The sequence below is a fragment of the Heteronotia binoei genome, chromosome 10 (assembly GCF_032191835.1).
Source record: "Heteronotia binoei isolate CCM8104 ecotype False Entrance Well chromosome 10, APGP_CSIRO_Hbin_v1, whole genome shotgun sequence".
NCBI lineage: Eukaryota > Metazoa > Chordata > Lepidosauria > Squamata > Gekkonidae > Heteronotia > Heteronotia binoei.
The window spans coordinates 54904828-54976916 of record NC_083232.1 but is presented as its reverse complement, the minus strand read 5'-3'; the positions used below and the strand labels follow the sequence as shown (position 1 = coordinate 54976916).

Here is a 72089-nt window from a genome sequence, read left to right as displayed (position 1 = left end):
TCAGAGAGCTGAGTGTGATTAGGCTGCCCACTGTAGTAGTCACTGAAATCCTTTAGGCTGGATGCCCCCAAACTGTTTGTGCCATGATGAGCATAGTAATTTTAACAGCAAGAAGCTTGCAGGGCAAACAAAATGCAAAACAAGAAACCATTGGCTGTATATGATTCATGAGTTTTGCTCTCAGACAAATTTAACAGCCGTGAAAGTTGTTCATCCCCACTTACTCTAGAACAGTTGTATTGATGTCAGTGGAACTTCATTTATGTAAGTATGCTAAACTGTGAACTCTAATAGGGCAGCCTCAGCCTTAGACATAAATCCTTCCACTCACTCCCCTTGGGTTTCCTTTTATTCAACAGTGTGAAAAAAGAAATGTTAAACTATATACCCTTTATGAAGGACAGTACAAGTGAACAAAACTCTTTTGCACAAAAATGAGCACCTGAACATCTTTCTTGTAGTAACCACAGATACTACTCTCCTCTCAGTTCTCAAAAGAGACACCTACCACCTGTACATTGTTTTCAATTATTTGTTAGCATTTTAGCTCATTCATATCTAAAGTAGCTGTGTAGAGCCCAGTAAGGTTGCCAGGTCCCCTCGCCATTGTGCAGGAGAATTTAGGGGGTGTTCCAAGAGTGAGCTGGACATCACACACAATGTCCCCAATGTGATGATGCCCCTAAGAAGTGACATCATTGAGTTGGCAACATCACACATGATGCTTGGGGGGGGGGGGGGCAAAACTATTGTTTTCTGCCTTCAAAACCATAGTGTTTTTCCAAAAACCAGAGCGGCGATTTGCTACATCCCCAGTGCAATGATGTCACCCAGAAATGATGTCATCTTGTTAGAGACATCACACAGTGACATCCCTGTTTGGGGCAGGGTTCCCCCACTGGCTAGCTGGCCCCCAAAAGCTGGTGAATTGAAGCCCCCAAAAGTGGGGAGAGCCCCACTGGGATCTGGGGGTTGGCAACCCTAGAACTCAGTTTAGCCATGAAGCTCATTGTGGGAGCAATTGTATGCAGCCCTAATTAGAGGTAAGTCTAATTTTATTCAATGGTACATGCTCCCCAAAAAGCGTTCTTAATATTGCTGCATGAGTGATCTTGGATGAGCCACTGTATCCTACTAGGATTGTTGTGAGACCAATCCTACACCATGAGATTGTAGTGACATCAAAACAGGACAGGATGAAGAAACATGCAGGAACTTAGAGGAAGGGCAGACTTACATTGGAATAAATAAAATATAGTGATTCTCCTTATACTAAGTGCTACTGTAGTCCAAAGTTTTGCCCTGAGTCTTTTGGGTAGGGGTGTGGGGTTTTGTTGTTGTTGTTGTGGAGGGGGTTTTTTTGTTTTGCTTTTGGTAAGTCAATAGTTTATACTTCTGTCTTCACAACACAATATAGATCATATGAGTGAGCCAGGCTTGTAAGTCCCCAGATCCAGGCAGGGAATCCCCCAGTTTTGCAGGCTCCTCCCTGCCACCAGCTGGCCGGTGGGGGAAGCCCCACCCCAACAGCCACAATGTGCCTTTAGATCTCAGGCAGGATCAGACACTAGCAACTGCTTCTGTTTTGAAAGGTGTGTGTGTGCCTTTATATCTCAATGGGACTGAAGTTTGGGGGGGGGGGATAAGCAGGGAGACCCACATGTGTGTGAGAGAGAGGAAGCCAGAGAGCCCAGTCTCTCTGTTTATTTTGCATTCCTTTCAGAAGTAAAAAGGATAGTGTAGTAAAAAGTAAAAAGAAGTAAAAAGGATAGTGAAGAGTTAATTAGAACCTGAGTATGGGATAGAGGAGAACTCCACCCCCTAGACCTCTTTCAATAAATTGGTTGAAATACAGCAGATTGTTACATTCAGCAACTCCGGTTACATATTACAACTGGTACTACAAATTATGCTTGCATTGCCAGGATGCAATACAGATGACCTAACTTTACCATTTAAGATTAATAATGGAACCTGGGCAGCTGCTTGACCTACTTCTTTCCTAGCCATGCTGTAGCAAGAGAGACTTCCAAAATTTCCTTCCATGCAAGTTCTCTTCCTCTGTGAGGCAGGTAAAGGGACCAGAAAGCAAATGTGAGACATGAAGGCCTGTTGCACCATTCAGAAAAAGAAACAAAACTATGTAACACTTTTTATTGTGGCCACCCCCAAATCACAAAAGATTGTCAGCTGTTAAGTTCTATAAAAGCCTTCGATGTTACAAAAAAAAATTAAATGAAGAAGGAAAAAAAGCATACTTTCCAGGTTCAGATCTTACCATACCTACTTGTCAGCTTTTGACATTGAATGCTAGCAGGCTCACAGTTTGTTTGCTGTAGGTGCTAGATTAGTGTGCTTACACTCTATGCAGAAGAAACAAAAAAAAATGGAGGGGCATAACATTAAAGGTGAAGTCAGTTCTCCAGATAGCATCCTAATAGCTCTATTTACACCATGAATCAAAAACACTCAGTACTTTTGTTCCTGTTTCACAGACGGGGAACTGGGGTAACTATGACAGAATAGAAAAGTGCAGGAATTACAACTTTTATCATCCTTGCATCGAAAAGCTCCCCTGTCTCTTATTCCAATTGCTCCCCCTTGTGTACTCTGCCACAAAGGTCTCCTGAGGACTGTGAGGTGCTTCATACCCTAGGTTAACAACCTCCAGGTTGAGCCTGGTGATCTCCCAGAATTGTGACATATCTCCAGGCTCCAGAAATCAGTTCTCCTGAAGAACATGGCTGCTTTGAGAGGTTGACTCCATGACATTATTCCCCACTGAGGTCCCTCCACTCCCCAAACCCTGATCTTCCCCAGGATCCACCCTCAAATCTCCAGGAATTTCTCAAACCAGATTTGACAGCCCTATCCATACCAGTGAACCATGTATTATGGAGGACTCCAGCTGAAAGGAGGCAATTGACTGAAATGCCCCCCTTCCCACTCATGAAGGGGATTCTTTGGGTTCAACCCATTGAGGTTATAAACATGGATGAATTCATTTTTTCCTAGGAAAGAAAGTACCATCCTAATACAGTGTGCTAAACCTGTTGATTTTTGTTGCCATAAATACAGAACTCCATCAAACATCAACTAGTGCTGCAAAAAAAGAGGAGTTGCCATATGGTAAACAACGTAACAGTGTGATGGGCCTTCTAATATTTCAGTTTTGTAAACACAACACAGGCAGATTGTTCAATATGAGCTCCATTTGTTGAAAAAAATGCCATATGAGTTTTGTTATTGAAACATCAGGTGTGAAATGGGGTGATTCTCATTAAAAAGTTGTTTGACATAGACTGTGCCTTCTACAATAGCTGAGAGAACTCAGTAAGAACAAATTAATTTTGCTTCTGGCTACATAAATTAATTTTTATCTTTCCTCTGTTCAGTCATATTATGTAAGTAATCATTTATTTCATGGTCGTGAGGGTGGTTCTTATAGGATTCCACCCCCAACCCCAATGTAGTCTACCATTAAGAACAGTTAAAATGGAAGCCTGATAAAACTATAAATCTGGTAACTATTTCTGTTTGCTAAACTATGGGAACATGTGTAGAGCTACTCTGGGTGAGTCAGGTTAATAGTATACATTTTATTCTATGTTTGAACAAAGCATAAACCCAAGATACTAGACTGGGTGTTGGGGGAAGGGGGCACATAAACTATTTTAGGAGGCATTCCAAAATACACAGATTTCTCCATATTATTCCCTGTAATCTGAAAATGAAACCTGGTTTTCCATCTTCTCTTTACTGAACTGTCTGGGTCCATCTATGCGAAGGATTCAGAACCCTTATGCTTCAAATGTGAACTCACATCTCAAGAAAGCATTCTTTGTGGTAGGACAAGGCATAGTAGCACATCTCCAGAATTTGGTTTGGGAAGAAATCAACACTTGCCTATAATTTTGAGGCACCTAAGGCTATATCAAATTGTGTAAAAGTCTGAATAACAGTTTCTTACATGGGAAATGAGAGGAAGTTTGCTTGCTTCTTAAATGTATGCTAAAATGCATTACCAAGGATGGTCTCACAATATTCTTGCATCTCACTTTACTGTGCTCCATTTCTTCTCACATTTTCTCCCAACCAGGACCACTTCCAGATGGAATTTTTTAACCTCTACCTCTCAATCTGCAGTGCTGGGCACAGTATGACCACACATGCAACCAAAATGCTGTTCCTGTGCCTAATAATTGCAACATCTGAGAAAAAAGAATTAGCAAGCCAAGGAGCCATTGCTTATGTAGATCAAACCAAAGACATCCCCATTGGGCAGTAATTATTTTTGAACACTTTGTAAAGACAAGCCTATCAGTTTAGTCTTCTTTAGTTGCAGTATGTGTATGCAGGGCTTTTTTTGAGCAGGAACGCACAAGAGCGCAGTTCCAGCTGGCTTGGTGTCGGCGTGTGTGGCCTAATATGCAAATGAATTTCTGCTGGGCTTTGTCTACAAAAAAGCCCTGAGTGAAACAATGGTGATGTCAGGGGGTGTGACCTAATATGGAAATGAGTTCCTGTTGTTCTTTTTCTACAAAACAAGCCCTGTGTATATGTATGAGTGTTGACTAGAAAGCATCCCTCTTAGTTTCATATCTACTGAGTCAGTCTCTTTTCACACTCCACCCCAACCTTGTTAAATTCTAAACCAAACTGTGAGGTTTGCCAAATCAAAATATTTCTGAATCTGAGCAAATGTAAATTTTTCAGGTCAGAATAGTTACAATACCTGTATTAAGAAGCACAGCATTTTTAGTTTATGTTTAAGATGGCCATTTGACAGCAATGTGGATTCTGTGAACTTAGGGGGAGGTGTTTGTGAATTTCCTGCATTGTAAAGGGGGTGACGAGATGGCCCTGGAGGTCCCTTCCAACTCTACAATTCTATGATTCTAAGAAATTAACATGCAAATTCACATTCCTGGGAAATCATGTATTAAAAGGAGGGAAGACACAGAAGACACTTGTCTTGAAACTCCACACTTCATGAATAACTTCCCCAAACCATGTCAGAAAGCATGGATTACGATTACTAATACAGAAAACTATCCAACAATGCGAGAAAAGAGATTAAGTCTTTCCATTTTATAATGGCCTTTGTATTTGCCACAGATAGGTAGGCATGGCAGAAGGCCAGTGTGGGGTAGCAGTCAGAGAGTCAGGCTAGGTCTGGGAGAGTCAAGGGCAAATCTCTCCTTTTCTGAAGAAACTTGCCAGGTGACTTTGGTCCAGTCAATCTCTCTCAACCCAGCCTACCCCAGAGTTCTGTGAGGACAGAACAGAGGAGGGAAGAACAATGTTACCAGCCACTTTGCTTTTCCACTGGAGAGAAAAACAGAGGATAAATGTCTAAAAGAATAGTGGGGAAATGTATTGAGTTTTTAATAATGCAGAAGACCAAGCAAACCCAGGATAAACTGTTAGTTAGACTTCTTTGCTCGTACTTTATGGATGATTCCTTGTATTCTGTCACCATACTATGCAAGGACCTGATAATATCATTTTTAATACATACTAATTCCCTCTTAATTTATATGGAGATGCCAGTTTTATGCCCCTTTAAGCCCCATTTAAATCCATGGCACTTCTGAGAAAACATGCTTGCATGTTTTCAGTTATTTCCTTATGAGCCATGAGTGTTTTTTGCAGTCCAGATGAAACTTATCATTGCTTGGTATGTTCCCTCAGAAATAAGCACATAGGCATTCAGTTCATCAAGCTTCTGAAGCTTGAGGCTGAATTACAAATTAAATTATCTACTGCAGAAAATGAATTTTACAGTCTAGCTATGCAGGGTGAGTGGGGAGAATATACCATAATTGAACACCAGGCACATTCTTTCTCCTTTTTTTAAAGGAAGGAAATGTTGGACTTGATTATCAAAAGTAGTTTTTAGAAATTTGAATATCAAGTGTAAGCAGGAACATTCTCTAAATCCAACTATTTAATTTGCTAACAGCAAGGTGAGTTTAGATTTTTGCTGAAGTTTAGAATACAATGTGGCCCCTTCTGAAATTCTGTGGGTGAAACAGTACCTCACAGAATGGAATATGGACCTTTACAGGTTTTATCCATATGACTGATTGATTGATGTGGTACAATAGTTAACATGTGGTAGACTTGGACCTCAGAAACCCAGGTTTGATTCCTCCTCTCTGCTTTAGAATCTCACTGAGCAACCTTGGCCCAGGAACTCCATATCAGCCATTTTGTCTTCCTCATTTCCTTTTCCTGAAAGCCACAATAGCCTATCCTTTTCTTCTGCTTCCTCCTCTCCTTCTCACCCACCATTCAACCTATCTTTATCCTCCCCCCCACCCCTGTCTTCAACTTTCCCTCCTTCCCTCCAACTAGCAGCTTCCACTCAGAAAAATTACAGCTCACCACTGAGGTGCCAGCCACTGGGCAGCGCTCAGTTGTATAGTAGGAAACCCACACAGACTTGGAGAGAGCAGCTCATTTTCTCCTGTATCCCTTTCCCCACACTCTTTTCTTTTTCCCTTCTCCTGCCTTTTACTGACAGAAACTAACACCTGAAGGCTGGTAGTATAATTTTGTTGCCTAGCAACAGTCACTGAGGGTATTTGCTTCTTAAAGCTACAAATGCTGCTTCTATTATTTGGGGTAGAGTTAACCCCCTTTTTTAATGTTTGTTTTTAGATTTGAGATTTTTTCAGGAAACATGAGTCTTTTCTCAGGTTTGTGGAAAGATATGTCTTGTCTGTTCATGTTTCAATTTCTGTATGCGGGGAATTAAATATATTGATAATAAATGTTTTCTCTGTGTGATATTGTGACAACTCTGATGAGCAGGGAAGCACAAACATTTTGCCACAAGAGAAAAGGCAGCAAAGCAAGTTTCTATTTGATTGTGAAGGAAAGCAAAAACTGCACTTCTGGCTGAGTTAGATAAGACAGGCTATTTCAGCCCCAAGTTTGACGCAGTTCTGTATACGATGCATCTTTTCTATGCAGATTTATATTAAGCTAATGAGTGCAGTACTGCAAACATACAGCTTGTACAGTAAGCATAATCTCTTTTAGTTTCTCACTGTTGATTTGAAGGCACACCAAATGGAAAAATGAAAGTCCAAATATCCACCTAACTATACTTGTCAAAGAATGAATTATCACTTCTGATGGATGTCACCACTTGATTTGACAGACGTTCTTTGCTTGAAAAGCCTTGCCTCAATCTGCACATGACAACTAAGATGCAAGGAATAACATCCATTTTCTGCCTTACGGAGAAATCTCAAAGATAGCTACACCCTTCTAAGCCCACTGTCTTCAATGGATTTACAAGGGTGTAACTCTGTTTAGGATTGTGTTTTTAGACCAGTTAATTTGTGATCTTGCCTAAAGCTTCGTGGATTTTGAGAAGAATCATGATAATGGAGCTGCTCCAATGATAATTTTTTCCCCAATGCATTTACTTGTGGCAAAAATGAATAACTATTGCTTGTGCACGGACTGGTTTTATTATATGTTGGACAGTGCTTTCAGTGATTAATTTTAGCTACATTTTTAGCATAAGGTTAACACAAGGCAAATTCTAACATTGCTTGACATGCCAAACCGACAAGAAATTTCTGAGGTTAAGATTATTTACATCAGATCATAGTGATTAATAAGGCAAAGATAATGTGAGTTTGAACATGCTTACATGAATTGTTTGACAGCAATTTTGCGTATTCTTGCATGCCTTCATGTTGATTATTTTGAGTCCCAAGAACAATTTTACTGTGTTCCATTAAGCCACCCAATCAAAAGTGAGCAACTTGTATTCAGATCATTCTACTGCAATGGTACTACTCATTCCATGGCTCACAAGCCTCATGTGGTTCTCTGACATGCAAATTTGACCCTTCTGAGAATTGTTCCCCAATGTGGCACCTGCCCCATGTTTCAGCAAAGTTGGCCCTTGAGCAGTAGGGCTTGAGGTTGGCAGGTGGTTCCTACCTTGAAACAGCTGCCAGCAGAGGAATGCATAAATTGTGAGTTTCCATGAGATTCAGGCTTCATGCCAAGGATGGAAGGAAATGTGGCTCTTTTGGCAAGTCACTGAGTAAGTACCACTACTCTACTGCATGCACAAGTGGTTGCTGCCAAGGGATGTGTGCGTTAAAATTAACCTCTAACATTTAACATTATGACCATTTAAGTGTTAGGAGAGAAGCCAAAAGATAGTGTGCCGATCTCTTATGAAAGCAGAGGGGGACAGTCTCTGTTATTGCAGCTGTAACCACATGATGTAAAGGGGTTTCATTTCAGAAGGGTGGAAATGAAACACAGATTCTAAGCAAAGGATATATCCAAGGCCCAAACAATAGTGACGCACAGGAGGGCTTTCAAGGTGCGGCAGTTAAAATTTGGGGTTAGCGTGGGCAATAGTCCAGGGCAATAGTCTGCGTCCCAGCCCCCACGTGCAAGGCGGAGTTACAAAGTTTCTTGGGACTCTTGAACTTTTATCATTCCTTCTTGCCCCACAAAGCCGCCCTCGCAGAACCCCTACATAGGCTCCTCAATAAACACGCCCCATGGGTCTAGGGAAAAAAGCAGGCAGCCGCTTTTCAGGCTGTCAAGGACATCTTGGTTTCCAATGTGGTGCTCTACCATTTTGATGAGTCCCTTTCAGTGATTCTAGCCTGCGACACTTCCCCGTACGGGGTGGGCACCGTCCTGGGTCACCAACTTCCGGATGAGAGGAAAGTCCCCATGGCCTACTACTCTTGGACCCTGACCCCCACGGAGTGTAACTATGCCCAAATAGACAAGGAGGCGTTGGCAATCATGGTGGGTGTGTACAAATTCAACGACTACCTGTACAGCAGGCGTTTCACAATTGCCACAGACCACAAGCCGCTGCTGGGCCTCCTCGCCCCAGACCGCCAGACGCCGCAAATCCTGTCACAGCGCATCCTGCGGTGGAACCAGTTCCTCAATTTGTACACGTATAAGCTAGTTCACCGCCCTGGCAAAGCAATGGGACACGCAGACACCCTGAGCTGCCTTCCGCTTCCCTTGATGGACCCCAACCTGGCCCCTGCCCACCACATGATGCTACTGGAGACTCTACCAGAGAGGCCCCTTCATGCCACTGAGGTAGCTTGGGACATGGGCAGAGACCGCATCCTCGCACGTGTTTTGGACTGGGTGGGGAGGGAATGGCCTACGGGCAAACTGAACGCTGATTTCAGACCATTTGCATCCCGCCGGGATGAACTGTCCATACACAAAGGGTGTATTCTCTGGGTTAACAGGGTGGTGGTTCCCCCCCACTTCAGAAGCAAGTGCTCAAAGCCTTGCACAAGACGCACCCGGGGATAGTGCGTACGAAGGCCCTGGCATGTAGTTATGTCTGGAGGCCAGGGATGGACGAAGAGATAGAGGGGTGGGTTAGAAGGTGCCAACCCTGCCAAGAGTCCCGGCCAGATCCGCCCAGCGTCCTCGTCCACCACTGGGAGTCCAATCGTGTGCCATGGTCCCGGCTACACCTAGACTTCGCAGGGCCATACCACGGCCAAATATTCTTAATCCTGATGGACGCCTGCACGAAGTGGTTTGAGGTGATTCCCGTAGCTTCAACCTCCTCCACAGCTGCGGTCAGAGCCCTACAGAGGGTCTTTTGCACCCACAGGATCTCCGAGACCTTAGTCACGGACAACGGTACTGCTTTTACCTCCTGGGACTTCCAGGAGTTCCTGAATAGGTACCTCATCCGGCACATAAGGTCCGTTCCCTTCCATCCAGCCACCAATGGCCAAGCAGACCACCTGGGTTGCATAGTGCAGGGGGGTTGGGACCACTGCCTGGCAGCCTTCCTTTTTGGGAACCGAATCACCTCCAACCCAGTCACTCGCTTAAGCCCTGCCAAGCTGCTCATGGGTAGGAGGTTAACCACTAGGCTAGATAGGTTGCATCCTGACAGTAGGGTGGCCATAATATCTGCAGGCCAGCCAGGGACACCTTGAGGGGGGGAATGATGTGTGCGCGTGCGCAGTGCGCGCGCCGCCGGAAGCAGGAAGTGACGTCACTTCCGGTGACATCATGCCACTGCCGGAAACAGGAAGTGACATCACTTCCTGTGACATCATTTCCCCGCGCCACCTGCCGGAAGCAGGAAGTGACATCACTTCCTGTGACATCATTTCCCCCAAATGCCACTGCCGGAAACAGGAAGTGACTTCACAGCACTTCCTGTGACGTCCCCAAAAATCCCCCAAATATCATCGCCAGAAACACCAAGATTATTTATAGAGAGGAAAAGGGGGAAATAAAGTTAAATAAAACTGGCCCCACTACTGGACCTCCTGATAGCCCCTAGTTTTTGGGCCACTGTGTTTTTGCGCCACCTTCATCACTTTCGGGGTGTAGATCCCCCAGTGGGGTGGGCTCCCGACTCCCTCCGCTGGCTGTTTCTGATAGCCCTGAGCCCCCTCTTTCATTTGATATGTGTCCCATGCGGGTGCCACCCTCCCGCCGGGAGATGCCGCAAAATGAGCCCCCTTGAGGCTTATGGCGGCAGGGCTCGGGGGAAGCGAGCTAGACTGCTGTTCTTTTGAGGGGTTATAGAGTGTTTCGAGCCCGTCCCTGTGGCATCGGTCCCATCGTTGTGGGACCCAGGGGGCTGGCGTGGCCGCCCGCTGAAGCAGCCTGTTGGTCACTTCCGGGTTCCTGTCCTGCATCTCGACCTGTGTTATTAGTGACAGGCTGCTTCGGCGGGCCGCTGCGCCGGCCCCCTGGGTCCCACAACGATGGGACCGATGCCACAGGGACGGACTCGAAACACTCTATAACCCCTCAAAAGAACAGCAGACTAGCTCGCTTCCCCCGAGCCCTGCCGCCATAAGCTTCAAGGGGGCTCATTTTGCGGCATCTCCCGGCAAGAGGGTAGCACCCGCACGGGACACATATCAAATGAAAGAGGGGACGCAGGGCTATCAGAAACAGCCGGCGGAGGGAGTCGGGAGCCCACCCCACTGGGGGATCCACGCCCCGAAAGTGATGAAGGTGGCGCAGATAGAGCCAACAGAGCAAACGGGGGTGGACACTTGCCTATTAAACACAGACGGTAAGAAAGGAAGGAGGGAGGGAGGGAAGGGAGGAAGGAAGGAGGGAGGGAGGGAAGGGAGGAAGGAAGGAGGGAGGGAAGGAAGGAGGGAGGGAGGGAAGGGAGGAAGGAAGGAGGGAGGGAACGGAGGAAGGAGGGAGGGAGGAAGGAAGAAAGGAAGGAGGGAGGGAAGGGAGGAAGGAAGGAGGGAGGGAAGGGAGGAAGGAAGGAGGGAGGGAAGGGAGGAAGGAAGGCCGGCCGCCCCCTCCCGCCAGCCGCCCCCCCCCGCTTTCGGCCCCCTCCCTCCCTGTCTGCCTGGGGGGGGCTTACCGTCTTACAGGGCTTACCTCCGGGCGGGCGGCTTACCTCCGGGCGGGTGGGCGCGCGGGCTGGCCAGGAGGCGCAGCAGCAGCGCGAGGACGAGCAGGAGGCGGCGGTGGGCGGCCCCTTCCCGGGCGGCGATGCAGCGGCTGGTGCTGGCGCTGCTGGCCGGAGCGCCCTGGCGGCCAGGTAATAGGGAGCCACTCGGACCCCCTCCCCCCTCGGCGGGGCAGCCGCAGCCAGGCCTCCGGGCCTGCAGGGAGGGCGGGGTGGGGCGCCTCGGCCTCCCAACTTGAGCTGGCATCCGGGCAGGGCTGGCTGCGGGGCTGAGCGCATGCCTCCGCCGGCCTCACCGCCCTCCCCGGGGCGCCCGGGCCTGCCAGCGGTGGCAGCAGCAGCAGGAGGAGTCCTGCCTGGCCTCCCGCTCACCTGCAGTGCTTGGCGAGCCAGGCTGCAGCTGCCCCGCTTTCCCTCCTTCCCTCCTGCGATGTGGCCCCGCGCATGCCCACTCTCCTGGCCCCGCCGCCAATCGCCACGCACACGCGCAGGGACGCTCGCTGGCTCACTCGCCGCCTTCCCTGCCTGCCCGCGCGGCCCGCCGGCTCCTCTCGCTTGCTAAACCGGGACTTCTAATGGTCCCGGGATAGCCAGCCCGGGAGGCGGGTGTGAGGGACTACTGCAAGTCATGTCCAACCTGCCAAAAGGTGGGCAAAAGTGGGTGCAAAGCACGAGCGCCTTTGCAGTCCCTATCATGGGAGAGGCATTCCAAAGGGTAGGAATCGATATTGTGGGCCCGTTCCCAAAACCCACTCAGAGAGGCAAACGGTTTATATTAACTATTGTGGACCACGCAACCAGGTACCCAGAAGCGGTGCCTCTAGCCTCCACTGAGGCTCCAGTAGTAGCAGAAGCCCTGATCAAGGTGTTCTGTCAACTGGGGTTTCCTGCTGAAATTCTGACAGACAGGGGGCGTAACTTTCTGTCAGAACTAATGGAGTGTTTGTGGAAATGCTGTGGAGTGAAACATCTGAGAACCACAGTCTACCATCCTCAGTCAAATGGGTTAACGGAGAGGTTTAATGGGACTTTGAAAGGAATGCTAAGAGCCTATGTTGATACTCATCCGCAAGACTGGGATGAAAAATTGCCGCAATTATTATTTGCTTATAGGAAGGTACCCCAGGAATCCACCGGGTTCTCTCCTTTTGAACTTATGTTTGGCAGAAGGGTCAGGGAACCCCTAGACTGAGCAGGTGGTGGCAGCGAGCCCAAGGGGCAGGAGGAGAAATAGCTCCCTCCAGGAGTTGGCGACTCAATAGGGAGCTGACGGGACCGGGTCTGAAGGCAGAGTCGGGCCGGTTCCATCACAGCAGGAATTTGGAGGCAGGAGCGGGACTTTCCCGGGTGGTCGGGACGATCTGGCCACCCTACCTGACAGGGCCCCGGACCTCCACAGTTCCCCTGAGACAAGAGAAGCCAATAGGGGGTTCTTTCCAGGGGACCCAGTCTATGCAAAGAACTTTGCAAGTGGGCCGGAGTGGTTACGAGCCTGGGTGCTACGGGTCACCGGGTCCCGCTCTTACAAGGTCTTGTCAGAAGGGGGCCAGCTCCTATGGAGACACATTGATCAGCTGCACTGTCGCACCTTGCCGGAAGAACCGGCAGAGCCGGGGAGAGCAGGGTGACAGCAGTAACACCACCAGAAGCCACCCAGCCAGTGCCGGCCTTGCCGGCCCTGCCGGCAGAGGGGCCCCGCAGCAGCTGGAGTGACCCCTCCCCAATGGGGAGGCAAGGGGAGCCCCTGGAGTGGCTGCAGGCACCGGACAGCGCTCTTCTGGCTTTGCCCCACAGCGAGGAACCAGCAACAGCAGCCGCTCCGGCTCCCCAGATGGAACCTAGGAGGTCGAGCAGGAAACAAAGGCCTCTGGCTTATTTGAAAGACTATGTTTCTTGAACTAGGGGGGGAGAAGTGTTGTGTTCCTGCAATTCAGTCCCTGAATTTACAACACAGTGCGAGTGCACATGTGCAGAGGTGACCAGTGGGAAACCACAGGTCGCTGGACATAAGGATTAAAATGCACTCCGCCTATGAAGATCTGTGGTGGGAAGTTTAACTGGCCAGGATTGGACCTGGCCAGGTAAGGGGGTTGTTCCGGGAGATGTATATAATCAGGGACTCGGCCCCGCCATGTTGTCTTTGTCATGTACTTGCCAATAAAGCATGTTGCCTTCTAAACGTCTCAGTACATTACAATGCATATACTGCCATACTCAAATATTTTGGATATGCAGGATTATTATAAAATCTCCCTGCACAAGGAGGAAATTCATTTGAATCTAGCCCACTTGTCACATCTCTTTTGTTCTTACTTACTTACAACATGAGAACAAACATATATTCAAAAGGTTGGAATAAATCATCTTTTTCTATGGCACTCATCAAGCAAATAAATCGCATACAGTTTGCCATATTTTTCTTACAATACATTTTCATGCATTTGTGATAGAACCATACACATTAGGATCAAAGTGTACTTGCAGAAACATGAAATATGAGAAAAGCCATCATTTCAGTCATTAATGATCTGAATTATTTCTGTGCACCCTTCCTAAATGAACAACTCTAGCACACAGTGCTGAAAATGCTGCTCTTCTTGCATCAACAAGAATAGATTCTGTGAATTAGTAGAATGCAATAATTTTGAAAACTGAAATCTTGCAATATTATCCGGATGACAGTTGTACAATCTTTCTCTGATCTACGTAAATGGGGAGGTTGATGCACCCATTTGTTCTTGGCTGCAGGCATGGCTCATTTATTTACTTATACAACCATAATACAACAAAGCAATACATTAAAAGAAACAAACAATAGTCAACAGAAAGTTAGATCAGCCAATTTATAAATAGCAGAAGAAATATGCTTTAAAAAGAGGATAAAGCAAGAGTACTCCAAGCCAAGGAGCAGTAACAAAAAAAACCCCGGCTAAGAACAACTTAATTAAATGCCCACAGGACCAAAATCTGTCTTCACTGAGCATCTGACTCACAGAGGTGGCACTATGAGAATCTCTCACTGGAGGCTATTCTACAAAAGTCAAATTCTTGAGAAAAGGCCCATTCTGCATGTGCCACCACCTCAGCTCAGAGTGGGGCCTGAGAAGATTATTTCAGTGAATAGCCAGGGCAAAGTGAAAGCAGACAGTTCTTCAGATCCCTGTTGGCAGACTGTGCTGGTAATTTTGTTGCTCATGAGTGCTAAAAGGCAAGATTTCATTTACACACACCCCAACCCAGCTTGAGTTATGAGTAGGGATGTTGCATACTTATTTCACATGTCAACATAGACCATGTTTGGTAGCCATAATCACTCATGGCACTAGCCTTGGAGCACCTTGCCTCATTACCATCCTTACACCACCCAACGCAAGGAGCTGCGGAACAGCTTTGTCGCTGCATACTACTAGCTGTGGTGATGGGAGTTTCATTTTCATCTGCCTTGCAAGCCAGTATTGCAGGTGACATCAATTCATACCAAAAGTCATGGGTGGTCAAGTCAGGTAATTAAATGGCTTGGGAGTGGTACTACAGCCCCCACAAGGCTTTGCAACATAACCTCAATAACACAAACTTAAGCAAATATTAAATTATAAGGGGTTTTAAAAAAGTTTTTAGTTATTGTCACTGGCTAACTGGTTTATTTGCTTACTATTTGATTGGTGGCTGAGCAGCACATATTGACAAACAGGTCTTGTAAGAGCTGTGTGAGAACATCCGTGGGTGCAATAGTGTCATGTGTGCTGAACTGTATTGTTTACAAAAGAAATCTGATAGGCTCAAAGTGCTTTTAGACCAGATGATGAAAAATTGCTGACCTGCTTGTGGGATGGAGCGAGAGCAACCTTGAACAGGGTGGGTGTTCAAGCATTCTAATTATTCTATGTTACTAGCTTGGGGCAGAATGTGGATAGGGATACATTATACATATGTGTATATCTAAATGCACATCTTGTAGAAAGCAAGGTATTGTGGATGTATGACATCTATATTTGCATGTGCTTCCATATACATTTGGATTTGGATGTTCTCCATCCACAATTCCCTGCATTCTGTGAGATGTGCAACTGAGTGCACATCCTCACCTGCACTCTGCACAATTAAAAAACAACAACTATGCAGTGCTGGATCAGGGTAACTAAGGCTGTGATCAAATAAGCAGTTTGATCCGATGCCATTGCTTCATGAGCAGACAGCGACATTCCTCCCATTCCTCAGTTGTTGGCACCCTGTCTTGCCCTGCCTTCAAATTGGAGTTATTAGGCATTAGGGAAAGTCTGGTCTTTATGGATGCCAGTGCTTTCACCCTGCGTTTCTGGATGTCTGAACTCCGCTGCTGAGAACTCAAGCCGGTTGGGAAATTTGAACCTTCCTGTCTGTTTCCACCTCTCCCTTTTTTGATCAGGTAACAATATGCACATAAGCTCACAATTGCCCCTGGGTCATTAATCACTGCTTGTACATTTCTGCACCCAACATTCTGCCAGGATTGGGAATCCCTGGGGGGAGGGGATTGTTTTTGAGTCACAATTCCCCCCCCCCCCCAAAAAAGAAACCCTCCTGTTTCTTGGGGTTGGAAAGCCATGGAACTAGCCCCTAGTTAGGCTCCCATATTGGCGGGAAGCCTGGGTAGGCTGGCAACCCTACTTCCCATCCCACTTTCCCCCATGCAAATTGTGTTAGCAGAAAAGGGGTTGCTGTTTGAGACCATCCCATGATTGGCACAAGAGTAAATGTACTGAAGTCACTGGGGCTACTCCCATATAAGCCTGCATAATGTTTACACTCCCCCATCATGTATTCCAGGGGTGGCCAACGGTAGCTCTCCAGATGTTTTTTGCCTACAACTCCCATCAGCCCCAGCCATTGGCCATGCTGGCTGGGGCTGATGGGAGTTGTAGGCAAAAAACATCTGGAGAGCTACCATTGGCCACCCCTGATGTATTCCAAGGAAGAGAGGCAATGTAGAGGCTGAGAGGGATTGCAGTACTTGGCAGAGGGATTGAAAAGCTGTCAGAAAGGATCCAGAGCTTTGAATACACACTTACGCATATGTGTGAAATACAAACAAAAAAAAAAGATGCTCCCGACTGCCCACTCTGTGGCTGCCACACAGCAACGATCTGAACAGTCAACCACAGAGTGAGCATTCAGTGAGGCAGGTTGCGGGTGGCATGTTTGGACCAACCTCTCCAGAACAACTAATGCCAGATAAAATAGAGGTGAGGCCAGATTGTCCCAAGCCTGTCATCTGACTGCAGCCTAGATCCATTCCTTCTTCCTCTGGCACTTACCACCAGGCAAAAAGCTTCTGCAAATGGATGTGAAAAATGACCCAAAGAGATGTGCATTTCTCCAAGGTGAAAATGTTCATGAAATGCATCTCCTTGCCATTTTGTTGAAGTGCAAAATAGTACTAAAAAGTATCATTCTCATCAGTTCTATGAGCATATCTTCCACTTCGGACTATTGGAAATCTTTCCACTTCTACAGAGACCAGTAAGATTTACACTTGGGCAATGAATTGCAAGCTAAAGGTATATCAGCATTACTTTCTGCTCATAAGTTTCATTGCAGCCTATAGGAAGAAAATGGACTATGCAAAATCTTTATTCCCTTTGCAATAATGTTGAAATACGATTTATCAGTCATTTCATGAGTAAAAAATGCTTGAAAATGTTAAATGGAAATCTATCTGCAACTTAAAATCACTTGAAGAGCAATCCTGTGCAGAGTTACTCCAGTCTATTGAAGGCAATTGGTTTAGATGGGAGTAACTGAATAGGATTGCACTGAAAGTGTCTCATAGCACTTTAAAGACAAACCCTATTTGCATAACCAAGAACTCACCTGGCTGGTATATGAACAAATGTAGTTGGTAGGCATGTATGCATCCAAAGTTACAAACAGTAGGGGAATATATTACAAAGAGAGGAGGAAGACTGTTTTCCAGGACATTGGTATGGAATGCAATAGCTTGACATGTCTGTTCTCACTCGCATCTTAAAAGTTCAGAAGTCCATTCCACACCTGCAAACTGTAATAGTTAAGAACAGTGGACTCTAATCTGGAGAACTGGCTTGATTCCCACACCTGCACATGAAGCTGACTGAGTAATCTTGGGCTAGTCACAGTTCTCTGAGAACTCTCTCTCTCAGCCCCTCCTATCTCACAAGGTGCCTGTTGTGGGGAGGAGAAGGTGATTGTAAACCACTTAGAGACTCCTTAAGGTAGAGAAAAGTGTGTTATAAAAACTGACTCTTTTTTTTTTCTTTTCTCCCACTGTCTTTTGGTTCTCTGTTGTAACCGAACAAAGACCATACCCATTAGAAAAAGAAGCAGGACTATCGTCATTGCATTTCAGAGCACCAATGACATTAACAAGGGTTATGATTGGGATTAAGATCTAGCATCAACATATGTGGGACTTGCCAGGAACTGTGAAACTGTCCCAGAGATCACTTTCTATTGTCTTTATAAGGAAGAAGAGGAGCAGTGCAAATGAGATTAAGCACATCAGGGCTCTTCCTTTATTCAGTTTCTGCCACTTCAGTGGTCCCAGTGCAGGACATCTTTTTTATTAATTGCTGATTGAAAGAAAGTAATTCAATCATAACCAAAGAATTGATTTAACAGCCTGTTTAAACACTGATGACACAATTGGATAATTGCGTGGCAGTATGACAGTGTGCCTCCTCTATAGTCACCTGTTTGTACACCCTTGCTAAGACACAAATGACTGGGCAAGATCCCTTGGAAAGGAAAAAGAGCAGCCAACAGTTATTTCCAAGTAGTCCAGTGTGACTCACCTGCAATGCAAACAAAGCTAGAATCAACTCTGTGCCTCTGTGCCTAGAGTATGAACTAGTCAGTCACTAGGCTAAGTCCGGCATAGAACAGAGCCTGCTTTAGACAAATTAAGAGCTATGTCAAATTAATTTTTCCTTCTTAATGACAGGTGTTAACAAGTTTAGCAAAACCCAGGATTCCACTTTCATTACAGTTAACAGGCTTACCAACAACATTAGAGAAGAGATCAGTTACTGCTGTTCTAACTGATCTCTGTACTTTTCTTGAGTAAGTTTGAATTGTACATGATTGCATCTCATCCTATACTTACTGTATTTCATGGCCCTTTGGGGCTGCTGTTTACAACTTTGTTTCTTCATAAACTCTGTGTGTTTGTGTGTGTGCATGCACACACACACTCCCCTACCAAGACAGGCCCCATCACATGCTTCTAATCTATGAATTCTTATACTAGAATAAGTACTGATGTCTTGAACGTGCCGCAGAACTGCTGCTTATTTCTGATGTAGCTGACATAGCCACTACTCTGAAATTATGTGGACAGCAAGAGATTTGCTTTGAAATATATCAGAAAATTCCGCAAAGAAAGCTGTGCGGATGGGAACATTTTGAACTTAGAAAAAAAAGTATTTTAAAACTTTTATGTAAGTCACTGAGAATGTTTTTGTAGGAAGACTGTGAAGACTGTGCATAAATAAACAAGCACTTTAGTAGAACTTCTGGATTTTCTTTTTCTTTGGAGAGGTATTGAATTTATGTAGTGTCGGCTCAGAAAGGAAGAGTTTTGTGATAACTCACTCATGTTGTTCCGGCAATATTGAACTCCACGCACGTGCAATATTGAACTCCACGCATCTGCCTTTGAACCCCACATATGTGCCACTACACATATGGAAAATGGAACTTCTACAACACTGCTACATAGAAAGAAAATGTGTTTTTGTAAGAGCAAATTTTACAGTTTGAATTCCAAAAAACATACTGTTTCTTCACTACAGAAATCATTAGTTCTTCTGCCCAATGGCTGTTACTCTAACAGAAAGAGGAAGAGTCATGATCCAGTCCTCCTCAGTACCACCCTCCCCCCACCCAAGTCTGCAGAGATTTATGTCTGCAGGGGCTCTTTGACTCTCATGAGTGGCTTTTGACAGGAAGCTTCTAGAAGATAAGGAAGATGGGAAACAGAACATCTGTAGGATACAGACTACTATCTTGAGATAGTCTGTAGGATACAGACTACTATCTTGAGACTTGTTGGATATACACACACTGGGCATATATACACACACACACACACACACACACACACACACACTGTGGCTAATAGCCACTGATGGACCTCTGCTCCATATTTTTATCTAAACCGCTCTTGAAGGTGGCTATGCTTGTGGCCGCCACCACCTCCTGTGGCAGTGAATTCCACATGTTAATCACCCTTTGGGTGAAGTACTTCCTTTTATCCATTTTAACCTGTCTGCTCAGCAATTGCATCGAATGCCAATGAGTTCTTGTATTGTGAGAAAGGGCAAAAAGTACTTCTTTCTCTACTTTCTCCATCCCATGCATTATCTTGTAAACTTCTATCATGTCACCCCACAGGCGACGTTTCTTCTTCATAGGGGGCGTTTTCGCACTCACCTTCAAGTGGTGCGACCACCCTCCTCACGACGGCGGATCTGCAGGGATTTCGCACCAGAAGCGCCGGCGCACCCAAAAGAGCTGGCGACTTCCGTCGCGAAACCAGCTCAAACGTTTTCCCGCTTCTTGGCGGTTTCCGTTTGAGCTGGTTTCGCGACGGAAGTCGCCGGCTCTTTTGGGTGCGCCGGCGCTTCTGGTGCGAAATCCCTGCAGATCTGCTGGCGTGAGGAGGGTGGTCGCACCACTTGAAGGTCAGTGCGAAAACGCCCAGGGAAAGTGTTCCAGCCCTTTAATCATTCTAGTTGCCCTTTTCTGGACTTTGTCCAATGCTATAATATCCTTTTTGAGGTGCGGTGACCAGAACTGCACACAGTACTCCAAATGAGACTGCACCATCGATTTATACAGGGGCATTATGATACTGGCTGATTTGTTTTCAGTTCCCCTCCTAATAATTCCCAGCATGGTGTTGGCCTTTTTTATTGCAAAAGCACACTGTCTTGACATTTTCAGTGAGTTATCTACCACGACCCCAAGATCTCTCTCTTGGTCAGTCTCTGCCAGTTCACACCCCATCAACTTGTATTTGTAGCTGGGATTCTTGGCCCCAATGTGCATTGCTTTGCACTTGGCCACATTGAACCACATCTGCCACGTTGACGCCCACTCACCCAGCCTCAACAGATCCCTTTGGAGTTCCTCACAATCCTCTCTGGTTCTCACCACCCTGAACAATTTAGTGTCATCCGCAAACTTGGCCACTTCACTGCTCACTCCCAACTCTAAATCATTTATGAACAAGTTAAAGAGCATGGGACCCAGTACCGAGCCCTGTGGCACCCCAATGCTTACCGTCCTCCACTGCGAAGACTGCCCATTTATACTCACTCTCTGCTTCCTATTACTCAGCCAGTTTTTGATCCACAAGAGGACCTGTCCTTTTACTTCATGACTCTCAAGTTTTCTAAGGAGCCTTTAATGAGGAACTTTATCAAAAGCTTTCTGGAAGTCAGGGTAAACAACATCTACCGGGTCTCCTTTGTCCACATGTTTGTTCACCCCCTCAAAGATATGTAACAGGTTAGTGAAGCAAGATCTTTCCTTACAGAACCCATGCTGAGTCTTCCTCAATAACCCGTGAACATCAATGTGCCTACTCATTCTGTCCTTGATAATGCTTTCTACCAACTTTCCCGGTATTGAAGTCAGACTGACTGGCCTGTAATTTCCCAGATCTCCTCTGGAACCCTTTTTAAAGATGGGTGTGACATTTGCTACCTTCCAGTCCTCAGGAACGGAGGCAGATTTCAATGAAAGATTACAGATTTTTGTTAGAAGATCCACAAGTTCAACTTTGAGTTCTTTCAGAACTCTCGGATGTATGCCATCTGGACACGGTGACTTATTAGTTTTTAATTTGTCTATCAGTTGTAGGACCTCCTCTTTTGTCACCTCAATCTGACTCAGGTCTTTCAACACCCCTTCCAAAATTAGTGGTTCTGGGGCGGGCAAAAAGTTCTCATCTTCCACAGTGAAGACGGAGGCAAAAAATTCATTCAGCTTCTCAGCCATTTCCCTATCCTCCTTCAGTAATCCTTTTACCCCATGGTCATCCAAGGGCCCCACTGCCTCTCTGGCTGGTTTCCTACTAATATATTTGAAGAAATTTTTATTGTTGGTCTTTATGATTTTTGCAATATGCTCCTCATAGTCCCTTTTTGCCTGCCTGATCACAGTCTTGCATTTGATTTGCCACAGCCTGTGTTCCCTTTTACTAATCTCACTTGGACTGGTTTTCCACCGCTTAAAGGAGTCCTTCTTACCTTTTACAGTTTCCATTACTTTGTTTGTTAACCATGCAAGCCTTTTCTTATGCCTGTTTATGCCTTTCCTAACTTGTGGTATGTATTTTATCTGAGCTTCTAGGATTATAGTTTTAAATAGCCTCCAAGCTTCCCCAAGGGTTTTGACCGTATTTACCTTTCCTTTCAGTTTCCTCCTCACATGCCTCCTCATCTCAGTGCATTTACCCCTTTTAAAGTTAAACGTGGTTGTGGTGGTCTTTTTGGGCAACTCTCTATTTATACAAATGGTGAAATCAATAACATTATGGTCACTGCTCCCAAGCGGCACAATCACTTTTACATCTCTCACCAAGTCTTGGGCATTACTTAGGACCAAATCCAGGATCGCCCCACCCCTGGTAGGTTCTGAGACCATCTGCTCCATAGCACAGTCATTGAGAGCATCAAGAAACTTAATCTCTTTCTCTCGACCAGAACACATATTGACCCAATCAATCTGTGGGTAGTTAAAATCACCTATTACGACACAGTTTTTACATTTAGCCGCTATCTTTAAGCCTTCCATCATATTATAATCGTCCTCTCTCTTTTGATTTGGTGGGCGATAACAAACTCCCATAGTTAAATTTCCTTTTGGGCCCTCTATTTCAACTCAAAACATTTCTAAAAGGGAATCTAATTCTCTGACCTCAGTCTTACTGGACCATATATCCTCTCTGACATACAGAGCCACCCCACCTCCAACCCTTCCCTCCCTATCCTCCCGATATAACTTATATCCAGGAATCACCATGTCCCACTGATTCTCCTCATTCCACCAAGTTTCTGAAATGCCCACAATGTCTATGTTTACTCCCAACACTAAACATTCCAATTCACCAATTTTACTTCGAACTCTTCTAGCATTTGCATACAAACATCTATAATTTCCCAGGCAAGCTAGGCCTGCCACCTTCCTCCTGCCGCCTCGAGACTCTGGCAGACAGTCCATACTTTTGGCAGGCAGTCTGGCAGACAGTCCATACTTTTGGCAGACAGACTCTGGTAGACAGTCCATACAATTTGGAAGATGTGAATGAATCTCTTGGTTAGTGTATATGTAATCTGTGCCTTGACCTGGATAGCCTGGGCTAGCTCAATCTCATCAAATCTCAGAAGCTAAGCAGGGTCAGCCCTGACTAGTATTTGGATGAGAGACCACCAAGGAATACAGGGTCATGACATGAAGGCAAGCAATGGCAAACCACCTCTGAACAGGTCTCTTGCCTTGAAAACTTTTCAGGGTCACCATAAATCAGCTGTGACTTGATGGCTACAACAACAACAAATGTAATCTATGCATAAGGTTGCCAACTCCATGTTGGGAAATTCCTGTAGATTTTGGGATGGCGCTCAGGGAAGAGAGGGACCTCAGTGGGGTATAATGCCATAGATTCCACCCCCTGAAGCAGCCATTTTATCCAGAGGACCTACTCTCTGTAGCCTGGAGCACAGTTGTAATTCTGGAAGATTTCTAGGACTCACATGGAGGTTGGCAATCCTATATGCATCATTAGGTTTGCCAGTCCCCAGGTCTGAGTGGGGGATCCCCAGTTTTGGGGGTTTCTTCCCACTGTGGACAGCATCTAAATACCAAAAAATATGGGGCTAGCAATGGAGGAAAGCCACTATCTTCACGCTTTAGTTCTATGCTTGCAGAGCCATCTTGCTCACCAACACTAGAAACAGAATCCTGGACTAAATGAATCTTGAGTTGAGCCAATAAAGCAATTCCCATGTTCTTATGACTGCATTAAAGAGCACAGTTCACATTAAGCCATGTAAGTACCACTAGATCAAGGCAAAAGTATGGCTCAGATGCTCAACATTCCCAAGACTCTTGCCCTTGTTTACATCTTTTCTAATTTCAGCAAGGAGATCATCTCCTGAAATGCTTTGTTTAGTCTTTGTAGTGCCTAGAATTTTTAATACAAGAAGTGGCTACTTTGAGAAGCCTTTCAGGAGATCAAATGATGGAGCAGATATTCCACAGAGCATTGCTTTATTGTTTCATTTTGTTGTCAGTTGCATACCACAACGTGTTTTACAGACCTACAGATCTTAATACACTCTGGCAGTCACCTGTGATGCATAGAAATCAGGGATATCACACTAATATATTTTAGCAACCAAGAACTGAATTCTGTTTCATTTCGTAGGTGGTCAAATAGCCACTGTATTTGATGTTTCCCTCAGGGGAAAACTTCAGTGCAATAATTAGTCTGAAATCTGTATACAGATAATCACTAGTGACAATCACACAAACACATTTCATGAGGGAAGCTATAGCTGGTTACAGCAAAAAAAAAAATCTTTCAGCACAGATGCTGTTTCCTACATCCACACTCTAGTCATACCCCCTATCAGGCTGGTTCTTTGTTAACATATTTACTCAAATGCAAGACTAGTTTTTTTTTTTCCCCACAGGTATGTCGGTGCACGTACCCAAACACAAACAAGGGAGCCATCTTACATTCACATACAAGTTACAGTTATATCTAATAATAACTTTTGTGTGTGTACATTTCTAAGGGGTTATTTTACATTCAGGGTTATCTTCCTTTTGAGTAAATATGGTAGTATTGGGAGAAACCAACTCTTTTAATAACATAATTTCTAGGGTTGCCAATCCCCAGGTGGGACAGGGGAAAAGGTGATAACTTCCGCAAAAGACCAACCCCAAAGTCTCCTAGCTCCACCCCAATGTCTCCTGGGTTCACCCCCAAAGTCCCCAGATATTTCTTGATTTGGACTTGGCAACCCTAATAATTTCATAGATATCTTCAGCAACCTGCTAACCAGATAGTGGTAGTCCCTGTTGTTTTTTGTAGGTCTGACCTCATCATGTTAGGAGGACAGGGGTTCCCAACCTTCTTGTTATTGCAGGGAGTTCTGGAATTTTGAGATACACTAATGAATACAATTACAAAATGGCTGCCATAGAGAGACAGGGTTAGGGTCATCATTGGACAGTTTTCCAGTGGCATAAATGTATTTTCCCCAGTCTGGCCAATTCTCAGATGAGGGACTTTTTTAAAATAGGAAGGATGCTGGTTTTTCAGATTTGTGTACTTGTTTTGCAGGTATGTAAGGGTGAAGAAAAGACTGGTAATAGAAGAAGAGTGGGGGGGGGTTATACCTTGCTTTTCTCTACCCTAAGGAGCCTCAAAGAAGGTTACAACTGCCTTCCATTCTCTTCTCCAGAAGAGGCACCTTTTGAAATAGGTGGGGCCAAGAGCATTCTGAGAGAAGTGTGACTGGTCCAAGATCACTAGCTGGCTTTATGCAGTCAAGTGGGGAATCCAACCTGGTTCTCCAGATTAGAGTCCACCATTCCTTATCATGACACCACTAGGTCTTACCTAGCAGCTGATGGGGGGGATCCTGGGTCCTCTCTGATAGTTCATCCTGTGTGCCCTTCTCAGAAGTGACATCGCCATGTTGCTGATGTGGAGGGGTAGATCTCCAGTTTTGGGGCAAAACTCTATGGTTTGTAGGTGATTTTATCATAGAGTTTTGTCCCCAAACTGGAGCATCACCACATGACACAATGATGTCATTTCTGGGTGATGTCATCACAATGCCTTTTGGGGCAGTTGGAGGCAAGATTTCCCACTACTGGCCAGGGAAAGTGCTCCCCAAAAGCGGGGGTTCCCCTGCTCCCAGCAGAGGCTCCCCCACCCCTGGTGGGGTCTGCAACCCTAGAAACCATGCTGATTCGAAATACACAATGCTGGCTCACATGCACAAAAATCCAAAGAGAGGAGACGAAGATGGCTGCTCTTGTTGCCCAACCGGCCCATATGTTGATTTTTTTGGTCTGCTATTTTGATCTTGATGGAGGCCCACTGGCCCATGTAATGAATAGAGTTGACTTTGGGTTACAAAAGTAATCAGCATGCAGGAGAACAAAGCAAGAGTTAACAGAAAAGAAGCCACATCACACTGTTGTGCTCATTCTGACAAACCACTCACAGTGTTCCTGTCAAGATATTTGGTCCCCATTAGCCTAGCCCAGAGTGTTGCCCCTGCCTTACCTTTCTTTCCTTATGATTGCAGAAACTGGTGTAGCATTAGCCAAGCCAACAAAGGGGAGAAGACCAGGAGCAGCAAAAGCATACAGGAGTTCAGGGGGGAAATGTATGTGTCATGAAATACACATCAGAAGGAGAAATGTATGAAGTGGGGTGGGGAGTGTCAATGAAGAACATTTTCTAAAGTCTTTACCATGAGTGTATAATCACAATCTCAGCCTTAATTGGCTCACTCTCTTGAGCAATCTTCTTTGCACTGATTTTGAGTGCTCTGCCATGCAATTACAGACCATCATTGGGACCAAGGAGTCTCAGTGCTTACCTTCTTTAAAATGAGTTCTCAGTTCTATGTCTCAGTTCTATGTCTCAGTTCTATGTCTTTTAATAATATGGTATAATGCCTGTATAGTTCACTGTGTAGGCTGGGTTCCATTGCTTGAGTTGTACACTTTTAGTTTTTGCATTGTGCTTTAATGAATGCAGTAGAGTTTAGACTATGTAAAGATTATCTATATTGGCCTGGTAACCCATATAGATATTTTGCTCTATGGAAGGAGATTAGTAAATTCCTGGAATGGCTATGCACCTTAGCTGAACAGAATATTTTATGGCTTCTTATCCCCTGACTCCAATCCCGAACCCTTGAAAGCTGGGTTCTGCCTCAGTACAAGGGTAGTCCATGTCCTGTCCTCTAGGTTCAATGTAGTGGCTCCACCCTTTGACCTCTTAAGTGGCTATGCCCCTTGAACTTTCTAACCTGCATTCAGGTACCAGATTTCTGCTATTCAGGAGATGGAAGCCCTACATGGTGGCTTTTTGAAGTGGAATTTTTAAATTCGTCTTCATGGTCTAGCATAAATCAGTGTATCATATTCACATTTTATATTCTCAAAGTTATTAATGTGAACTGTTTTATCTGGCAATAAAATAATAACCTGCACACTGGTTAGCAAAATATGCACTTTCCACATCATTTTATTTTTTTCATGGGCAATAATTGTCATGAAACAAATAACTTTCTAAAAATCAAATATTAAAAGTGAACCCAAGGGTCAAATAAAATGTTAAATAGGTGCCACTTTGAACAACCATTAAGAGTAGGTGTTATGTTCATGCTACTTTTGCCTATAAGGAGATTGAAACCGAATTTGAATATAGCATAAAACAAGTCTTTACCTATTATTGTTGGTGGCCTTTCCCCCCTTTCATTTAATATGTTACCATTTAGAGTGCACAAGTAATTTATTTAAATAAACATATGTACAAGAATAATGAAGGAAAAACTCTACAGAATTCAGTACGATGGCTGCATGCACGGGGAGCTGAATCTCTGACTGGTCTTCTATCAATGAGTGATGGACTGAAAACTAGGAAAAAGACTGAAGATGGATGGTGGTTTCCATCACCACATTGCAGGATCTTCAAACCTGTAATGAGTTATGAAGGGGGAGAAAAAGATTCTGATGGTGAATGAGAGAATCAAAGAGCTTTTAAGTTATTCTGTGTGTCAGGGGTCCCCAACGTGGTGCCCTAGGGTGCCATGGCTCCCACTGACAGCTTTTCTGTAGCCTGCCAAGTGTTTTTAGAAAGTGGGCAGACCTAGGTGGGGTTTTTGCTCAGCAAGCCTTCTGACTGGCCATTAGAGATTCGATTGGCTGTGCAAATTTTTAAAAAATGTTGCTTTGGCAGCAGCTACCACCACTGCAGAACCACCTTCACTCTGTAACTGAAGGTAAGCTGAAGCAGCCATTTTGTGGCTGGTTCTGCCTCCCATGGCAGCCATTTTGTTCAAGTGCCCACCACACTGTGTCAGAACCACAAAAGCGCCCACGGACTTAAAAAGGTTGAGGACTCTCATGACAACAAAAGGAAATTTATTACGCACTAAAGAATAATTTTCATGTTAGGTTAGGCATGAAGCCTGTATTTCCTAGTTTCTTGAAAATCCATAGCAAGCATAAAACAAAGAGTGAATTCACATCATTTTTTCTCATAAAGCTGGTTCATATTTCACCTGAGCATGTAATTCTACATATGTTGGCACATGGGAACAATGTATGCCCTCTATGTTAAATGTATCATACTGTATATGGCCTGTACAGATATATAATCTGTCCACCCTTCTTTTTGTGGAGGATGGATTGCCCATGACTGAATACATATAAACGAATACCTACACATAAACTTGGATCTAGACCAACATTTCTACAGGTTCAAGAAGTTCCAGCTACAGAGTGCGATTTTCCTGCTTTTCTGTTCATAGTTTGGGAACCAAAGTCCATGACAGGTCCACAGTCACAGACTTTCACAAACTTTTAAGGTAGTTTATGGAGTTCATAACTATTCCTGGCAGAGCAGAAAGAAGGGATTTAAAAGTACTCAGAGTCCCTTTAAAATCCTGCTTTCAGCCCCAGCTGAAAGCCATAAAAACAATGAAGTGGCTGGAAGTGCTCCCCACCACTCAGCTGTTTTGAGCTTTCTTGTGCAGACCCTTTGAAGTTTAAAGGAACCGCACAAGAAAGCCAGAAAATAGGGAGCAGCTTGTCCGGGGTTGTGCACCGCTTCAACAGGGGAAGCCCCATCTTTTAACCAGCAATCCAGAAGAGCCTGGATGCTCACCCACCCTCCTCCATTGCATTAGGATGCCCCCCAGACCTCCAATTGGGAACTCACCCAGGAGGCTGGTGGAGGTGCAGGCCAGTGGCAGAGAAGGGGTGGCCAACTGAGGTGGTCAGCAGAGGAGATGGCTGTGATGAGCCTCACAGTGGCAGCAGGTCCATAGCCTTGAGCCACAGCAGCATTACAGTAGCTGGATCCATTCCAGGAGCCAAGGGTGGGGAGGTAGCAGGGAAGGAGGCTGCTCCAGACCAGGGACCACATGGGTTGGGTGTCTTCCAGGGATGGTAGCAAAGCCAGGCCCATTAGGAAGTGGGTCAGCCACAGGGGACATCCAACCTACATGGTCCCACTCCCCAGGCTGGAGTGGCCTCCTTCCCTGCTGTCTTCTCCGCCAACCACCTCAGCTGTCCACCCCTTCTCTGCCTCCAGCCACCTTCTCCACTGGCCTTCTGAGTGAGTTCCTGATGGGCGGTCTGGGAGGCATCCTCAGGTGGCAGTGGAAGGGTGGGTGAGCATCCAGGCTCTCCTGGATCATTAGGTAATGAATGGGGGTTTCCCCTGTTGAAGCAGTACCCGACCTCAGACAGACTGCTCCTCATTTCCCAGCTTTCTTGTGTAGTTTCTTTAACATTTAAAAGGATTGCACAAGAAGGTCTGAAACAGATGAGCAGCTGGGAGCACTCCTGCCACTCAGCTGCTTTTGCTGCTTTCTGAAAACCCCATTTAAATGGGTTTGCTGCGCCCACAAACTATGAACTGAACCAGTACATCAGAGAACAAACTGGTTTGGTTCAGTCCATAGTTCAGTTCATGGTCTGGTCACAAACCCAACTGCAAACCACAAATCAAACCCATTCCTGTTTTGGACTGGTGCCCCAGTTAGAGAACTCCCTCCTGAGGGATGTCCATCTGACTCCATCCTTGCCAGTGTCCAGGTGTTAGAAGTCTCCTAACCTATTTGACTTTTGGGTAGCTAACTCTCCTCCATGTCCCTAGTTTTTTGGGAGAGAGTTTGTGCTGTGGTGAAATGCTTTTTCTTTTTAAAAATGCTGCTGCTTCCATGAGTTTACGTGGCTGTTTTATTGATTATTTGGATTTGTTTCCTGTGAGCTTTTTTCTTGAGTGGCATATGGTTTTTATAAGTACAATGTTATAAATATGTCTCAGAGCACTACATGCTAGAAATGATCATGGATGTGGAGCATCAAAGCTTATGTTCTGACAACTCCAAAGGAATGAATACCAAAACAAGAAATATTGTACCTTGCTGAGTGGCTTGTTAAGTTCCGTTGAGTTGCTGTCCTTGAGAAAAGAGATCACAATAAGGTGCTCTTTGTCTCAATACCCACGGAAAGAGTGTACAAATATCTTTTTTGGGGGGGAGTCACTTTAGTTGACTCTGTGAGTCATTTTGAATGTTGGTGAATTGAAAATGGGTGCTGTTATTTTGCAAGGAAGTGAGAGCCACTGCAGAAGGATGTTAAACTAATGGCTAACATTTGTTATATTTATCTTAGGAAACAGACATTTTAATCTTTCACTAAGCAATAAAGCAGCCATTTACCACTATCAGCCTTTGACTCTTAGCTCCAACTCCCACTCTGATTCAAAAACCATTTTAATTCTCTGGACTCGGAGAGCACACAGCTGCCCAGCTCATTGGACTTAATTTGTGCCCAGGCTCACCCAGAGGACTTGGCCTTGCAAGATATGTCAATGTCAGTGAGCAGACCTGGAATATATAAGCAGCAGGAGAGGAGAGATTCCTTAACTGGATATATCTCTCTTCCTGTTTGAGTAACAAAGGTCTGATTCACACAGCATACAAGGTGGGAAAACTAGTCCTGAATTAGGATTGCCAGCCTCCAGGTGAGGTCTGGAGAACACCTGATCTCCAGACAACAAAGACCTATTCCCTTGGAGAAAATGGCTGCTTTGGTGGGTTGACTGTATTATACCCTGCTCAGGTCTTTCCCTCCCCAAACTTCACCCTCCCCAGGCTTCACCTCCAGATCTCCAGGAATTTCCAAACCCAGAGCTGGTGATCCTAATTCTGCCACTTTATGCTGCAGGAAGGGAACTGCATGACTGAATGTTCCCCTGAATAAAAACATTCTCTCCATAGAAAATGTCAGAGAGTTGCCAACTCTGGGTTGAGACATTCCTGGAGATTTTGTGGGTGGAACCTTGAAAGGGCAGGGTTTGGGGACCTCATTGGGGTATAATGCCAAACAGTCCACCCTCCAAAGCAGCCATTTCCTTCAGGGGAACTAATCTCTGTAGCCTGGAGATCAGTTGTAATTCTGAAAGAACTTAAGGCCCTGCCTGGGGGTTGGCAACCCTATGCCATCTCCCTGATAAGGTAATTGCAAAAAATTATTTTGATGGGAGAAACTTTCAACCACGTGCTTCATTTACCTGCCATGAAATGCTACAATTATGTTGTTAGCCGCCCTGAGCCTGCTCCGGCGGGGAGGGCAGGATACAAATAAAATTTTGTTGTTTGTTGTTACAATCCAAAAACATATTTACTTCCTCATCTACTATCTGTAGGAACTAGGCCAGGATTCCCACATGTAAGTGGGAAGGGCTTCAAAATCAAAGGCTGTGGTTTCTGGACAGATGAACTCCACGTCTATCCCCCTGTTTCTCCAACCCTGAGGTTAAGGCTGGTAGAGATCTCTGGTCTAATCCAATAAAAAAGAAAACCCTGTCAGAATTTGTTCTTGGATTAGAGAGTGATAAACTGATTGACACACAACAAGGCGTTTTTCAGTAATAGAGAAGATAATGAGTTGGATCCAAACTCCTTCTTCCACAAGGTGAGATGTACTACTACCCATTTGTACAAAGTATTTTCACAGATTTACCCTCACAGAACCTCATTTTGTATCTCATACTGTTCCAGAATGCCCACAAGATTTTTCCCCCCTGGGAATGTAGGAAGCTATAACAGGAAGGGGAGGCAGGAAAGACTGCTTCTATAAACAAAGTTCTTTCACAGTCTTTTCACATCCTAGAACTTGCCTGTCTCAATTTCGAAACAGTGTGTGGCATTTTAAATTTGTGATGGAACAGCATTGGAAGAAGTTTGGCCTTGATCTAACCTACAGAACGAATCAAGCTCAATGTAAATATTTGTAAACTAAATACATTTAACAATAGGATTGTTGAGTACATGTCACAATCTATGACTCTGAAATGAAAAAATATTAAACATGTTTAACTATAGCAATAACTGACCCAGTATTTATTCACCTAAAATTGTGTTTTAAAAAAGAATTTGTGATAGGATTGCCAAGTCCCCAGGTTCAAAATGGCCATGTGCGTGCAGGGCCACTCTAGGCATTTCCGGGAAACTCGATGGTTTTCCCAGATGCTCTAGCCATTTGGGAGGTAAAAACTCTATGGTACCTGCAATACTGTCATGAAGCAGAAATTATAGTAGGATGTAAGCTCATTGGTCATTCTGCAGTAGTTCTTCTGTTTACTTTGAAATGTTAAGTTCTGGAAGTCACCAAAATGCAGCACAGAAATTAGCTTTCACATCAGATATCTAGACTATGTGATGTTTCTTTAACATTTATTTTTAAGGGTTGGATTCCCCTAAAATTTCTGTCCATGTAAGGGAAGGCAATTTTTGCCAATCTCCTTCCCAGCAGCAGGGCTCAGATTCTCCCCCAAGCTACTCTTGTGGGATCCCTGTCCTCAGGAGCAGCATTTCAGGGGGGCATTTCAGGCTGCAGCAGGAGGATGGATGCATGTAGGAAAGTCATGCTTCCTCAGACAGAAATCCTTCCATCCACTGAAACTGGAGGCAAAATTTAAGCTATATTAATGAAAAGCATGATCACAATAGACTTTTGTATTTACCTAGATCTAGGAATATTTTCTGCGCTTTCCCGCAACAAGAGATCCGAAATCAGTGTCTCTGGGCTGGATCGTTTTCCATACCTGTTAGATGAGTTTAAAAAAAATTCGTTTAAAACCAAGATTAAATCTCACCTTTTCATAAACAGAACAACTAAAGGTCAACCGGCTAAATGCTTTATGGAGTATTTATCCAGCACTCACTCAAAGTATTTTCTGATGTTCAGTTTTTATGTAAGTTCAGTCTGAGATCCAATTTGAACATCTTGAATGTATGATCTGCACTAATAACTAGTCATCCATGGCATGGAAAAGACATGAGATTCAAGTTTTTTCTAGGCCAAGAGAAATCATGCTTGGGCCCTGTTAACAGCCATAGAACAGCTAGAAGTAAATTGAGTTATCAGTACAGAATGAAGTACAGAATGAAGGATTAATTAAAGTTATTAGTATTAATGACATATAGCGTAATAAGCAAAAATTTACTCAGCCTCACATCAGCTCTGAACTAAGTTCCATTTTTTACTGATGGGAATAGAGATACAATGTAAGAAGCCTTCTATTTTTAAAAAAATCTAAAATAGAAGTACTTGAAGAAGAAAATACATGTTATTAAAATTCAAGTTATTACAAGTGTTCAAGAATCTCCTTACATGGAATAAGAACATAAGAACAGCCCTGCTGGATCAGACCAGTGGTCCAGCTAGTTCAGCATCCTGTTGCACACAGTGGCCAACCAGTTACTGTGGAGGGCCATCAATAGTGCATAGAGACTGAGGGCTTTTCCTGATGTTGCATCCTGGTCCTGCTATTCTGATGTTTACTGCCTCTGAAAGTGGAGGTTCCCTTTAGTCACCCTGGCAAGTAGCCACTGATGAATGTATCCTCCATGAAGCAGTAAACCAAATTTCTATCAAGTTTATCCAAGGAACTGTCCAACTGTCTAACTCTACCTGTCTCCCCAAGATACCAAACAGAAGATCATGGGAAGCTAATAAGATCTAAGATCTGTTTCTTTTCAGCATCTAATCATCATGAACAAAAGTGATACGTTTATAACTTAGAGCTGCCAGTGGCCACTGATGCAAATGTCCTCCATGATTATTTCTTACCATTTAAACATACTTACAACCACTAGCATAAGTTTCTAATCAGCAAAATTAAGTTTTAAAAATATGGTTTTTACATTGTGATATAAATTACAACATGCACAAGAAAGACAGGGGAAAGCATATAATATTTGACTAATCAGATTATATTTCATGAATTTATCTCCATCTCAGAAAGACAAAGTATCAGTTTCAAATGAGGAAGCTGAAGACAACACACAATTAAATCCTCCTGCACAGTGATTTAATGAAGCATGACACTGAAACATTCTAGCTGGTGCAATCAGAGATTTGCTTCTGCTTCCTTTCCTCCATGTATTTAGATACAGTCTTAGCTTCAACTGTAGAGTGAGTTAATATCCTTAAAGAAAATATGGTTTTGTATATTAGTTTACCAAATTAAAAATCTGATCCTGCAGCCCATTATGAGGTAAAATCCTTGCTGAAATCAATTAATAGTATGTCTGTACTGGCGGGGGTTGGGGAAAGAAGGAAGATTGGATTTATACCCCACCCTTCATTTGGAGTCTCAGAGCAGTTTACAATCTCCTTTCCCTTCTCCTCCCCACAACAGACACCTTGTGAGGTAGGTGAGGCTGAGAGAGCTCCTTCAAGAATTGCTCCTGAGAGAACAGCTTTGAGAGAATTTGGGACTGACCCAAGAACATCCAGCAGCTACATATGGAGGAGTGGGGAATCAAACCCACTTCTCCCAGATTAGAATCTGTGCTCTTAACCACTATACCAGACTGGCTCTCTCCAAACTGAGAAAAAAAAGAATTGGGGCCTAGGTATGATTAATAGACCATAGACACTTAAATAAACCTTAAGCCAGACTGGACTAGCAGACAGCTGATGTGTACATAGGTTTGTGTTAATTTGCATGTTTAGCAAAGGCTCATGGGGCATGCTTTTGAAAGAGCCACTATGACACAAAGAGGTGGTATAAAGCAGGACTAGGCTAGCTGAAAGGATGAGAAGAGTAGATTAATTGAGACACACTAATAATATGATTAATTATTATATGGCAGTGTGTGTAATATTGTCTGGCATCCATAGTGCTCTTTTAGCACTATGCACCACTAGGTGGCAAGCTAGACTTGTTTTTATAGCCAGAGATGTGACACCTCTACACCTCGCCCCTGGTATTCCTTGGAGGTCACCCATCCAATACTAGCAAGGGCCAACCCTGCTTATTCTCCGAGATCTGATGAGACAGGGCTAGCCTGGGCTATCCAGGTCAGGGCATTGAGAAGCACTGAAGATAGTGCTCTCTGAAGGGCAAAGCTTGTTTTACAAGCTTTGGATCCAGAAAGGAGGAAACAGCTGAATTGCTAGCTGGGAAGAATGGAACAATCTTCTCTGGGAGAAATGCAGTAGCTGTGAAGATCAAGAACTGCTGACAGCTGAACTGCACTGAACTCAGCACCCTAGTACAGAGCTGCCCCATTTCAACTTGCCAGGAGAAAAGAATAACTGCTCCTAGGGCACTGAACAAGTTTGAAAACTCATCCATCATTTTCACAGAATGAGTTTCTGCTGTTGCAAGAAGGCCTTCTTGACATCTAGGACTCTGCTCTAGGGTTACGCTCAGGAACACACAGTGCTGTCTGTGCCTTCTGCAAAGTGGAGTGTGAGAAGGGCTCTGCTGTGAGACAATGGCTGATTTCGCACTGACCTTTTACTGGCGCGACCACCCTCCTCACGCCGGCGGATCTGCAGGGATTTCGCACCAGAAGCGCCGGCGCAGCCAAAAGAGCCGGCTACTTCCGTCGCGAAACCAGCTCAAACGGAAACCGCCAAGAAACAGGAAAACGTTTGAGCGGGTTTCGCGATGGAAGTAGCCGGCTCTTTTGGCTGCGCCGGCGCTTCTGGTGCGAAATCCCTGCAGATCCGCCGGCGTGAGGAGGGTGGTCGCGCCAGTAAAAGGTCAGTGCGAAAACGCCCATTGATTAGTGAACCAGTATTGACATCTTTGGAAATGTTTTTCACAGTTGCTTTCTGTTGTATTTAAATAAATTGGCTTTACATTTTGAGTTTATAAACATTACCCTAGACTTTGAGCCTGGTCCTTGGGTCTCAATGGGTTACAATAGTACTTCTGGATGCTGTCACTTATAATAAAGATGAGACTCAGCTGCAGTAAGCATAATGGAATTCCAGCAAAATTGCTACCCACTCATGTTTCATTGTCATAAACCAGAACTCCAATTAAAAAAAACCCACAGCTCTAACATTGTGAGACTGAGCTTCTTTGTTAGTCCATGAGCTTTGCTTTAAAGAATTTTTCAATCAAAATTCATCTTTTTAACGGATGAAGATTAGATTCTCCTGCATTTGTCAGTCTTGTTTTGTAAACTTGAATTAATAGTTTTTGTTACAATGCATTTGATCTCTGGCTATTACTCAGTGGAAAACAGATCCAGGTGGGTAGCTGTGTTGGTCTGAAGCAATAGAATAGAGTTCAGTGGTACCTTTAAGACTTTCAAAGTTTTATTCAAGGTACAAGCTTTTGTGTGCATGCACACTTCTTCAGATATAATGAAAATATATCATGAAAGCTCATACTTTGAATAAAACTTTGCTGGTCTTAAAGGTGCCACTGGACTCTAATTTTATTCAGTGGAAAACAGTTAAAATGAGAAGGGCTGCTTTGGTCATCTTGTGTAATAACTGCAGTTATCAGATGATATCACATTATATCCTGGGAGTCCAAAAGCTTTTATTGCAAAGTGACTCACAATAAGATGCTCTCCTCAATAAGATGCACTACTCATTTCCAATAAGCAGAAAGTCTCATGAAATGTGATTATCACTGTATGAATTGATTCTTAACAGGCCTCCTTTGTGTCTGCATCCTGAACAGTTATGTACTTCTTCGGACACACAGCCAAGATATAAGGGATCCAAAATATAGGGAGGAGTGACCAATAAGCAAATTGGAGAAGGGCTGTCAGTGCAATCCAGTGTACAGCAGCACCCTTCTAAGCCTCTTGACTTAGAAGAGTGTAACTCTTGTGGCAATTTCTAGCACTAAATGTCAAAGTACAGTGTACAAGGAAAATAGAATATGCTGCAGAGGAACTCCATATGAGCCTCATCAGTAACATGAGATATCACTGATAAGCACTCCTGTACCTGCCCATGCTTCTCCCAGACAACTCTGAGACCTAGAACAAAGTTAGAGTCCAGTGGGGCCCCTTTCAGACCAACAGTTTTATTCAAGGTATGAGCTTTTGTGTGCATGCACACTTCTTCAGATATTATATATCTGAAGGATTTTTACATACAAATAGAGTTTTACTGTCTTTCCAGCCCATGGTCCTTTTCTCCTCCTCACACCTTCATCCTTAAGAGGTTTCTCATACATAGAGAGAGACTGTTAATTACATAACTGTATGAGGAGGAGAAAAGAACCATGAGCTGGGCAGACAAAACTCCTTCTCTGTACTATTTGAACAAGTCTGAACATTGTGTTTCTTTGGAACCAAAATGGATACTATTCCTGTAATAATGGATAAAGTAATATTCTTTTATAAGAATATTTTGATGGGGGTAAAGCTCTTTCTCATTATGTGAGCTGGCTAAATATCAAATTCCTGAATGGAGCTATAAAATCCTTTCAATAGTTTACTCACACCTACAGCAATTACATAACTGCTTATGTGGGGGAAAGCAGGTAGCCATGTTGGGCCACATCAAAATCCAAAAATAAAAGACATATCATATCTTTTATTATTTATTACAACTTGTGCCTTTTTAAACACCTGTTCTGATGAAGAGTTCTGGAAACCTTAAAACACTTTCTTATATTGTTTTGGTTGAAGCATGTGATGAGTGTGAGTTGTACTATTGATCCCAAATAGATTTTTTTTTCCAGTTACTGCTCATGCACTTCACATGTCTTAAGAGAGTCTTGTTTATGTGGCATATTTATGATCACTAAAAATGTGGAAGATGAAGCAGGATCTCCTGATGTCCTTGCCCACTGGTCTCCATATGCTTATGCCCTGAACCTAAGCTTGTACAAGTCATAAAGATCTACAGAGTCTTTCTGCATGATTTGTTAAGGTAGGAAATGTGAGGATGAGAAAAGTCCCCTTCCCTTGTATTTGTACATAGGCTTTGTGCTCAGGGTTGTGTAGAATGTTGCACTAGGGCTTGAGAGAGACACGAGATCAAATTCCCACATTCCACTGAATTCACTGTGTGGTCTCTCTCTTTCTCTGTCTGTCTATCCTCTCCTTCCTGTCCTGTCCTATAACAGACAAATAAGCACATGGTGCTTAAGGGCAGGCTTGACGGATGTGAACCCTCCATGTATTCATTGCGCACATGCTGTGACTAGGGTTGCCAAGTCCAATTTAAGAAATATATGGGGATTTTGGGGGTGGAGCCAGGAGACATTGGGGTGGAGCCAAGGTCAAGGCTGTGACAAGCATAATTGAACTCCAAAGGGAGTTCTGGCCATCACATTTAAAGGGACGGCACACCTTTTCAATGGCTTCGTTCCATAGGAAATAATGAAGGATAGGGGCACCTTCTTTTGAGGCTCATAAAATTGGACCCCCTGGTCCAATCATTTTAAAACTTGGGGGATATTTTGGGGAGAGGTACTAGATGCTGTACTGAAAATTTGGTGCCTCTAACTCAAAAAACAGCCCCCCCAGAGCCCCAAATACCCGTGGATCAATTCTCCATTATTTTCTATGGGAATAAATCTCTATAGGGAATAATAGAGTTCCCAGCAGATATTTCCCTCCCCTCCCCCCACTTTCTGACGACCCTGAAGCAGGGAGAGGGTCTCCAAACTGGGGGATGCCCTGCCCCCACCTGGGGATTGGCAACCCTAGCTGTGACATATGAATAAAGTTTTTGAGTTCACAACCAACCCAGAGAGCAAGATCATACTGGACATTCAGCTTCTGTTGACAATCTCAGTATCATCCATGGTGGGAGAGAGGAAGAAGGGAAATTAGCAGCAGTTCTATGAAGGACTGCTTTTGACCTTTTTCCTCTCCACCTGGAATGATAGCCTATCATTGATAGCGGTGGGGGAAGGGTACAGAGGCTGAGACCTCATTCTACTGTAACTATAGTTAGAAAGGGTATTTTACTTCTTCAGCCGCTCTTTCCTTTTCCAAAAGGAGACAAGGGAGGTGGGAGGACTGTGTCACTATTATATGTAAAGAGACAGCTTATAGCATGTGCTGCAGAACTGAAAGTAGATCTAGAGGCTTAGATGATCTACATGACAGCAGGTGGCTGGCTGCCAGAAGGATTGCATCAGCCAGCAGAGTCAGCATGACACAGCAAGTTGCTGATTGGCTGTCCCATGTATAAATGTACAGAGCAACTGTGGTGATTGTGGGTTAAAGGAGTTGGAGTGCAGCGGAGCATATTGTCAGTCAGGAGAGTGAGTGGTGTTGTAAATAAATGTATATAGTGGTTTTACAGCTACTGTGTACAGCCTTCATTCTTGCGTTGCTAAGAATCACCCTCTTGGTCTCTGAGTGCATCCACAGACTGAACCTGTGTATTATAGTTTGCTTCCAAACCTTTTACATCTAGTTTGCCCTAAAGATATTCTTGGTGTAAAGGGGTAGATGGGTAGGTTGAGATGCATAATGTACATCAAAATTTACTTCTGCAAGTGGTTGTCTTAATTCATTAGACAGGAAATAATTTAAGAAGTGACTGAAACAGGAGTTTGGGGGGATTGAATCTCATCTGGATTACCATATCTTGGAATACAGGGGAGGGGCATTGCACTCTCCTCTCTCTCATACTTCAGTAAGATTTTGCTTTACGTATCTTGCCATGCCAATGTAAATAACTTACCCTAGCTATAATGTACACTTTCTTTTAAAATGTTTCTCTCCTACTTTTCCTCTAGATTATAACAGCATTTACATATGACAGAATTTCTGAAAGAAAGGCTAAAAACACTCTTCATGTGTGGAAATACTCTGACACTATATATCAAACATAGTTTCCAGTGTATTTGGTGAGTGGGTAGGGCTAGGGATGGGCGGGGTGTGTTTGCATGAGGCCCTTTCCAGCCATGGTTCTCACAGGTACCACATTTGGGGAACCTTGCTTTACACCTTGATGCTATTTCAATTATTTGGTTCAATTGAAATCAACTTCTAAATGCAGGCATTAGTGGGGGGCAGTTGAATGATTAATATATATATAACCAAACAGGATCTGAAATAGCAAAACAAGAGATCCATTGGATGACACACTCAATTTATCCAAGTAAACCTATGCTCACAAAGAATAACTTGGTTTGATGGCCTGTATTTTGATTAGCCCTTTCAGTTTTCATTATTTAATTTATTGCAGGAAATAAGTGTTCAGTTTGGTAAGGCATCTTCTAAGAAGATGATATAATCACCTGCCCCTCTAATTCAATTTCTTGGAATGTGAGAGTATAGAACCAATGAAAACCTAATTAAAACTATCTCATCTGGTTTGAACAGTAAATTGATTAGGGGATGATCCAAAAAACTGGACTTTGCTGTAATGAGTTCTTGGGACTAAATGGCACATCTAAAAGTCCAGCTCAGCTAAATTATTTTGGCATCTAACCTCATAATTTCAGTTTTAATGTTTATTCAGGAATTAAGTCTACATGAGAACAGTGCTATGTTCATATTTTCTGTTCCCCAAAAACATTAATTCCTACCTAACTCTTATTATGCATATATATTAAGAATGGCAATTTAAGGCATTTGTTTAATTACTATTAAAATCTACACATCAGCACACACAAAAACCCCCAGCTCATCCTACTCAGGTCTATTAAATGGCACTAACTCACGGGACAGTGTTCTTAAGATGGCACTGAAAAAATACACATAAAAACACATTAATATGCACAATTTATGTGGCAGAAAAATATAATCTCTCAAGATAATTAAAGAGAAAATGCTTACCTACACTGACCAGTTTTAGCTGCTGGTCTGAACAGACCTGGCAGATCTCCAAAAACAGGGAGTTCCACAGGAATAGGATTGTGCAAATGTCACTAAAGAAGAATCGCATCTTTTACCATAAGTGTTAAATTGACAAGCTCCTGTGAGGCTTTCTAAATGGCATTTTTGTAGTAAATGAGGAGACTTTCTTTAAAAATGCACAAAAACACACTGTACTTGTAATTTTTATAATTACTAAATAACTATTAATAACTCTCCATATAGAAGTGGAAAGGAGATGGGCAACATTTGTTGAGAGTTAATCCTCTGAAAGAGTCTTCCCTTCTTATGCTGTAAGTAGAACTTGCAGGTTCTGCAAAACCTTTTCACCAGAGGTGGGAAAGTGGGATTAGTGTACACATCATGAACAGCTCTTTCTTTATTCAACTGGGAAAATGCCTTGTGCCTCGAGTCTTATATTTAAAGGACTGTTATTAAAGGTTGCGCTCATTCCTGATTCCAAAATGTGTTTCCCCTTTTGTCTGTTTTCACGTTTTATGAATCTTCTTTTTGTTGTGATGAGTTTACTCAGGGCCATTTTTAAAAAACCAAATGTGATTTCCAAAAATTTTATGCATCCTGACAGGTTCTTGTTGGGTTGCCAATATTAAGCAGGAGCTAAGCAAAGAACAAGTCAAAGAATATGTTCCTCTTTAAGAATGTGAACATAGAGCAAAGAATACTGCTTACATGAGACCTAAATAACCTGTTGAACTCTCTGACATTAGAATTAACCATTCTCTGGCAATATAGCAAAGCTATAACAAGCTGTGGTGAGTGAAGCACTTGCCTCAGGCACACAACACTGAAGAGTACAGAAAAGGTATATCATGACTAAAATAAATATTGTATTATTATTACTCTTGCTATTTATGTATCTGCCTTTTCCCCAACATAACTACTAGGAAAGTATGGGGGGCACAATTTTACATCCTTGCCTTGGAAGCAAAATTATCTAGTTATGCAACACAGTGAAGTCTAAAAAGGGACAAAAACTCATGAAAGAAGATCAATTTGAAGGTAGATAACTCAGGACACCTATCTTAATTATAAGGGTTTTTCTGTTGCCTGACTATATTTAGCTGCCAAATGCTGAGAACTGGGCACCATTATTAGCACCTGTATTGGTATGGCTTCCCTCAACCATCTGAAGAAAGATACTGGGTTGAACAGGTACTGGGGTTGCTCACATCCATGTTTGAGTTCATTGATGTGATTATACCAGTGCAAACTGCACACAACCTACTGTACATCAGATGCACAACTGATAGTCACTGCAAATGGGTGTAGTCTCTCATACAATGAAGGTAGCAGTGCTTACAGTGCAATGTGAGCAGGGTCAGTGCCAAACAAAGCCTGACAAAACAGAATGGGGAACATCTCCTGCTACCTAATTTCCTTTTAAGCAGGTGTATTCTGACCCAGGGATGGCTTAGAGCATTACAATGGAAATACAGGTGCAAACAGTGCTGAGTGGATTGTGAGGTACTCATTTAAATAAGCACAGCATATTTACATTGGGCTTCAATTCACTGCTTCAATTGTTGTACTATACTTAAAACAGAAAACCCACAAATCTCCGGCAGTGGCTTTCGTTATCTTAAAAGCAAACATTATCCTGTCCCGTTTTTCATACTTTGTTTAGCCAAAACCACAAGAGAGAGAGAGAGAGAGAAAGCTTACCATATTTGGTACTAGAACTTCAGGGATTTAGATTTTTAAAATATGTGTAGTCTAACATACATTGAGTCAATCAACTTTGTTGAATAACCATTTCCCTACATAGATATTACTTCCTTGCCCTCATGTCCTGTTAGGCTGACATATGTGCATCTCTTTTGCCATTTTTCCAACCATGAAACTATGACAGCAGTCTGAGCTATTGAAATCCACATATAGCTTCTGGTTCAGCATTCTCAAAGGGAGGCCAATTGAGGGGATTGTGTGTTTTTAGCCTGAAACTTAATCACAAACATAAGTTTACCCTAAGACAGAACTGACAGTTTCAAAAGACACAGAAGTTTACCTTTTTCATCAGACACTTTTTAGCAGACTTCTGGTGTTTTACAGCATAATGACTAAAAGAACACTCTGTGATCAGAAAGGTCCCTAGTTCTAACCTCATCTCCACTGCTAACTCATGTAACACCCCTGAGCTTCAGCCCCCTCATCTCTACTACAGAGATAATTATAGCAGCTTATACTTATATATATAATTTTATTGAATCATAGAATTATAGAGTTGGAAGGGACCCCCAGGGTCATCTAGTCCAACCCTCTGCACAATGTAGGAAATTTACAAGTACCTCTCCCTGTTCCATTCCCAGAAGATGGCAAAAAAAACCTTCCAGGATCCATGGCCCAACTGGCCTGGAGAAAAATTGCTTCCTGACCCCATTATATTGATATATAATTATAGTGGCTAGCACTATAATATATGAAGTGTTTTGAACAACTGAAAGCATGATATAAGTGCTAAGTGTGATTATTACCTCAGGGTTGTTTTCTGCCTTTTCTTTAGTGACCTGTTTCATTAGGCCAAGGTCTATCATAAAAAACAGATCTATAGAAACAGAATTGCTTCCCTTTCAGTATTTCTCTCAAGCTGTTGGTGTTTCTTAATCTAAGAACCACTCTGGTCTGGCCTGAAAATGCTTCCTGTAATTGTTGTCAGCTTCTTGCCATAGCTTTAGCACTGAAGAACATATCTGAGAGGGGCTAAGTAGCATGAGCAGGAAGGGACAAAATACATCACTGCTTTGGACTATCTGGGAGAAGGGGCTACCATTAAGCAATTCGAAAGTACAAAGTAAGGGGACCCAACAAAAATGAAAAAAGGGAATATGAAAAAGAAGCATGTGAGTGTAAGAATAACACAGATTATTTTAAAACATAAAATATAAACAGTCTGTGGCACACACACACACACAATATTTCTCCATATCCCTTCCTTTTTTGTTACCTTTCCCCCCTGGGTTTCTCATTTGGATTATGCCTTTCCCAGCAATCCTGTTGGTCCATCTGAAGTAGAAGCAAGTAACTCCGAAACTGGGACTTCCCTTGCATATTTTGCATTAGGCAAAGCTAGCCCCTGATTCAGCCTGCCTGATGTTTCTGAAATGCTCTGCCATGGTAGAGATGATGGTGGGCCTCCAGGACACTTTCACGTCCTCAGCCCAGCCTGCGCCATTACTCATCCTCTCTTACTCATTACACTGCAAGTAACAATGATTCTTGAACTCTGTACTCCACATTTAAGGCTACAAAAGAGGAAACTTGTATCTAGTCTGAGTTCCCACACTTACAGTGGCTCATTTTATCAGATGAACTGCAACTTCACAGGAGTAGCTGTCTCTGTTGCTTTTGTTAGGGTTTATAGAATCTTTCGGGCTCAAGTGCCGTGTTCTACTGGAGAAAGTTTTTCTTCCAGACGTTTCGTTCTCGGCTGCGGAAAACATCCTCAGTGGCGTTGCAGCCGGAGCAGGTGCTCTGGCCTTCTTGGCTGCTGTGCATTGAGTGAGGCCAGGGCTGCTGGAGAGCTGCTATTTCTAGGCTGGAGGGGGTGTGGTGAAAGGTCAGAGCACCTGCTCTGGCTGCAATGCCACTGAGGATGTTCTCCGCAGCCAAGAACGAAACGTCTGGAAGAAAAACTTTCTCCAGTAGAACACGGCACTTGAGCCCAAAAGATTCTACAAACCCTAACAATGTTACCAGCCGTGAAAACCTGAAATCTGTTGCTTTTGTTGGAAGGGACTGGTAATCCTGGTGTTTTTGTGATCAATAGATTTATTGCTTCTTCTGTGGTGCATAAATTCTAGTCTGTGAAAGCTTATGTCACTATAAATATGTTATTCTCTACTTTCTGTCCTGTCTAAATAATTGCTTGACATATTGAACATTTAATATTGTTCTGCTAAACTGCTGGGAGAATTTGGCCATGTCACTGCTTTCTGATCAGGTGCCCAAGTTATGGTAACATTCTCAATGCCTTTCTTTTTCTTTTTTGCCATCAAGTCACAGTGAACTTATAGTGACCCCGTGGGTCTTCAAGGTAAGAAACGTTCAGAGGTGGGGTGCCTTTGACTGTCACTGTATTGCATCCCTAGACTTCCATAGTGGTGTCTCATTCAAGTACTAACCAGGGCTGATCCTCCTTAGCTTCTGAGATCTGACAAGATCAGGCTAGCTTGGGCTCTCCAGGTCAGGGATTCTCTACACCACTGTTTCCCATTTGCAGGGTTGGGGCCTGGTACCAGGCCACAGAAGCCTTGCTACTGGATCACAAGAAAAGCCAAAGCTAGCCCCGACCCCAGCAAAGCACGACTTCTGCTCTGCTTCCTTCCTTCCACCATCTCTCTGTTGTTCAGAGAAAAGCTAGCCTTGAAAACTGACACAGGCTTCAAAGCCTGAGCTCCATTTGGCTTCCTTCCTTCCCCCATCTCTGTGTTGTGCAGAGAAACACTAGCCTTGAAGACTAACACAGGCTGCAAAGCCTGAGCTCCATTTGGCTTCCTTCCTTCCCCTGTCTCTGTGTTGTGCAGAGAAAAGCTAGCCTTGAAGACTGACACAGGCTGCAAAGCCTGAGCTCTGTTTGGCTTTCTTCCTTCCCCCATCTCTGTGTTGTGCAGAGAGGAGCTGCGCTGCCTCTCCTTCCTTCTCCCCCTCTCCCAGTGTTTGAGAGAAAAGCTGGCATCCACTGGCACTTTAGATCCATGAAGTGTTTTTCAAGGTTTGAGCTTTTATGTGCCTTGCAGTATGTTCTTTTGGGGAGATTTCCCCGGGAGGCCTGGGCGGCAAAGAAGGGGTGTGTGTTTTTTTCAGCCGGGAGGGGTGGGGAGTGGGCATTCCAGTAGCTATTTAACCAAATGACCGAATTGTTGCTGGCTGGGGTAATCTGATGGTAAGGCTTTTTTCCCCTTTGTCCCCCCTTCTTTCTTTTTCCATCTGCAAGGGATGCTCTGTCTGTATTCTTGGTGCTGGGGGTTGGGGGAAGCAACAGTGGGAGGGCTTCTAGTGCCCTGGCCCCACTGGTGGACATTCTGGTGCTTTTGGGGCATTGTATAAGAGAATTTTGGACTGGATGGTCCACTGGTCTGATCCAACATGGCTTCTCTTATGTTCTTTCTTTTCATGTCTTTCCTTTCCTTCTATTTCATTCTTTCCTTTCATTTTTACTGGATGAAACTTTTCTGTTCCTCATACTGCTGTTGCAGACATAGGAGCTCTGTCAATAAAAAATTGGCACCCCCAGTTGTAGCCAGCTGGCCTTTCTATGAGATTTCTGTGTGAGTGGGTGAGAATTAGAGGTGTGGGTCAGAAAGAGTTTACTAGAGATTACTGCTGTATATCTCAACAGCACTGGATGTGATGGTACTATGAACCTGGCACCATTTTACTGGTCCTGCTTTTAACAGCTGACATCAAAATTAAACTCCTCCTGTAGATATTAAAGAGGATGAAAGAAGTTCACTGGCTAAATATCTGCACAACAGGTTGCTTTTAAAGGCATGGGAAACACAGCCAGTAAAAAGCTGCAAGCCCCTCATAAATATCCTTTTTGAGATAACTGCAGAAAAGCTTGTATGAACTTTATATAACTTGAAATTAATTCATTAATTGCAGTACAAGTCTCTGCTACCTTTCACAGAAATTTCCCAGTGTTTCAGTCAAGGAAAAGTATGAAAAATAGCTTCAAAAGATTTTCTTGAAACCAAGCAAGCTTGGTTGTAGCTTGAGGAAGGGTTCCAGTAGTAGCAGCTGAAGGAAGAGCCTACTAAATGTTTCAGCATATTTTGCAGTACAGCAGCTGCCAGGGCCCAGTGTGGGTGGTACACAGCACTGGCATTCCTGATGGCAATGGCAACAGCACTTCCAACTGCATACACTGGCCAGTGCTGTTGAGGAAGGGGTGTGTAGGTGGTGCAGGCAATTGAACATGGGCATTAGGAGTGCTTGCAACCTGGAGAAGAACACACAAACAGATAGATGCATGCAGGTGTGAGGGTGGAAAGAGAGGGCCCTGGGAATGCATAAAAAAGTTGCAGACCACCCACTTTCCATCCCCATTTTGGCTCAGCATGAGTTTCAGAGAGATTTTTCTGAAAACGAAGTTACTTCAGAAGAAGAGAAAGGTTTGAGGGAGTGCCCTGGAAGTGACATCATAGGAAAAGGTGGAGTTTTGGTTTTAGTGGAGTTTTGGTTCAGTGTGCCCTAGAAGTGACATCACTTGGCCCTTGACCTGGAAGTGACACCACAGGAAATGACATAATTCCTGTCTCCCAGCTCCACTCCCGAATTTTTAGTGGGCCTCGAAGAAGTGTAAAAATAACCAGGCCACGGGAAAGAAAAGTTTGGGAAACTCTGCTCTACACCACTCAGTAGGAGAGGTAGGATAACATACACACAGTGGCAAGTTGGCTGCCTGTATGGACTCACAGTTTAGCACCAAGAAAAAAAGTATGCTGGCATCATCTGGAGTCTGGTTTCAGCATCAAACAGACTCAGTCTTTAGTTCTCAGTAGAGAGGTGACAGAGAATGCTGCCAGCCCTTTGTAGGGTGTGTCTGCCAGGATGCTTGCAACCAGGTTGTCCGTTCACATCCACAAACAGACATATTGATTTTCCCAGAGCTCACAACACAAATTGTAAACAAGGTTAATGATCAAGATTTTCTTCCACCCACTCTTGAATGAATGATGTTTCAGGTGTGAACCAAACAATAAAAAATGATTCTGTTTTTTACTAACATTTTACCAACTATGCTAGCAATCAAGGATAATTGGATTTTATCCAGTCTCTGTACAATTACTCATTATTTAGTTCTCATGAAAAAAGGAAGGTAGCCTTTTGAAGAGAAGGAAGTGCTCCTTAGTTCCAGCACCACGGGCTCCATCTCCTGTGGTGACTACTCCAAGGGGGAGAATTTTATTCTTCCCAAAAGTGTGATCAGGGCCCCCCTTCCCAGATGTGTTCTGTCTGCTCTTTCTTGGCTAAATTCACCTTGGCAACCCTTTTAGGATTTAGCAATGCCATGCTTTGGAGAAGGTGAGGTCAGGGTGCTCCTCAGGTTATGTTAGTGAATGGTCAAAACTTTGGGCAAGAGACTGATTCACTGATGATCGGCATGCCTAGCCATTGCCGCAGGGACTTGAAAAGTCAAGCACCTACCTAGATGTATTGACATAATTTTATCAGCAAGGGCAAGTCTTCCTGAGTAAAAAACCAATTACTATCAAACAGGCAGGTGGGCTTGATCACTTTTACAGACCTTTGCTGAATGTCTGTTCCCAACCTGACTCTCCACCCTGCCAGCCCTTTTGTCCACTCAGCCTTGTTCATAAGGTAAAAATGGTGACGTTAAAAACTCAAGATAACAACACTGGACTCTAAGGGCTCATTGAATGAGCACATGATATCAGTGGCAGAGATAACAGCTCATATGGAAATGCCTAAAGTTCTATGCAGTTTCTGCACTCTTATTGCACTGAAGCGGAAAACAGCTTTTCCTGTTATTGCAAAAACCAGCATAGACAGTGGTTAGAGTGTCAGATTATGACTGCTGAGACCTGGACTCATATCCTCACTCTTCCATGATTTTTGCTGGGTGACTTTGCCTATATCCACATATCTTTGGATATTGCGTTATCATTGTGCTATAGCAAGGGTGGCCAAACTTGCTTTACGTAAGAGCCACACAGAATAAATATCAGATGTTTGAGAGCCAAAAGACATGAACATCAGATGAAGGAAGGAAGACAAGAAGGAAGGAAAATGGGGGAGGGAGGAGGGAAAGAGAGGTGGTAAGAAAGCAACTTTGACTTTAAATGCATTCTCCAAGCCGCTGGCTGGCTTGGCTTGGCGAGGTGATTTAAGGAGAGAAATGCTGGGAACTTTCATATTTGCAGAATAATGCAGTTTCAATTCACCTCGGCTACTGTTTGCAAGTGGATTTTGTCATTTCACACAGTATAATCCAGTTGCAAAGTGCATTGAAAATGAATTGAAGTGCATTATTTAGTGTGTGTGAAAATGCCCGCCTTCTCCAAGCCGGCCAACAGGGCAGTGGGGGCTTCAAGAACCACACAATATGTGTGAAAGAGCCACATGTGGCTCCCGAGTTTGGCCACCCTTGTACTATAGCAATCATTCACAGCTAGACAGCACCAACCAATCCACTTGGAGCCAGTTTTGTGTAGTGGTTAAGTGTGTGGACTCTTATCTGGGAGAACCAGGTTTGATTTCCTACTCCTCCACTTGCAGCTGATGGAATGGCCTTGGGTCAGCCATAGCTCAAGTAGGAGTTGTCCTTGAAAGGGCAGCTTTCTGTGAGAGCCTTCTCAGCCCCACCCACCTCACAGGGTGTTGGTTGTGAGGGAAGAATATAAAGGAGATTGTAAACCGCTCTGAGATCCTGCTTCAGAGAGAAGTACGGGGTATAAATCTGTGGTCTTCACTTGTCAATGACCGCTATAGCACAACAATAGCACCATCTTAAAAAGATCTATGGGTGCAACCCTTCGGCCATTGCCCCTCTCTCAGCCTAACAGGGTTTTGTAAAGAGAAAATTGGGAAGGAGGCCACATACACTGTCCTGAGCTCCTTGGAGGAAGGGTGGGTTTTTTTAAAAAAAAAGAACCACGTTGTTGGCAAAAATGGAACTAGAAGATTTCTAGACAATTGAGAGAAATGTAATGATTATGGTTTAAAATACGAGGATTGCATTTTTTTTAATTTATAGGTGGCTTGCAATTTCTTTCCCTTCAAAGATTGTCAGTCTCAAAGATCAGCTTTATTTAGCCCCCCTGAGCCCGGCAGTGGAGGGCAGGATACAAATGTAATAAAATAAATACATAAAATTCTGTATAGCTACAGTAGCTAAACTGCTACATATATATATATATATGTGTGTATATATATATATATATATATATATATATATATATATATATATATATATATATATATATATATAGCAGTAGCTAAACTGCTACATATATATATATATATGTACAATTACAATTATGTACATTATGTACATTACAATTATTTGACATGTGTCTGTCTGAGCGGAGGGAAAATGATATATATATATGTTGATAACTCCTGAAGACAGGGCAGAGCATAAGTCATAATGAATGACTAAATTACTGTAGTCCTGTTTTGTACAGCATCTGGCAACCACATCATGAACCTATGATTCTTAGCACCTTGGAGAAAGGGGGATGAGGAGGACCTCCAGAAATGAAAAAGGCTTCCATTGTACGACCTTACCTGCCTGTCCCCACACCACAAAGGACCTACCTCTGCCGTGTGATGAGGTTGATGTAATGCCTCAGAGCCGAATAGTATCTGGCCATATCCTCTGCAGGTGCATCCTCTCCAGGACTGTCCGGTTTGGATGGATACGCTTCTGCTGGTGTTCCCAGACAGATCAGCAGGCACAAAGCGAGCGTCATGACTGACAGCCACAATCGCATGGTCCCCTGCATCTGTGGGACACAGCAAAGGACTTCACATTACAATTATTTGACATGTGTCTGTCTGAGCGGAGGGAAAATGACAGGACAAGAGACGCCTTGCCCCTTGGTGTCAGAGTAGGCCTTTGAATCACAACACTGCTCCAATCTGTGTCTGGCTGAAGGATAAATTGTGCAATCCCAAACACAGCACCCCCCACCCCACCCCGCTTCTAAGTCCATTGAAACCACTGGGCTCAGGAGGGTGTACTTCTGTTTAAAACTACACTCCTAATTTCTCAAGAACAGCATCTGCCCTGGATAGAACCTCTAAGTTCTCTTTGGCCACGCTTTCTCTAACAAAAAGGGTTGGTTTCCCAACAGTCCTGCCATGTCTGGAAAAACCAGGATTCTAATGTCATCAGAGGAGCTATTTTAACTATTTAATGGGGAGAGACAAACACTCTGCTCATGTTCTAAGGCTCAAAAAAAGGTAAAGGTAGTCCCCTGTGCAAGCACCAGTCATTTCCAACTCTGGGGTGACATTGCATCACAACGTTTTCATGGCAGACTTTTTTACGGGGTGGTTGGCCATTGCCTTCCCCAGTCATCTACACTTCCTCCCCCCCCCCCAGCAAGCTGGGTATTTTTACCAAGCTCGGAAGGATGGAAGGCTGAGTCAATTTTGAGCCGGCTACCTAAACCCAGCTTCCGCCGGAATCGAATTCAGGTTGTGAGCAGAGCTTAGAACTGCAGTACTGCAGCTTTACCACTCTGTGCCATGGGGCTGCCTAGGGCTCAGTATGGTGTTAAAAAAAATAAAGTCAATCCCGTTTCCCCCCTTTTCAGAATCAGCATCCAAATTTCAAAGGCAGACCATAAACGAGGTGAGTATAAATAAAATAAAAGGCTTTGTGGAGTGGGTATTGCCCTGTTCCTTCTGCTGAAGAAAGAACAGTTCCATGAAGCTGAGAAGTGTGCAAACTTTTTAAACAAAGAGGAATGGCTTCAGTTAACAGATTTTATTTGCTATAACTATTTTGAAAGCCCTTCCAGATCTTGCCAATGGCACATTAAAAAGTCACCCTAATGATTTCTGTAATCTTTTCCAATTAGATTTTTAAAAATTCCCCTGAACTCCGTTTGAAGGAAAGAGATTGCACTTGTAATTAGCAGAGCGGGAAAGAGCAGAGATAGAAAATACTGGTGAGACTGACGTTTGTCATCTCGATTTGTGAGATGCCAGCCGTCTTTTCTTAGAAGGATTTAGGTCGCGAGGAGGAAGCGGTCCCTGAAAAGCAGCGAAGGGGAAAGTTCCTCTTTGTAACGGAATTTGTCACAGGGGGCTTAGCCCAAAACTGGAACGGCAACAATTCTTTTGCGTTGGCTTCATTCCTTGTCCAGCGCTGCGCCCCGAGGTACTAAATGTCCGATCCTACTCCGCGGCGGGGCTGGGTACATGAGGTCTAGGCTGCCGCGGCTGCTGTCAAAGCGACGCCTGCCCGGGACTTGCTACGGGGGAAGTTGCAAAAAGTCTGCTCTGTCGCGAAGCTGAGCGCGGAAAGATCCCCGAAGGAAGGAAGCAAGCAAGCATCCTATAGCTGGCGAGGGAAGGAGCGGGCTGGAAGCGACTGGGGTGGGAAGTTGGTGGACTGGGCATTGGGGACCCGGGAGCGCGGGGCGAGAAGAGACGGCGTCCGAGGGACTGGGCTGGGCGGCTGCGGGCTTACCTCGTGGCGTGCGGCCGTCCTGGGCGCTCGCGTCTGTCGGGTCCGGGATTCCTGTGCTGCTGCTGCTGCTGCTGCCTGGAGAGGGGCTGGGCTGGGCTGGCCAGTGTGGGGCTGCGCGCCGCGGCGAGGTGTTTTATGGCTTTCCCAGCAGGCAGGAGGGGCCTCGGGCGATCACGCTTCGGTGACTCCAGCGCCCCCCTCCCCATCTCCGCCTGCGCTCGGTCCCGGGATTGGCATCAACGGCGGCTTCAGCGCTTGACACTGGCACGGGGGGCGGGCGGGGGAGGAGCAGCCGCGCTGGCTGAGCCATCTTCGGCCAGGCACTCGCAGCCCCGCGCCCCCCCCCCCCCCAACAAAGAACCAGCAGAAGCCGGCCACTTCCCCCGCCCCCTCCAAGACCGGGCAGATCCGCTGCTATCGTCGCAAACGGGAAGAACGAAGAAGACCTGGCCCCGTGCTTCCACAGGCAAGCTCTCGCCTTGGATCCCAGCTTCCTGACCCCCAGCCAAGCCCCCCAGTAGAAGATCAGCTGGGGACATATGGGGTCCCTCCCGGTGGTGGGGAGACTCTCAAGTGTGTTGTATTCCAGAGGCCCCGCATTCTAAAAGGACACGCTTAACAGGTAGCAGACTTCAGAGAGGCAATACAGTCTTTCAATCTGAAAGTTTTAAAAAGGAGTGTTTAGGTATACCTGACCAGGAACATTTATTTTATTGAATGTGCCGACTGTCTCTTCTACGCCTGCTTTGGTCTTAAGACACAGAATGCAAGCATCCAAAAGAAGTTCAACCCACTCATCCCACAGAACAATTGGACCTCTGGATCCTGTCAAGTTTGCGGCACAACACCAGAGGCCCCATCAACAGAGGCTACTGCCTTTGGCACTCCAGTCCCATGTCTCCTTCGACTGTACACTGTTACATTTCTTTCTGATGCAAATACTAAGTTTCAGGATGAGGAAAAGCCAGGGTTTGGGGGTGGGGTTCATAATATGAACATGGCAGCTGCAGCATGGATGTCCTTTTGCCATTCAAAAGCCAATCATCAGTTCCCTGATCCACGGACATTTGGCCACAAGGATATTTCGGCCGCTATACACCTTGGTAGCCCTATGTTGTTTATGGCCTTTGAAATCCAATCACTGGTTGTGTGCATGTGTGTGTGTCTGGACATTTGGTAACCAGGGCAAATTGCAGCTTTGCAAAGCCAATTTCTGCACCACGTGAATGTGGCACAGGTGAGCAGCAGGCCTGTGCTGAAAGAAGTGGAGTGCAAAGTGTGGAACAAGGAATACCACAAGTTAGTTTTATTTTCAGGAAGATTTTTTTTGTTTGTCCTTCCAACCAATTTCATAGATTGCAGAGATGGGAGAACTTGATGATGATGATATTGGATTTATATCCCGCCCTCCACTTCGAATCTCAGAATCTCAGAATGGCTCACAATCTCCTTTATCTTCCTCCCCCACAACAGACACTCTGTGAGGTGGGTGGGGCTGAGGGGACTCTCACAGCAGCTTCCCTTTCAAGGACAACCTTTGTGAGAGCTATGGCTGACCCAAGGCCATTCCAGCAGATTCAAGTGGAGGAGTGGGGAATCAAACCGGGTTCTCCTAGATAAGAGTTCACACACTTAACCACTACACCAAACTGGTTCTCTTGTGAAACTCACACATCTTTTTTATATGGAAGATTCTTCAGCTCCCTAACCAAGCTGGGTGCTAGAACAAAGTTGGAGTCCAGTAGTACCTTTAAGACTAACAAAAGTTTTATTCAGAATGTAAGCTTTTGTGTGCATGCACAGTTTGTAGATGCTGTTTCTTGTACCCTTTTCACCTCCAGGACATCTGTTTTTAGATCAGCTGATCAAAATATACCCTCTATTCCCAATGTAGGTACACCACATACTCAGTACAGTAGAGACTTGCTGCATTGTTTTCCAGCCCCTTTCCCGATGCTAAATTTCTTCTTTATCCAGCTTCAGCACACTCCCCTACCAAGGTTAGTGAGCTTTAGAATGTGACCCCTGCGATCTCTCTCCTGAGTTTAGAATCCTCAGCCAGTTTAGAATCCATCAACTTAGAAAAAAGCGTGTGTGTGTGTGTGTGTGTGTGTGCATGTGTACATTAGGCTTACATCATGTGGTGCTTAAAACTTTAATTGTATTGTGACCATGAAGCCTGTGCATTGCTTCAGAGAAAGGGGGTTTGGTGGAGAGGCAGATGAGATGGCAGCAAGAGGAGAGAGACAAGGAGGTGGGAAAGAAGGTGAGGGGACAAAGAGATGAATGAGAAGGTGGAGCACAAAAGAGACAGAAAGAGAAGAAGAGGTTCTCTCAGGATTTTCTGATTGGCAGCTAACCAGCAAGAGGTGAAAACGGATATATGTATACCAGCTCAAATGTGATCTGCTGACCTCTAGTCAAGTCAGTTAATTAAACAAATATAAAACCTGTACTACGCAGCAGAATATACATTCACTTGTCACTTATTAATCAAGCATGGTTCAAGGAGGCTGAGAAATGGACTGCACTTTCTAATATCATGGGTGAAAGCATAAAATTAGGAAACAGTCCCCATGATAGGTTTTATTAGGACCAACCAAATGACACATAACAGGGTGCAAGCTTTCAAGTTCACTAGACCCCTTCATCAGGCTAGATGCTACAGGGCTTTTTGAAGTGTTTGAACAGCCTAAAGTTGCAAGCCTGTGTTCAATTACTTGCAAGTAAGTCTCACTAAAGTTGGCTTAAGACCAGACTGTATGGCTTAACTAACAACAAACTCAGGTAGAGTTAGTAAAGGTAAAGGTAGACCCCTGTGCAAGCACCAGTCATTTTCGACTCTGGGGTGACGTTGCTTTTGCAACATTTTCACGGCAAACTTTTTACGGGGTGGTTTGCCATTGCCTTCCCCAGTCATCTACACTTTCCCCCAGCAAGCTGGATACTCATTTTACCGACCTCGGAAGATGGAAGGCTGAGTCAACCTGCAGCCGGCTACCTGAACCAGCTTCCACTGGGATCAAACTCAGGTCGTGAGCAGAGGGCTCTGACTGCAGTACTGCAGCTTTACCACTCTGTGCCATGGTGTTCTTTTCAGTGGGAGTTAGATCTGAGTAAATAAAATTATATTCTAAGTCTGAAATCCTCCGTACAATTAAAACCTTTTACTATTGGAGCATCCTAATATGTGTGTAGGTATGTGCAAAAAGAGTCTGCTTCTATTTTTATGCCATTTTCAAAACTTCTAATGGGATCTTTAATACTGGGATCATCTTAGAAAATCAATTCAATAGTAATTCCTATTGGTTTTAATGGGAGATCCATTTCTGGATGTGTCACAGACAGAAGATTTAATGTTAGCTACAGAAGACTTTATTGGTAGGGCATACTCAGAAATTACAACTCATCCCCAAGCAACCTTCCATGCCAAATTTCCAGAAGACAAGAGAAATCATCCCTATTCTATATTGAAATTGAAATTTTCAACTGCACAGCCAGCACAAGAACTGGTGTTTCCTCCTTTCCCAGGATACCCAAGCAACAGGTGGAGGAGGAGGTGTTAATTTTTTTGTTAAATAAACATGTGGGGGGAGGGAAGTTGAATCCTGCTTACCCCCTTGCCCTATATTAGTTTTTTTATTATTATTATTGATTGGCTCATGGTATCATAGCCAGTTCAGGGAAAAAATACAATTAAAACAAGCATAGCATAAGGAGGTGAAGTTAGGAGGGGGGAGAGCAAGTTTAATTTCTCTAGTCTAACCTATGTGCTCTGGGTTTGTTTAAGCAAACATATAATGCTTTATACATTGATGAGAAGACTTCCAATATCAGATTTTCCCAACAGATGCAGTAAGACATTGGAGAGATGTCAGATTCTGAATCAGCTGTTCTCTGGGACATAGAGATGACTTGATCCTACATCATCACTATCTCTCTGGTGATTCTAAAGTGTCTATTAGATTTGAGTCCAGTAGCACCTTAGAGATTTGGGGAGGTGTAAGAGTCAAAGCCCCCATTTCAGATCTAGGTGTTCTACTGCAGATCAACATGGCTGCCTTCTGAAACAAAAGTGTCTGTGTTTGCTCTTCACTGATGCCTTAAAACTGGTTTTATCTCCCATGCCACAGTCTTTAGGGCAAGCAGTGTGCCTGCAGAGCTGCCAATGTCACCATTTCACATAAGTATTCTCTCCTATCCCCGCATTACTGCAACCTCCCAGTGGCACCCCTAATCCTCATGTCTCAGTAGTCATGGCCATATAGCTTTGTGGAGGGAGATCATGAGTCTCTTTTCCTCCCAAGTCTCTGTATCTCTGCCTGCCAGTGTGTGCAAGCAAAGTTTTTTCCTCTCTTCCTACAAGGCAGGTAGACTAGCCACCTCTTCTGAAGGGCAGAAAGCCATAGCCCCAGCATCCTTCACATCTGAACCTTTATCTGCCGCATATCCAAAACAGAGGGAATTTGGGGGGGAAACCATAGTCTCTGACTTTATATTCCCCAATCGGCCCTGTTTGCCAGCTCGCTTATAGGCACAACCTCAGAGAATAAAAAAGCATATGGAAATAGGACCCATGCTTATCTAGAATCAGAAAGTCCCTCCAATGATACAGAGTGATGAGTGCTGGAAACTTGAAATGCTGTGCACAGAAACACTAATTGGGATTGGCAGAAAAATCAAATAAATTGTTCTGATGCGATGACATCCCTGAGAATCACTCTCCTCTCTTTTCCTAACTGCCCAGGAAAGTTCAACTAGAGAGCAAGGCACCAGAGTGATGACCAGAAAGTTGCTTATCACAGCCAAGTATCATCAACAATTCTGTTCTAGTTTGGAGGATATATTATTTACCAATGGGTATTATCCAGGTCAGACCTTGGTTAGCAGAAATCCAGCTGAACATTCTTGTTTGCAGGATTGCAGCCTAGAGTCTCTAGCAGCTTGATCTACAATTAAGTCCATCTGAGGCATATGGGCTTTAAATGATTTAATCCCAGCAAAGTAAACAAGAGCAAATCAGATCAAACCTAACTATTTAGAGCTAATTGGCCAGAGGATTGCACTCCAAGTCAGGGACAAGGCAGCTCTTGGCATCTGATCCTTTTGACTGGAACTGGCCTCTTACTCCCACATCACAATTCAATTCTGAGGAGACTGCTGACATTTTAAACATGAGCTTTTAAAAATAATGCTGTGTGCCCTGATCATCGTTCCAGAGGCATGATACATGATAAAAACAGAAGCTAAACAAATCAACAAAGTCAGCCAGTGCTCTGGGCTTAAATGCCCAGATGCCATTAGCAGGGTTTGGCTCTTGAATTCTCGCAGCAATAACCTTACTGAATTAACATTTTCCCCAAAGCAGGTCCAGAAAACTGCTTCTGTCCAAGGCTGAACAATGCATTTGTGTTTGACACTGATTGCAAAGCCAGTTGTGACCCTGCCTAGCACTGCACTTGAAAAACCAGACGCTGCAGGGTTCAGGCCTAACTATAAGACACAGCATCTGGACCCAAAGGAGCCCCTTTAAAGTGACAACATGTTTTTAGGGGTACATCTGAGCACTAAACTTGACAAAAGATTGGTATGATTAAAGCGAAACACTTGGAGAGAATTGCTGCAGAGAGGCAAGCAGCAGATGGGGGAAATGATTCTGCATGCCTTACCCCCACAACCATTTTGATATAAAGAACCCAACATGGCATAGGAGTGTCGAACTAGGATTTGGAAGACCCAGGTTTGAATTCCCACTTTGCCATGGAAGTTTGCTGGGTGACCTTGGGCCAGTCACATTCTCTGTCTCATCTTAACCTAACTCACAGACTGTCATAGAAATAAAAGGCAAGAGGGGAGGACAGTGTTATAAGCTGCTCTGAGTCCTTATTGAGGAACCGTGAGGTATAAAGACCTAAATAAATAAATTGAAAAATGACATTTGGCCAAAAGCTGTTCTGACTGAATGCCACGAAGGTGATTCTAAGCTGATCTATAAATAAGCTGTCTCTCACTGATTCAGATGGGTAGCTATGTTGGTCTCAACTAGCAGAACAAAGTGACACTTTTAAGACCAACAAAGTTTTATTCTGAGTGTATGCTTCCATGTGCAGCATATGTCTTTAGATACAATCAGGGTGGAATTCTAGCAGAAGCGCCTTTGCATGTTAGGCCACCTCCCCCTCCACGTAGTCAATCCTCCACGAGCTTACAAGGCTCTTAGTTCAGGGCCTACTGTTAGCTCTTGGAGGATTGGATACATCAGGGGGTGTGGCCTAATATGCAAATGAGCTCCTGCTAGAATTCCACCCCTGGATACAATGAAACAGAAGTCACCAACCATTACATATAGGTAGGAGGTGATGAGGATGTTGCCAGAAATTGCCAATTACAGTCAAGATGCATAAGTAATTGAGCAGTAAAGATAGCTAAGATTGGATGAAAGCTATTGGAAAGAATAACAGCAAACAGTATACAGCATAATAAAGGAGTTTACAACAGATGTGAGAACTGAATGATATTAGCATGTGTAGTGACATAAGAAATCAATATCTCTGTTAAGCCCTGGGAGTTCTGTTGTCCTGAGTGTTGTAATAACTTGTAAGTCAGCAATCTCCCATTCTGTTTCTCCCATCTCCCATTCTGTTTCTCACTGAGTTAGACCATGAAGTAGAGAAGGGTCATTTCCAATGCCAGCTATCTGAGGTCTTGTCCTCAGGGATGCTGGGGATACAACCTACAAAGTACAACCTCTCCCCTAAAAATTGCCCTCATTCTTTAAATGGGGCTCTTGCCCCCAATTTGGAGCTGGTCCTGAACCCAAGAAGTCTTTCCCCAATGTTATATGAGCCCTCATCCTGTCCATTCTAAGAAATGACTAAGAATATCCACAAGACAACAGAACAAACTGATATGATTGCATTTTACTACTTACTCAGCTTTGGGGAAGGAAATCATCATATGAGTCAGGTGGACAGTTTAAGAAAGGGATATTCTGTACCTGAGATCACATTAGGTATCCTACTGTCACCACTCAATGACAGGGTCCAAATGATAAGAGAAGCTGCAGGGTGTTGTCATACTCCTATCTACAAAGGCACATGGGGAGGAGAAATAAAGAGATGCTGCAATTCTTTTTAAAAAAATTCTTAATGTGCACCATAATGTTGCGAAAATCCAGATTATGCCAACAGCAAAGTTAGTAATTTTTGTACTCTTATAACACAATACTGAATGCATTTATAAGTGCAATTTACTTCAGTAGCTCTTTGCAAGCAAGCATTCTTCACATCACAGACGTAGAAATACTTTATCCACTGATGTCTTGCACAAGCTGGATCCGGAAAGAGGAACAGCTGCTATGACTCTCTACATAAAGATAGCAGCAAATCATGCATTTACATGAACTGCGATGAGCAGCCATGAGACCACACAAATTTTAACATCTACATTCTGAGGGACTGTCATTCAGATTTTAAAGTTGTGTGTTTTCCACTGCTGTAGCCATATTTTACAGGTTCAAAAATATACCCCCTTCTATGAGTCAAATTCTCACATTGTTAAGTTCCTTCCAGAGCTAGTGAACCAAGTTAAGGATTTAAAAAAAAAAGCACAGAGAGTGAAATCAACAAGGGAAATGAAATTAAACAAAAGCTCCACTATCTAGTGACCTACAAGTGCTAGCCAAAATGCTATACAGCAGTTCGAAGACTCCTTTGCATTACCTGGTAGATGTGAGCTCAGTGGCTAATTAGATATCAAGACATAGGGGCACTTGTCCAAATGAAAAGGAAAAGAGGCCAGCTCCAAGTTTTATTCAAAATGTTCAGGACAAGAAGACCAAGTCAATATAATTGTTTGTATTTTGTAGGATTTATTCATGGCCAGAGCTACTAAAGCCTATGATTTAATTAGAGGTGAACTTTAATTCTTAAACCAAAGTCTAGTGAGATATAGTTTTATTTGAAAAGTGCTTTAGAAAAAGCATTTTGATACGTTCCCATTATGCAAAAGGTGTAAGACTGGAGACATGCTTCACACACCCATTCAGTGCTAAATATAAAGATTTGCCATATTCATTCTCAAATATCTTTAAGAAGCAGGATGTTTTGTTTTCTCTTTGCACAATCCCAGTTCACTTCTTGTTTTGTTTTTCCTTTGCACAATCCCAGTTCACTCCTTGTTTTGTTTTTCCTTTGCACAATCTCAGTTTACTTCCATTGTCTATGTAAAAAGCAGTTGAAAAATTTGGCCTTATAGTGCCGTGAGAGCCAACGCTCTCGTTACTTCAACGGGGAAAGGGGGTTGGGCCCTTAAATGTTAATCAATTCAGCCATCACTGAATACACATCAGAACTATTTACACAGCACAGTTAGACCTATATGTTCAAGCTCTAATACGAAGGAACCTTAAGTCTACATTGTAGACATATATCTACGTGGTTTGACTGTTCACTGATTCTAGGTTAAGCAGCTGAGCATTGTGGCCATTGTGGTGTAGTGGTTAGAACAAAGGTCCCCAGCGTGGTGCCTATTGACACCTTTCCTGGTGACTGCCAAGTGTTTTTAGAATGGGGGGGCAGGGGGGTTGACCAGCGAAGCTTCTGTTTAGCCATTGGAAATGTGATTGGCTGTTCAGATTTTTTTTTTATAATGTTGCTTTGGCAGCAGCTGCCACCAGTACACAAGAATCTTCACTCTGTAACTGAAGATCAGCTGCAGAAGCCATTTTGTGGCTGTACCTACCATGCTGTGTCAGAATTCCAAATGTGCCTGCCGGCTCAAAAGGTTGGAGGTCCCTGGGTTAGAGCATTGTATTAAGATTGGGAGAGACCTGGGTTCACATTTGTACTGAACTATGGAGCTCCCTGGATAGCCTCAAGCCCCAGTCACATCTCTTAACCTTGCCTACCTCACAGGGTTGTTGCTTTTGTTTTTATTTATTTATTACTGGATTTATGAATCACCCATCCCTGCTATAGCAGGGCTCTGGGTGACATACAGCAAAGATAAAAACATCAGCATAAATAAACAATTAAAATAACAATTATAGTACAGTTTAAAATCAGATGGCAAACTCCTGTCACTACAGTTGCAGACTGCCAGGAGGGTTGCTGTGTCTTGCCTGGCTCCCAGTGGGGGAAAGTTTTTACCCAAATTGCTAGAGCATCCTTCACCCGACATGCCCAGTGTGATGATGTCATGTGCCCAGCGTTGTGATGTCATTGCGTTGGGTATGTCAGGCACAATGGAGCTCTTTGGGGGAGGCGATCCTCCTGCTGGCCAGCTCCATGCAGGTGGGATGGGGGGCCCAAAACTAGAGGAATCCCCACCCCGTTAACTGCCAGCCACTTCATGGTCAGGGGGGAGAGGGCAAGATGAATGCAGAGAGCAAAGGAGGGTGTCAGCCAAGATGGTCCTCAACCAAAAGCTGGTGGAACATCTCTGCCCTACAGGCCCTGCAGATAAGACATGGGGGATAACTATGTGTGCTGCTCAGAGATCCCTGGTGGAAGGGTGGAATAAAAAGTGGATAGAAAGACATTTCCTAGGCCAAATCTAAAGCTATGAGATATCTTAATGGTAGGGTGACTGAGGCCAGTCACAGTTTAAAGCGATGTCAGAGCACTACTCAGACTCTTTAGGAGTGTCACAGCACAACAGGTCTTAAGACAAACAAAGGGTTTTGAGACCGCTGAAATTAAACATTTAGCAAAATCTCAGAGTTTGAACTGCAAGTACAGTTTTGCCTATGAAATACAATGCTGAGGGAGACTTTATATATCCAAGGCATGGGAAATGTCACAGAGTTTAGTGGAGAAGCCCATGCACCCACCACCACCACTTCTGGCTTGCTTAGGTCCACTCCTTTGCTTGGCAAAATATCCTTATATTTAAGCACACTTTAAGCACCTTACCCACCACTGCTGAGAGAGATACCAGACGGATTGAGTAGCTGTAGCTTGGTCAGTGGGAGCGTTTGACTGGTGAAAGAAAGACCATCACTAGCTCAGTTGTTGCAAAATCATGAACTGTATTTTATTCAAATGTCCAGTATCATTTGTATAGTGTTTGCACCATTGGTAGGACTTTTTGGATGTGAAATGATGTCCATGCTTTCACTCAAGATTCGGGAACTGCTAATCACATCAATATACTATATGCAGCAATACTGCTTCCTCAGGGTAGAATCAATTCATGTCTATAAAAGATGCATGACTGAAGCCAATATTAGTTCACTTGCTCATTGTAACGATTACATTAATATCATTAAGTGACCTTAGATTGCCCTTAGTAGCATTTGTGGGCTGAAAGCAGATAGCCTGAGCAATAATAAGCCACTGAAAGCTCACATATGCTTATAAAAGCATGAACATTGAGAAATCAGTTCATTTTCAAGGGGTGGCAGAAATCATCAGCTATAATCTTCCAAACAAGGACGAAAGGAAACTGTATATCTTCATTATGTAGATACTAGTGAACAGATTATACCCTACAGATCATAGTTTCAAAGGAACATTTCTAAATATTGTGATGCTGCCAATAAGTGAATTAAAAAGAAGCCATTTATTTGCAATACCCATTATAATTGCATGTCTTAATGAATCTGAAGTTTCATTGGATTAGTTTGTCCTTTGGGTACATATCTGCTATGTAGTTTTCATTTTTTTAAAGAAAAAGAAAGAAAAAACAGTGTTCAATTGCACAGTAACAAAATGCAATGTCATGCATCAAAGATTCCTGAGTAATAGCCCCATTACCAGCAGTTGTTTTAAGCACAAGAACAAGATTAAGTTCTCATTCAGCAACAGAGCAGCATTTATGGCTGGGAGTTTCAGAATTCAGAGTGAAAAGAGAGATACAGGAGGTGAAAAAGGCAAGCACTCTTCAGGGAGTGTGTGACAACTTTAAAAAGGAAGTCCCCTGTGCAAACACCTGTCCTTTCCGACTCTGGGGTGACATCACATCACAATGTTTTCACAGCAGTGAAAACTTTACATGCTGGCAAAACTGCTCTGTTCTTTTAGAAGTAAAAATCATGTCACTCAAACCAGATACCCAATTGGTACAAGATCTAGAAATTTAGTTCAGCAAACACCCTGAGGTCTATGCCACAGATGTACCTGACCATTCTTGCTTTCTTGCTTCAGTTATGAAACCTTGTATCTGAGATCCCAGAAGAACCTGCTTGCCCTTTCCACCGCTTGTGCTCTCAATCCATGCCCATTCATCATGCTGTGAAAAGACATGATGGAGACCTTTGGTAGAGATCAGCCAAGCTTTCCCCCTTCCAATTTTCTCTAATAATAGGGCTACTGATTCTCACAATTATAGTGAAACCCAGCAGTCTTTTATTTCTTAGTGATCTTTTTCCTGTGGCAGAGAACACTGTTTTGTCCTTAATGGTAGGTATCAGAATAAGGAGACAACACAATTTTAACAGGAGCACAGTTTAATATGACAGGTCCTTGCTCTAAGTGGAGCGGTGGGAACAATAACTTCCTTTTTCTTGCCCACACTAAGCCCTGGAGTTAAGGTTGTCAGGTCTTATCTTCTCCCTGGTGGGGGGATTTGTGGGGCATTCCAGGAGGGGGAGGGGCCATCCCTGATGTGATGTCGTCAAAGTGGGCAGCCCCTGCTTGAAAAGAGCAGATCTTCCATGCACCTGCCCTGCAAGCTGCGAATTCACCACCTGCAGGGCAGGCTTGGGCAGCCCCCACTTGAAAAGAGCAGGTGCTGTGTATGCCTGCCTTGCAAGCCACAAATTCACTGCTTGCAGGGCAGGCATCCACACAGCCTGCACTCTTTTCAAGTGGGGCTGCAAAGGACAATTGGGACTGGCATCTGGGGACAGACCAAAAAATCAGAGGATCCCCTGCCCCCACCTAGGTATTGGCATCCCTAACCTGGAGTGGACTAGGGCAGTCTGCAGCACTGGTGTGGAATAAAGAGTTGTCATTATTGGGATATTTAGTTAATATAACAGAGTTTGCCCAGCCATAGAAGCATGATGCTGAGTGCTGTAAATAAAATCTTGCAAGAAGTATATTGCAAAAAAATTAATAAACTTACATTTATTCAAGTACATCCAGTTCACATTCAGGCTGCAGTCAAAAGAAGAGAAAGAAGCCTAATCTAAATAGTACTTTTCCTATCATGAATGGCCAGCTTGTCTGGTATAATACGTCAGAGTATGAGTATGCTGTATCTACAGGAGAGACCTATAGAAACATGTGTCTCCATGGAAGGCCATGTGCAGTTGTGAGAGGACAGAGTAAAAAAGCGGAGTCAGAGGGCAGCTCTTGAGTTAAAACAAGCAGAGGCATCCCATTCAAAGAGATAACAACCATATACACTTAAGAGTAATGCAGTGCCTCTAATATCCAGGCATGCTGAGTCATTCACTCCAACAGTCACAACTACCACACGCACTTTGAGACAGAACAAAATTAGTGATTGAAGACATTCTTTATTGTTCACACCAAACAAGCAGAGTTTCTAGATTTATTTTTAACGCTATCTCAAACCAATCCTTAACCTACTATTAGTTAATATCAAGTATTTAACCTTACCAACAAGTTTCACCAATATTTCTTATTCTCAGTGTGGTCAAATTCGAGGAGCCAGAGATTGAAGCCATGAACAGACAATACACACCTTTCTACAAGCTAGAGAAAAGCCTCTGGGGGGGAAAGAACATTATGAGGTTAAAACCCCCTAAAATAATTGAAGCAGCACATATAGCTTTAAGAAACTAATGCTCTCTGTGGCCATTGCTAGGGAATCACAACAGTGTTGCCAGTTGAAGCCTTTCCACTGCTGTTTTGGCCTTGAACAAAACTTCTGTAGCCAGACCCAACAGCAGTAGGGTTGCCAAGTCCAATTAAAGAAATATCTGGGGACTTCCAAAGGAAGATAGGACTCTAATTTGGTACCTGCTATCAGCTGCTAGGACATTGTATGTGCAGCTTTGGAAGCAAGAAAAAATACCAGATAAATGGGATTGGACTATGAAAGTTCTATCGTGGAGTGAAATGGATAAATTAACTAGAACATTAAGAGACTATGATTTGGAGATATTTAAAAAAGAGTGGAGGAAGTTTAAAGAATACATAGAGAAAGAGTCGAATGTAAGAAGACATTGGACAATTTTTTAGTAATAATGGGGGGGGGGGGAACGAAGAAGCAAGAAGGGGGGGGGAAATATTTATATAACGAATTTTGATTAGTCAGATGTATCTTTAGTATTGAATTAGAATCTATAACCTCGGGGAAGTCTATATTGGAGGGAGGGGGGATTGAAAAGTCATATGGGTTAGTATTGAAGCAACAAAGGGAAATTAAGTTCTGTAACCATATGCTATCAATAAATTGGTTAAAACGAAGAAATATCTGGGGACTTTGGGGGTGGAGCCAGGAGACTTGGGGGGGTGGAGCCAGGAGACATTGGGGGCAGAGCCAGGAACAAGGGTGTGACAAGCATAATTGAACTCCAAGGGAGTTCTGGCCATCACATTTTAAAGGGACAGCACACCTTTTTAAATGTCTTCCTTCCATAGGAAATAATGAAGGATAGGGGCACCTTCTTTTGGGGCTCATAGAATTGGACCCCCTGGTCCAATCATTTTGAAACTTGGGGAGTACTTTGGGGAGAGGCACTAGATACTATACTGAAAATGTGGTGCCTCTATCTCAAAAAACAGCTCCCCCAGAACCCCCGAAACCTCCAGATCAATTCCCCATTATACCCTTTGAGAATCGATCTCCACATAGGGAATAATGAAGTGCTCAGCAGACGTTTCCCTCCCCCCATATCACCCTGTTTCTGGTTACTCTGAAGCGAGGGATTGGCCTCTCTACTCACAAGTTGCTGCCAACTTCTTCAAAGTAACACAGACACACCATCCCAAGAGGAAGCCTTTCAATTGGAGACTGAAGCTTCCGGAGGTGGAAAGGCACATGGTCCTCTGTGTCAAGCTTGCGGGTTCAATGACGAGTCGAAGTTGATACAAAGACTACGTTTATTGATAGACCGATACTTTAGCCGAAGCCATTTCTTGAGAGTAATGAAACTGATACATTGATACAATACTTTTAAGGCATACTTCAAAGGGATTCCAAGGGAGGGAGTTGCGGGGAAGCGTTCACACCTAAACTATCAGACTGTCTACTTTCCCAGGATATTTATCAGAACTTTGTCCTTGCTTTTGCCAGATGTCTCATCCTCCCTCTGGAGAATATATGGGAAGGTGCTGATTACTTTGTTCCCTTCACACTACTCTAACTTAACAGCCACAAAGCGGGAAAGGAAGAGGGGAAAGAATAATAAACAAACAGACTTGGGTTCTCCATGACAATTCACAGATCATATTTGGGCAGACCCTAAAACAATCAATTGACAATAACATTCAGCCATGCTTGACACTCTGGGGGCGGGGCTTCCCCCTGCCGGCCAGCTGACTGGGGGCAGGAAGGAGCCTGGGAAAGCAGAAGACCCCCCACTGGGACCTGGTGATTGGCAAGCCTAAACAGCAGCCATAGAAATCTTGAACAGTGCAGCCTCCATGACTCACCTAGGCCTAGCTGCTTGGTACTGTTCAATAGCAGTCATCCCACAAAAAACAGTGTGGTGTAGTGATTAGTGTTTCAGTCTAGGATCTACAAGACCCAAGTTCAAATCTCAGTACTGCTGCCATAGCACTCACAGGGTGTCCTTGGGCCAATCACACATTCTCAGCCTAACCTACCTCATGGGGTTGCTGGGAAGATAAAACAGAGGAGAGAAGAATGATGTAAGAGGTTTCAGGGCCCCTTCTGTAAAGAAATCAAGTAAATAAATAATAAATATAGATTAAGATGTGGGGTAGATGAAAGATAGGATGGTTGGTGGGTGCGAGGGACAGAAGGAAACAGGAAAGGTGAGAAATGGGATTCGACAGGAGGAAGAGGAAATAGTGTGGGAAAGTGGGTACAGGGTGTGAAGCAATTCCCACAAATCCATGCAGGTTTTTCACTACAGAATTGGGCCTGGCCTGCTAGCAACCACTGCAGAACTGAGCTATGTCTGGATACAAGCTGCTAGGTGTTGGGAAGGAGGGAAAGCTGAAGAGGTACCAAATCTTGAGGTAGGACACCAAATGTTGAACACCAAATTTTCAGTATAGCATCTTTTTATTTATTTATTTGATTTATATCCCGCACTACCCCCACCGAAGCGGGCTCAGGGCGGCATCTGATGCCTCTTCTCAAAACACACACACACCAAGTTTCAAAAAGATTGGACCAGGAGGTCCAAAACTATGAGCCCCAAAAGGCGGCGCCCCTATCCTTCAATATTTCCAAATGGAAGGAAGGCATCTAAAAGGCCTTTAAATGTGATTGCCAGAACTCCCTTCAGAGTTCAATTGTGTTTGTTCACCCTTGCTCCTGGCTCCACCCAGAGTCTCCTGGCTTCACCCCCAAAGTCCCCAGATATTTCTTGAGTTGGATCTGGCAACCCTACTTTTGGATCATGAAACTTATGCCATGTGCTTGGTATTCTAGCCAAGGAGTTCATGGTGGCATTGTAGATGCAATGAAGCTGTATACATTCCAGTGACTTTCTGCTACCTGAAAGTACTTTCTTTCATTGTACTTTTTAGAAATGATTAAAATGATGTAAGGGAGTCCCCTCACTGCAACAAGGCACAGACTTCATGTTATTTTGTCATTTTATTATTTGAGAGAACAACAACAAAAAATATTTTAGATTTCTTTGCAGCTTTCTAAAGTTGAATAAAATCAGTTTACTGGTCCCCCAGGGCATATTTTAAGTAGAGGATGTTATCCAAGATGGAATTATTTCCAAAAAAGATATTGCCAAAGAGTTTGTTACACACATTATTGGCACATTTTTCTATGCCAACCACCATGTCTAGCAAAAATGTCTAAAGCAGGCGTGGCCAAACTGTGGCTTGGGAGCCATATGTGGCTCTTCCACAAATATTATGTGGCTCTTGAAACCCCCACCACCCAGTTGGCTGGCTTGGAGAAAGTTTGGTGTAGTGGTTAAGTGTGCGGACTCTTATCTGGGAGAACCGGGTTTGATTCCCCACTCCTCCACTTGCAGCTGCTAGCATGGCCTTGGGTCAGCCATAGCTCTGGCAGAGGTTGTCCTTGAAAGGGCAGCTGCTGTGAGAGCCCTCTCCAGCCCCACCCACCTCACAGGGTGTCTGTTGTGGGGGAGGAAGGTAAAGGAGATTGTGAGCCTCTCTGAGACTCTTCGGAGTGGAGGGCGGGATATAAATCCAATATCTCATCTTAGATTACTTCTCCAAGCCAAGCTAGCTGGTGGCTTAGGTAATGCATTTAAAGTTGCTTTCTTTCTACCTTTCCTGCCTCCTCCCTCCCCATTTTTTTCCTTCCTTCCTTCCTTCCTTCCTTCCTTCCTTCCTTCCTTCCTTCCTTCCTTCCTTCCTTCCTTCCTTCCTTCCTTCCCTCCCTCCCTCCCTCCCTCTTCTTGTGGCTCTCAAACATCTGACATTTATTCTATGTGGCTCTTACATTAAGTAAATTTGGCCACCCCTGGTCTAAAGTGTGATAGTGGATCTCTTTGATTTGCACTGGTTTCAGTATAATATATAAGGTACTACCAACCCAACCCTAAACGTAACCCTAAATCTAACCCTAACCTAACTAACTTGAACCTAACTAACTTGAACCATTTCAGCCCATTCACTGTAATGATTCTCATAGGCTATAATGGAGAATGGAAAAACATCTAAAACTTTTCCCCATCGGCACAATGCCTTTCAGAACAAAATGTAAGCTACTTCTAACCCAACCATAAACCTAACCCTAACTCTAACCCTAACCTAAATGTGACTCAAACCGAAACCCTAACTCTAACCATAACTCTATGGGTCCATTCAGTGTTATGATTCCCATAGGTGATAATGGAGAATGGAAAACATCCAATACTTTTTCCCATCAACCTGTACCTTGCAGCATGATATGTAGGCTACTTCAAACCCAATCCTAAACCTAACCCTCATGGTAACCCTAACTGAACTGTGACTCAAACTGTAACCCTCACCCTTACCCTAATTCTATGGGCCCATTTAGTCTTATGATTCCCACACTGGAGGCTATATTGGAGACTGGAAAAACATCCAATATTTTCCCCATCAACACAATACCTCTCAGTATGATATGTAAGCTAATCCTAACCCAATGCTAACTCAAAGCTAACCCTAACCCAATGCTAAATCAAAACCTAACTCTAACCCTAACCTAACTGTGACTTGAACCGTAACCCTAACCCAAACCCTATGGGCCCATTCACTGTAATGATTCCCTTATGCTATAATGGAAAATGAAAAAACATCCAAACTTCCTTATCAAAAGAATACCTTTCAGTATAATATGTCAGGTACCTCTAACCAATGTTCCCTCTAAGATGCAGAGTCTTGTGAGCGGAAAATATACTTTGTGAGCTACTGGTATAAAAGTTGTGAACTACTGCATAAATTATTGTGCTCTGGTGCCATTTTTCCTGAACTCAGACAAAAATCTGTGAACTGGAGGCTACAAATCTGTGAGCTAACTCACACTAATTCAGCTTAGAGGGAACACGGCTTCTAACCCAACCCTAACCCTAACTATAACCCTAACCTAGCTGTGACTTGAACCATAACCCTAACCCTAACTCTAACCCAAACCCTATGGGCCCCTTTCAATGTAATGATACTCATAGACTATAATGGAGAATGGAAAAACATCCAAAACTTTATCCCATCAACAGAATACCTTTCTCAATACAGTTTTTAAGGCTCTGCTGTTCAATTAGAGATGTTAGTGGTGGTAATGACAAAGGTAATCCCTCTGGTTTTGTATCCTGGTACTTAATTTAACCCACTAGACTTGCAGAGTCAAGCATTTTCATCTTAACTCACCTGTTTGCCACTGACTGACTTGGTGTAAATGCCAACATTTAGCACAACTTGACTTCTCAACTTTTGTTTTCTTGCTCTAATCATTTTAGACATTTGTCTAAGACATCAAACTTTTGTTTTTCATAATAAGAATCCTTAACACTTACTTCTAAGATAAATGTTTGATTATCATATTCTGTCAATGTCTTCCTATTTAGAATTCAATACCTTTCCCCTCTTGTGGATTCCACCTGATGGTCCGCAGTCAACCTCTGGAAATTTCAAGGAGCAGAAAGGTCCTCTCTTCCACTTTCCTCCCCACCCTCATCTACTTTTAAAAAACCCAGCCCCGCCCCCCGATTGTGGCACTCAGAAAACATTTTCTTCCGATGTCCTGTTTGCACACTTTAATAATCCTCCGTTCAGAGACCACAGTGCCCCACGTTTTCTAAAAGTTCCCAATGTCTGCCAGTCATAGGCAAGGAGTTTGTTTGTGTTTTTTCCCCGTGTGAGGTCCCTAGGTGTTAATTTGTGTGATAAAGGTGTCTCTGGAAAAGCATACACAACACTGTCAGTATCTTTGATAACTGTATCTTATTACAGAAATGCACCCTGCCATTCACACTACAGAATGTGATGGAAACTTTGGATATACCTTTCCAGAGATGCTTTGACTGTGAAAATAATAATCTGGACTTTTAAAAAAGGATCTAAAACCTTGGCAGACATTAGAAAACACTAGAGAAACCGTAGGCAAGTTTGCTGCAGTCCCTAAATCATAAATATACATTTTAAAAATTCACCATTGATGGATACTATCATCTAGGCTCCACTCCAAAGAAGCCCTCACATGGCTTATACTCTCCTTTAATGTGCCATAGTCTACTTATATGTATGGACTGGTAACTTCCATTTCATTGTTTCTAAAGAAGTGCGTGTGCCCTTCCTTGGATTCTGCTTTCCTGGCTTGTGCTCCAGATCGGACCAACTTACACCCCACACTCCCGCCTGAATGAATGAACAATAAGGAGATCATTTTCCTAACTGAAACCATTAAATGTCCAAAGGTTCCTAACAATGAAATGTCCAACACTTGTCCATACATCCCCTTTATTTTTTGTTTGGAATAGTAGATTAAAATAGTAGATTGTAATGTAATGTAATGAATAGTAGTGTGTAATGTAATTTGGAATGGCAGATTGGAATGTATTTCTCTGATCTGGGGAGAGGGAAGATACTCTACACAGCCTATCACCCCACTTCAAAGAATAAGATGCTGTAAGGTTGCCGCCATGAGGAGGAGGAGAGCTGGATTTATATCCCACCCTTCACTCAGAGTCTCAGAGTGGTTTATAATCTCCTTCCCTTCTCCCTGCAACAGACACCCTGTGAGTGGGGCTGAGAGAGCTCTGAGAGAACTGCTCTTAAGAGAACAGCTCTGTGAGAACTGTGACCCAGGGTAACCCAGCTGGCTGCATATGGAGGAACTGAAAATCAAACCTGCTTCTCCAGATTAGAGTCTGCCACTCTTAACCACTACACTAAACTGGCTCTCAGATGGAGATGGATGGCAGGGTCTCAGTTATTTACTCTCAACATTCCATCTGCCCATCAATCTCTAATTTTGACATATTTCTTTCCTTTGCTATGTTTTCCCCCAGAATTAAGCCCAAACAAATGGTAACTGTATGTACTAAGCATGTTATTCCAGTTTGGTCTTTGTACCTGTTAAACATTTTCATTATGTTGTATGCTAATTTACTGCTTACCTTCTACCTATATGTGTGGACTGGTAACTTCCATTTCATTGTTTCTGAAGAAGTGTGTGTGCATATGAAAGCTCATTCCTTGAATAAAACTTTGTTGGTTTAAAGGTGCCACTGGACTCAAACTTTCTTCAGCTGCTTCAGACCAACACGGCTACCCATCTGAATCTGCTCCAGCATTCATTAACCTGTTTTTTAAATGGAAGTCTTGGAAGAGGGGGATATCTGCTTGTCCTGTGTTTTGCTTTCAGGTGGTGATCTAGTGATCCCAGGAACAGGCTGTACAACTTTTTCTGAAATATTCATGAATCTTTTCACTTATCTGCTCATATGGCGACAGAGAAGGTTGCTCATGTGTGATCCAAGAACAGATGAGAGGGCATTCTCACCACACAACAGAAAGCCAACAGGAAAATTCTAAGGAGACTAAGATGAACAGAGATCAGGAAGAGTAGTTCAGAAAGTGCTACTATGGACAAAGCAGAGAGACAATTGTGTCCAGGCCAGGGGCTGGTTCACCATCCAAGAAGCCAGTTGGGATGCCAAACTGCCAGAGGGGAGGTGGCACAGAAGGAGGTGACATATGTTGCTTGTGCCTATAATCTTCTCCTGCACTGCTGCTGCTTGGGATCCAAATCAGAGGTGCTTCCACGATTAGGGCTGCCAAGCCCCCGGTCTGGGCAGGGGTTCCCCTGCCCAGGAAGTTCCTAACTCACCAGCCCACATTGGGCTGGTGGGGGGAATGTCCCCCAATGTCATCAGCGTGATGACGTCACCCAGAAGTGACGTCATTATGGCGGCAGCCACTCTAGGCATCTCTGAGAAAACTCTATGGTTTTCCCAGACGCTTTAGCCATTTGGGACAAAAAACTTTATGGTACAACCCTA

General features: G+C 43.8%; 1 protein-coding gene across 1 annotated transcript; it reads right to left on the bottom strand.

Annotated features, from left to right (window-relative positions):
- Positions 1–26714: 26714 nt before the first annotated feature.
- Positions 26715–49829, bottom strand: NPY (neuropeptide Y). The gene is made up of 3 exons (XM_060248003.1): positions 49642–49829; positions 32256–32336; positions 26715–27190 (listed from the first exon to the last, which is right to left on the bottom strand). Exons 1-3 carry the CDS (start codon positions 49827–49829, stop codon positions 27166–27168), a joined length of 294 nt encoding a protein of 97 aa, XP_060103986.1. The 3' UTR covers positions 26715–27165.
- Positions 49830–72089: the final 22260 nt, after the last annotated feature.

What these genes read in the sequence shown, in the direction of transcription:
- NPY (XM_060248003.1), bottom strand. Translation starts at nt 49,829, where the DNA reads ATGCAGGGGACCATGCGATTGTGGCTGTCAGTCATGACGCTCGCTTTG. An exon ending in AACCTCATCACACGGCAGAG is followed by an intron (nt 32,337 to 49,641) that starts GTAGGTCCTTTG and finishes CTCATCTAACAG; the next exon opens with GTATGGAAAACGATCCAGCC. An exon ending in GAAAATATTCCTAGATCTAG is followed by an intron (nt 27,191 to 32,255) that starts GTAAATACAAAA and finishes AACTCATTACAG; the next exon opens with GTTTGAAGATCCTGCAATGT.